This window comes from Pinus tabuliformis, chromosome 1_1 (assembly GCF_031772625.1).
Source record: "Pinus tabuliformis cultivar Carrire ecotype Pingquan chromosome 1_1, CPIR1, whole genome shotgun sequence".
NCBI classification, from domain to species: domain Eukaryota; kingdom Viridiplantae; phylum Streptophyta; class Pinopsida; order Pinales; family Pinaceae; genus Pinus; species Pinus tabuliformis.
Window position 1 is genome coordinate 439,800,913 of NC_142297.1, and position 68,115 is coordinate 439,869,027.

A 68,115-nucleotide genomic window follows, 5' to 3' on the forward strand; every position below is an offset into this window, starting at 1 on the left:
AGAGGTCAAATGGACTAGATATTAGACCCATCATGAGAAGCCCATATAGAAAGGTGGGGTGTGTTGGAAAGATGGCTCACTAAGATGCGAAATAAATAACAACTAAAGTGAACGAGAAAACTAGTAAGCTAATAACCATAAATGAAACAACAACATATCAAAACCTAGGCCTACAAGAAGGTTATCCCAAGGATGAAAACCTAGCATTAAGAAAATAATGAGACAACAATGGAGGAACAAAAATAACCATGTCCAAATAGAAGCAAAATTACAACCAAGAGAGTAGGGAGAATGTGGGAACCTAATTAACATATTTTTATAAGTGCCCTATGACTAACCAACTCCAAGTCAAAATAATGATATATTTCATAAAAGATCATAACATACAATGAACTTATAGCATATGGAAAGAAAATAATCGAAATTTATTCCAAGATATTAATGAAAACAATCTAATCAAAGTGGAAGATTGGAATCCCAATATTTCCATCAATGTAGAATGAATTTCCCATTGTAGATACATATGACATCCATGAATTTTCACTTACATTACAAACGAAAGACAAAAGAAAAAGTGATAATACCTACCAGAACCAAATAATTTGATCATCAACTTCAATGTATTCATGATACTGCATATGGTCTTTCCAATCCTGTACACATAAATGTTGACCCTTACCATATCACATTAGATCCATATCTTTAGGTGCTAAAGCTCGAACAAATTGTAGTGTTGAATTCCAAAGCAAATAAAAAAACCCTTGGGCAAAGCATTTAACTTGCTATGCAACTGGGGTCGCAAAATGACATTGAATCAATATTTTAACATATCAATGTCAATTCTTACTATTTATTATTTACAACCAAGCCCCTTCCTCCTTGAAAAAGTTCCGTGACCTTTTAGGAACCCAGTTATTCAACTTCTGTCACAAACATGAGACCTAGTAGATCCGAGTCTAGAATATCTAAATCCATTTTTAATCTTTCCTTGCAACTTGAATACAAGTATGGATCTACATCTTGTGTATCTTCCTAGGAGATATAGAGGCCAGCCAATTGTTTGAAGAAATGTTCTAGCTAGGACCATATCAATTTTCACCCTATGCATCAATGCCAAACCAATAACATGACCACAAATTTGAAATAGAATAGATGACCTAGATTCACTCTAGATGTTGTAGCTGGAAGGAACAAAATGATCAGATATTTGAGCGACCAGATAGTTTCAAACCCAGGATGTATTGAGAAGAGATGTCAATCTTTAGAGAAGAGAACATTTGTGAATATTTTATTTGTATTTGACACACATATTGGAACACTAATTTTGGATCACAAACAATACTTTGTCAAATGACCTGACAAATTGCAAACTTCTTCATTAATAAGGCAATATCATAGAGTGGAACCTATTTATCCAACAATTTTAGAAGACACAAACTGATAAATAAACATTAAATGATAATAGAGGATAGCTTGTTAAAGGACATGAATTCTTTCAAAACTATGCCCTGGCCTAAAATTTTCCAAGGTCAATATTTACCTAATAATTGAGGACAACTTGTTGAAGTAAAACAATGTTTTCAAAACCACATCTTGGACATGAATGCCTTCATGGCTACATCTATCTCTAAAATTAACTAAGCTGAATATCTACCTAATTCTTTTACAAAGTCCATAAAATTGAAATTACACTTTTACCTCATGTTTCAAACATCTTGTATAGAAATACATAGAAAAATTTAGTGGGTTAAATAAAAAAAGAATAATAAATTTCCCACTCACCAGGGTTGGGGAAAATATTCAACGATAATTTGGGAGAGCACAAAAAGAGAGCATTTGCAGGATCAAAAAATTCTCTACATATTAATGAAAACCACTCTTGCAAAACTCTTGGACCAATTGCAAACTCTACAGGGGTTCCTCATTGTAAAACATCACCTTCTACATAAGCAAGTGGCTCAAATAAATCCACAAGATGTTAACATTTATGAACTAGAATTTCATGTTGTTCATTATGGTCTTCTTATGGTTTTCAAAGCATAGCCATTACTAGATAATTCTTAGACTTGAAATCAAGTAGGGGGATATATCCAAGCAACCAAAAATGAGCATCATGTAATGGTAAGTGTTGAATAAGAGTGCTTAAATATAATTGACATGTAATCACCATTGATAGAAAATCTTCCATGTCATATTTGGAAAGCTTGGGAATGGCATGAAGGCCCTTTAGAATGAAGAGGAATGGAGCCCAACAAAAATGGAAATCCTCACGTGTGGCTGGCCCTAGTTCAATAACGATATCTTCCATTGCCTTCAGGAAACAATCAATCTTATGCATAAGCTCCCTTAATATTGTGCAAAGCCACTTATGGGATCCAATGTCTACTACCATTTGGGAATTTGTTCTATAACATTTTTCCAAGTTTATGCCTTTACATACAATTACATGAGATGTTACATGGATATCAATTTCCCCCATGGATTTGCATAAAGGTATTACAAAAGTAGTAAAATATTGTGCCTCTTTATAATGCACCTCTTTAATATGTTGCATCGTGTGAACAACATTATCCTTAGCAACGTATGGCCTCATTGCACAACATAAATTTGAATAAATATTGATAACAAGCTCAAGGAAAAAGGATAAATCTTAGACAATTGTATCTGCCTTAGTTTCATTGAAATATTGACTTCCATTAGCAACACCAATAGTGTCTAGCAAAGAGGCAAGGGAATTGTTGGACCATTTATAAATAATGGTTGGGTGTTAGGTTCCAACCCTAAACCCCTTATTTATGTAATAGGATCGAGTCAATAAAGCCCATATTAATAATTGTAAGTGGTTAATCCGCATTTAATGAAGGGACCACAGTTAGTTGCAAATGGGCCATGGTATTAGATAGATGGTATTAATAAGAACCATGGTATTGCATGTATGAATCCTATATAAAGGATAGAGACTCCCCTCGAGGAGCATCGTGTCTTATTTTGTAATTGAGCTTAGCTCTATTGGAGGTTGCCCCCTCGAAGAGGCAAATAAACATTGCTTTCTGAATAATAAAATGCTTGCTATTAATTCTCATTGTTCTATGTTTTGGGTATATTTCTTCACATATTTGGTATTCTGGTATCATATTGCAGGTTAAGAGCATAACAAGTGGTATCAGAGAGGTGGGATCTCCAATTTTTAGCAAAAAAAAAATGGCTAGAGACATGTTCCGGCGTCTTTAAACCATGGGATCTGTCATTGAGCTCAGCGCATAAGCCTACGGATTTGGGGAGGCATGCATGCAGGAAATACAAGAGGTGGTCATGCTTGTTGGACTCCCTTGTAACCATTGTGGGTACCCCTTCGAGTAGTAGTGCATTAGACAGAACCGCGCACGGACTGTCTTCCAAGTACCCCCTGGGTATATCGAAAGCCCCCTAGGCTCCCTTGAAACTTCACCATAGATAAACCATTAGTCGTCTTGCTACTACAGTACACCGAGAACAGCACTCAGGTAGATTACTCGGGCATACGATAGGGTAGTCGGGTTGTATGGCTAAGGGTACGGTTGATCCTCCTTGGTTAGTGCCCTGAAAGATTGGGTTGAGTACTACTGTCAGACCCCTATGTATATTGTGATCTGTAGCACCTAACACTCCTGGAGACCATAGTTCCCTTCTCTATCTCCAGATCACTCATCATCTTTGCTGACCTCGTAGGTGGGGTTCTGTCGCAACAGCAGCAATCAGTTCCGCCATTCAGATCTATCAGATCCATCAGATTTGCCATCAAGATCTAGTAGTTTGGGCTCTGTAGCTATCGAAACAATTAAATCCACCATTTAGATCTAACTAATTGTGTGGGCTCCTATACTTGGGTGTGATTTTCGCAGGACTTTGGGTAGCATTTACTTTTCTGGGATTCGGCAGCTGCAGTATTCCTAAGAAAGGAGTAAAACTCTGTTTAGAGTAAAAAATAAAATAAAAAAAGAGTCTGAGACCCCCCGAGACACTTATTAGAGACTTAGCCCATAAGAATTAGGTTGACGAGTTGAGCAAAGTGGTACCATTCAATTGTTAGTGCCAAAAATTTCGGGCGGTCCCAAATTTCAAGTGCATAGGATCGGTGCACGGTACAAACTAGAGCTCAAGCTATGGCCAATGAGAGGATCGACAAACTTGAATCAACATTGAACGAGGTACTATTGTTGCTGAAGACCTTAAATGAAACACTCTCAAAGGGCAAGATGGAGGAACGCGTGGAGGCATATATTGGCAATGAAAACATTGATGGCGAGTCTAGCGAGTCTCCTCACCTCTTTGGTACCGAACAACAATCCCAGCTGCGACCAGCCAAGCTAGACATGTATAAATTTGATGGATCTCACCCAGCTGCGACCAGTCAAGCTCTTACGGATCACTTTGACCATGAATCTAATTTTTTGGGTTGTCTTACTAAGCTCCAACAGACAAGAATAGTGAACGAATTTATTATATCCTTTGAAACCTTAGCTTTCCGCACAGGAGGTCTACACGATGAGTTCTATGTGGAATGTTTTGTCAGTGGTCTCAAAGAATCCATACAAGCCCATGTCCAACTGAAACACCCTATCTCATGGCTGCATGCTTTTAGGATAGCTCGTGAAGTAGAACGTGCGTTAGTGACCCAGTCCAATTGCCCAAATTTCACAGCCAAGGGTTGCCCCACCCAGGCTCAAAGCACTACCCAAACACTCAAGGTTCAAAAGGTGTCGCTAGCAAAAATGGTGAAAAGAAGAAAGCAAGGATTGTGTTACTACTATGATGAGAAATACTCCCCGGGGCATAAATGCAAGGATCCCAAATTCTTTCAAATTGATGCCACTGATCACAGTTCATCAGAGGAAGCCCCACCACTTGAGGAACCAGAGGAGGAAGAAGAGGACAACCAGCAGGACAATGTACTTGAAGAACCAATTATCTCGCTGCATACTTGGACAGGGATTTCTTCTCCCTAAACTCTCAAAATCAGAGGTTTTATTAAGCATCGCCCAGTAGTAGTCTTGATTGATAGTGGCAGTACACATAACTTTATCCATCAAAGAGTCATGGAGCAGTGCATTGTTTTGTCCGAGCAGTTTCTAACTTCCAAGTCCAAATTGTTGATGGGGGGACAATGAAATGTGAAGGCCGCTGTGAAAATGTCAAACTTCAAATGGGGGATTATCATTTAAATACCCATATGTTTGCCATACACATGGGAGGGTGCGACATTGTCCTAGGTGCTGAATGGCTTTGCACACTTGGCCCAATCACAATGGATTTCCAGGAGTTATATATGAGCTTTAAGTAGAACAACCACACACATACCCTCGACGGACTCCAGGCGGGAGCTCCCTCTATCATCAGCTCACATCAGATGGAAAAATTCTTAAAATAGGGCCACCATGGATTTATAGCCCAATTTAATTCCATCCAAGCCTTCGAACATAATTCTCTTCATATTCATCCTAAGATGAAACAGATCTTAAATGACCATCTGCTAGTTTTTGACAATCCTCATAAGATTCCACCCTCGAGAGGGGAACATGATCATAGCATTACTTTGGTCCCAGGGGCCCAACCACCAAATTTGCGCCAATATAGATATCCATTCGCCCAAAAGAATGAAATTGAAAAAATCATCAAGGAACTCTTGGAAGCAGACGTCATTCGTCCCAGCATTAGTCCTTATTCATCGAAGGTGGTCATGGTGCTCAAGAAAGATGGGGAATGGCGTATGTGTCCAGACTTCAGGGCCCTTAATAAGTTGACGTTCAAAGATAAATTTCCCATCCCAGTTGTCGATTATTTGCTGGATGAACTAAATGGGGCTCAATTCTTTACTAAGCTCGACCTTCGCTCGGGCTATCACCAAATTCACATGAAAGAAGTAGACATTCCAAAGATTTCTTTCCAAACTCATGAAGGCCAATATGAGTTCCTGGTCATGCCATTTGGTCTTTTTAATGCCCCATCCACTTTTCAGAGCCTTATGAACCACCTGCTAAAACCATATCTCAGAAAATTTGTCCTTGTTTTCTTTGATGACATCCTCATCTACAGTCGCACCTGGGCCACACATCTTCAGTATGTAGATATGCTCTTGCAACTGCTCCGCAAGAATAAATTATTTGTCAAGATGTCTAAGTGTTATTTTGGCATGGAAGAAGTTGAGTATTTGGGCCACATTTTGGGGCGTGAAGGTGTCAAGGTGGACCCAAAAAAGATCTAGGTAATGTAGGATTGGCCTCAAGCAAAGACCTTGAAGAGCTTGAGAGGATTTTTGGGTCTCACGGGCTACTATCGCAATTATGGTCGCATTTCTAGGCCCCCCACTCAACTCCTCAAGAAAAATTCATTCCTCTAGAATGATGAAGCACAACAGGCCTTTATAGCGCTCAAACATGCCATGTGTTCCACTCCAGTCTTAGCACTACCCGACTTCACCAAATATTTTGTGATTGAATGTGATGCTTCTGGTATAGGTATTGGGGCGGTCTTAATGCAGGAAGATCGACCCTTGGCCTTCATGAGCCAACAACTAAGTGGGAAGAATCTGGGACAGTCTACCTATGAGAAGGAGATGATGGCCATCTTACATGGAGTAGATACCTAGCAACCATACTTATTGGGGCAACGTTTCCAAATCCGCACAAACTATCAAAGCCTTAAATATTTTTTGGAGCAACGCCTATCCTCACCACAACAAAATAAATGGCTCGCCAAAATGCTAGGATATTATTATGAGATAATTTACAAGAAAGGGCGTGAAAATACTGTAGCAGATGCATTATCCCACCAATTTGAGGAGGAAAGTACCCTGCTCGCAATTTCCCTTCCCATTCCAGAATGGAGTGAAGAGGCTCGCAAGGAATGGTTTTCACAACCCTAGCTCTCCTAACTCATTAATCAATTGCAGGAGGATCCAAATTCCACAACGGGCTACTCATGGCAAGATGAGATTCTTCGCTACAAGGACAGAGTCGTAATATCACCAATATCCACCCTCAAAAGCCGCATTTTGGTGGAGTTGCACTCTGTTGGCATTATGATTCAAGTATTGTCCTTGATGGCAACTCACTCAGAGGTTGGTACAGGTGCTCAGAGGTTGGTACAGGTGATGGCAACTTAATCTGAAGACAGATCCTAGTACAGCATGCCAAGGAAGTTCATACACGCAGGTTCGTTAAGCCCAAGTCGCATGTACACGCAGGTTGGGTTCAGCAAAAGCGCGTGTATGTGGAAAAGTACCTTTGGTCCATGGCGGTTAGTCCTTGGAAGTTGTGCCTATGGTTTCGGACCATTGTGTCTCGACGGGCGTGTCGATCCCTAGTTTCGAAGTTGATGGTATTATGTTACTATGGTTTTGGCTCTTGGTATTGAGCAAGGCCTAAGGCTATATAAGGAGAAGAAGATCATTAGGCAATATCATCTTTAGACAAGGCTTGAATATCTAAAAGAGAAAGAGATCTGATATGCAGGGTCTGGTTTGCTTGATCTGAGCTAAGGAGAAATCACATCGGTTGGTGGAAGACTAGATCTAAGGATAAATCAGGATCTAATGGTTTGAAATGCACTATTATGATATGGTTGATTATGCGTATTTCTAGATCTGCATACTGTCGCAATATTATGTTCTGGGTCTAACTGATGTCTGGTACAGCTACAAGTTGAGAGAATTTATTTTTAGATCTGTACGCAGGTTGGCTTAGGTAAAAGCGCGTGTATACGCGGGTTTCGCTCATTGAAGTAGCGTATATCTCTTGAAGCTTGATTTTTGGGTTTGCAGTTGGATCTGACTATTATTGCAGAGTTCTGTAGACTGCTCTGTGTTCTGGTATCTGGTGATTAACAGGGTTCAGTGGTTCAGTGATTCAAAGTTTGATGATGCTAGTATTGGTTGTTTTATGCTTCAATGATCTGTTGTGAAAGTTGAATGAATTGTGGTCTACAGATTGTAATGTTGTGCTTCAGGAATATCCAGTCTGAAAATGTATGAAAGGTGGTACCTGAAAGAAAGAAGATTGTAGGTCAGCACCTACGTACTAGTATCTTAGCTAGTACAAGAGCAAAGGGGGGTTGGAGCTCCCTTCCAAGGAAGTTTGGAGAACGAGAGAAGGTTGTAGCCTTCTGCAGGTTGTAGCCTGCGTACTGGTATAAGGCTGCACCAGTACAAAAAGATTGTAAACTGAAGTTTCATATTAAAGAAAGATAGAGACAACTTGCAGCAGGTGGTTTTCACCCACATTGGGTTTCCACCTTATATCTTGGTGTTCATGTGTATGGTTTATGCGTGATCTGTTCTACTGCATCTGCTTACTCTTAATATGATGAATAATGTCCTCATGCACTTAATTGAAGATAAACTGACTGAATTATAAGATTTCTAGTTATACGCTGTTTTCTTTATTCACAGTTGCGTGTACACGCTGGTTCTCTTAACGAAAGTAGCGTATATGTTTCTGAGCATTGAAAAAGTTTTATAGTTCTGATAATACTGATTCACCCCCCCTCTCAGTATTATTTCCAACACACTCATCTCCCACTGTAGGACATTCAGGCTTTCAGAAGACGTATGCTCGCACTCGAAGATCATTTTTTTGGACAGGCATGAAAAAGGACATTCTTAATTTTGTAGCTGAATGCGACGTTTGTCAGCACCACAAAGGAGAAACAGTCAAATCCCCAGGCACATTACAACCATTGCCCATCTCGGCCTCAATCTAGATGGAGGTTTCTATGGATTTCATTACAAGTCTTGCAAAGTCGGGAAACAAGTCAGTCATCATGGTGGTTGTGGACAAAATTTCTATGTATGATCATTTTTGCGCCCTACCCCACCCTTTTACACCGAATTTGGTCGCTCAATCTTTCATGGATCAGATCTTCAAATTGCATGGCATGCCCACTTCCATTGTGTCTGATCGTGACCCGATCTTCACCAGTAACTTTTGGCAAGAACTATTCCAGCTACAAGGTACCCAACTACAACTCAGTACTTCCTATCATCCACAAACTGATGGTCAAACTAAAGTAGTCAACAAATGTCTGGAGACCTACCTTAGGTGTTTCACTTCAAAAAAGCAACATCTCTGGGTATAGTGGTTACCTCTGGCCGAATGGTGGTATAACACCAACTATCATGCCAACACAAAAATGACTCCATATGAAGCAGTTTATGGTCAACTCCCTCCTTCCCCTACTTCTTATATCAAGGGATGCTTGAAGGTACAAGCAGTGGATCAACTCCTACAAAACCGCTCAACCATGCTGGCCCACCTTAGAGAGAATCTTCATCAAGCCCAAAACCGCATGAAGCAACAAGCAGATCAACATCGCTCAGAACACCAATTTCAAGAAGGGGATCAGGTATTTTTTAGCTGCGACCATATAAGCAAACATCACTCAAAGACAAGGGTTGTCATAAATTATCTCCAAAATTCTACGGACCGTATCAAGTACTTCAGCACATTGGAGAAGTCGCCTACAAGCTAGCTTTGCTACCCACTGCAAAAATCCATCTAGTATTCCATGTCTCATGCCTTAAGAAAGTGATTGAGAACCATTGCCGAATTCAAACCAGTCTACCTGAAGTGGATGAAGAAGGGTCAATCTGGCTCCAACCTGCACAGGTTCTTGACACATGAGAACGGAACCTATGTGGCCGCAGGATCGAGGAAGTCCTCGTCAAGTGAAAAGACACCTCTCCGGAAGATGCAACCTGGGAACCAGCTACTATCCTTCAGCAGTTTCTGCAGCTTCAGCCTTGAGGACAAGGCTATTCTTATGGGGGAGGGCATGTTAGGGTCCAACCCTAACCCCCTTATTTATGTAATAGGATCGAGTCATAGTTATAGTTAAGTAAAGAGTCAATAAAGCCCATATTAATAATTGTAAGTGGTTAACCCACATTTAATGAAGGGACCATAGTTAGTTGCAAATGGGCCATGGTATTAGATAGATGGTATTAATAAGAACCATGGTATTGCCCCATGGTATTGCATGTATGAATCCTATATAAAGGATAGAGACTCCCCTCGAGGAGCATCGTGTCTTATTTTGTAATTGAGCTCAGCTCTATTGGAGGTTGCCCCCTCGAAGAGGCAAGTGAACATTGCTATCTAGATAATAAAATACTTCTTGTTAATTCTCATTGTTCTATGTTTTGGGTATATTTCTTCGCATATTTGGTATTCTGGTATCGTCTTGCAGGTTAAGAGCATAACATTGGGTACACTCTTTGCTAGTAGCTTACAAAACTCAAATAAAATGGAAACATAGTATATATGAATATGATTTTGCATAAAATATTCATTTGGTGATAAGAATAATCTAATATATTCTTATGCATGCCCAGTCATGGTTTCTCTACAATGGAGAAAGAAATAACATAATCAAAGCCGAAGTCACCCCTTCTAGCTAAAATACTCGCATGTGTTCTGAAACAATAATGCAAGTAGAAATATAAACAATCTTTGCATCCATATATATCCCTTTATGAAAATAAATCAAGGCCGATCTTACCTATAGAAAATAGTCATGAGATTGAAGCCCTAGACACAACAAACTTACCAAATTGGTGCAAATCAGAAGGAGAAACTATTGGAAACCATGATCATAAAATAACAACAAAAATTCAATTTGGATATTCTGATAATTGAATCCTTTAAGCCCCCAATATTAATCATCCATGCCCTGTACCTTAATTACATATCCCTTAACCAATCCCTAGAAATCCAATATTTTCCTAACTCCAGTGCTTAGTTAGCATTTTATTTGCAATTTCTTTTACTCAAAAGCTTTCAAACGGGAGGAAATTTATAGGGAAAAAGGATGAAGTTCAATTACCCACACTTAACTTTTTTAATTTGTTTTAATTTTTTATTAATTTTATATGATCGTTTTAAACATTTTCCCCTATTTATGGTGGGTTATTTTTTTAATAACAATATAGTTATAAGAAGAATTGTGAAATTTAGAAATTTGATCGATATGGATGCATGTTTTTTATGAATAGGGCAATAGAGAAAGATTTGCAATTTTATATGAGAGTGCAATTGTGATGATGAGAAACTTTAATTTATCAATAATGTAAATATTATTTTTTAACAATACTAATAATTTAAATACTTTTTTAAAGAGTGTAATTTTTAAAGGAAGGGTTGGTGGGTGGGGTTGTTTTTTATTATAGAGGATAAATTTATCCAAATTTTGTAAAGAGAAAATTGAACCAATTTTTGTAAAGAGCTTATGGGGAATTGACTAATAATCAAGCAAAAACATTATGTTTAATTGAGGGATGTTTTATTGTTAAAATAAAAGAGATCACATAATTGTTACTGATTATAGGCTCAATTTCTATAATCTATCAAATGAATAATTAATGTTTATCCTAAAACATTTATATCTAGAAAGATATGAAAATCTCTTAGAGTGGCTAAAAATTTCGAGTCCAGTGATGTTTTCCAAATCTTAAGGGCTTTTGATGACCTATTGGCTACGAAGGCTAATGAGGAGTTCATTTAACTGTGGGTATGCTAAGCATAAATGGGAGGCACCCTTTTGATCACATATTAGGTGAGTTATATATTCCCAAAATTTACAAGTTGTGTGCATTTTAAATTATCTAACAAGTGAAGCATTGCATTAAGGTTGAAGTGACATGCATTTATTCCAGCATACCTACTTATGTATTTATCACACTTCTTTGAATTTGGTAATGAGATGGCCTTTAATTCTAATGGAATGGACTTTAGCCTCCAATGTGGGATTAAATTTTGGATTGAATCCAGAAAAATCTAATGTTCTTATTGGCAGTAAGCTAGTTTCAATACATTCCTCTAACTTGTCCTTCTCCTTTTTTACGCTTTAACTCTAATTTATATTTATGCTCTACAATGCTTTGAGGATAATGAATTGATGAATGGATTTTGGCATTTGTTTTCAGGTTGGACATTCTTTATCTATGTGGTAGTTTTGTTCCTTCATCCCTTGTTAGGCTCACTGCTTGGTTCTTTAAAAGATTCTATATTAATGCTTCCCATGAATTATCCCTTGGGTATATAAGTGTATGTATGGGCACAAGAATTTCATCCATTGGTCTGAATCTCAATAGAAGGCATTCGTAGATTTGAAACATCACCTCTTCTTTGCACCAGTGCTCACATTACCAAACTCGCAACAACCATTTGAGATTGAGAAAGATGCCTATGACTATGCTATTGAGGCAATCCTGACTCAATAGGGGCATCTAGTTGCATATCATAGTGAGACACTTTTAGACACAATCCAGAAGTATCCCACTTATGACAAAGAGATGTATTCCATTGTGCATGCCTGTCGACAATGGAAGCATTACATTTTGGGGAAGGAAACGGTCATCCACACAGACCACCGACCCCTGTAGTTCATACAGATGCAAGGGAAGTTGTAGAATGATCACCATCAGAAGTGGTCCACATACCTACAACAGTTCCATTTGAATATCAAGTACAAGAATGGAAGCACCAATAATGTTGCAGACTGCCTCAGCCGACCACCGAACATGGCGTTAACCACTGTGCTCAACTCTTGTGGGAACGAGACTTCTGATTGGCCACTTCTCTACAAAAGCGACCCACAATTTAGCCACACATACCATACACTCTTGGAGGGTCAACAAGTTCTAGATTTTCAACTCTAGGATGCTCTATTATGCCACCTAAAACACCTTTGTGTTCCTTCAAGCGAGCATGCCAAGATGATTTTGGAAGCACACTACAGTCGGACCATTGGGCGTTTCAGGGTTGAGAAAACGATGGCCATACTGTAGAATTATTTCGATTGGCTGAATCTTTGACAGGATGTCAGGAAGTACATTGGATCCTACACTGCCTACGCCATTGCCAAACCAACCATCAAGAAGAAATGCCTCTATACTGCGCTGCCTATGCCTAGTCGACCTTGGGAATCCATCTCCATGGATTACATGTTAGGCCTTCCTTCTACTAAGCATGGCAACGACTATGTTTTTGTGGTCGTTGATACATTCTCAAAGATGGCCATTATGGCAGCCTACAAGAAGAATATCACAACAAAAGCCATTGTTAAACTCTTATTTGAATGAGTGTGGGTACACTTTGGGATCCCACAGTCTATCATCTTAGATCGGGATAGCATGTTCCTCAATACATTTTGGTCTAGTCTCTGGTCAATGATGGACACCAATCTCACTAAGGCCATAGTTTTCCATCCCCAAACTGATGGCCAAACAAAGGTCGTCAACAGGATAATCATACACATTCTGCGCATGTACAACTCAAAGCATCCATGCACATGGGATAAGAGCCTACCCTATGTCTAGCTCTCCATAGCTCGACTAGCCATAGCCCTTTTATGGTGGGCTTGGGATTCCAACCACTATGTCCCATTTATGTGGCCATACCATTTGCAATGACTCAGGAAGATTCAACTCATGTCCAATCCGAAGCCAACCAAGAAAATAGCTTCATTGAGCACATTCAACACATCCACTAACAGGTCCATGACATATTGGACAAAGCCAATGCTAAGTACAATAAACGACATGATCAGCATCGGGTTCCACATAAGTTCTAGGTAGGCGACAAAGTTTGGCTACATTTGCTGAAGGAGTGGCACATTGGACCACACTGTAAGGTTCGCCTGCTTCGATATGGGTCATACACCATCACCACGGTTGTGGGAGATAATGATTTTGAGCTCATCATTCCCCCATTCCTTGGTCTACACCTAGTGTTCAATGTGGATCACCTTCGGCCATACTTTCCACCATTACCGGACACATCCGACATGCAGAATAACTCACACCAACAGAGTTAAATCCAGACTACATGGAACAAGCTGCAACTAACTGGATCATGGACACGTAGATCAAGAAAAATTTCCAGCAAAAGATACATTTGTATCGAATTGTCAAATCCATCCAACTCCTGCACCAAGGAAGATGGCTCACCAGGGACCAAGTTCAGCAGAAGTTTCATCGTCTCATCGAGGAACTCAACGTAATGGAGACCATTGCATCCTAATGGGGGAGGACTGATCCAGGTGGATATTGGTGGCCACCCACCTATTCCACTTGGACCCTCACCATTGTTCTTCTAGTTTTTTTCAATTTCCTTAATTATAGCACAGTTTACTATTTTTGGCAGTTTTTCGAGTCCTAAACTTCTGGAGTCGTTTTGAGGCCCTAAATGACATTTTCTTGGAAAAATGCAGTCAACAATTTCTATGGGTCATGGTATTGACTCCAAATGTCGAAAACACAAAATGCAAACCGTAGAGTTTCCAAATTCTCATAATCAAGATTTCTGTGGAAATCACGTTAGCATCTATAGTCCTTGGAGACATCTTTCTAATGAGGTATCATACATGTCAAATGGAGATAATATGACCAAATTACGACCCTGGGAAGTTGGCTACCCAACTAACCCCAATGGGGCCCATAAACTCTTGTTGTTACATCTCCTCGGGTTAGGATTTTGGTTGTTTATGGTTTTCTCTTATTGTTTAATAATAAAAAGGCCCTTGAACCTCATTGTCACTCTGTTCAGAGGCATGTAGCTGCCACATCTATTCTCAGAGATAATAAGCTACCATCACCCGAGCTAGTCTCATTTCCATTCTATTTTTAAGCATATTTCAGTATTTGATATTAATGAAATGAATTGTTATTTCTATTGCATCTTCGTATTTATGGTTATATCTATAAATTGTTGCATGCCCATTTAAATATGGATCACGCACGAGGTTTGAATTGATGACCTTTACATAACAAGTGCCCTAACAAAATACTCAATCACCAATTAATTCCTACCCATGGACTAGAAATTTTGTAAGTATTAATCATTTACCTTCTCAAAGCTTGTATATAAATAAAATTATAAGTGCTCTCATGTAATATTTAATTGGTATATTTATGGCACTGAATCTCGTGTTTCTAACTTATTTCCTCTCAATTTATCATGCCAAGTGGTGAACAAGATATCTTCTATGATTGTCTTCCAAAATTGTATCATTGTATATTTTGTTCTTAATGTATTTGTCCTATTACACATATTAATCATCTTGGAGTATCAAGAATTTAGAAAAAAAAAATGAATTTATTAGTATCATTTTTAAAAAATCATTTGGTACATAATGATCTTCTTTTAAGATTATATTATTTTCTTTTTCAATAAGAAAAAACCAACATGCTTTCTATTAATAGAAGGATGTTTACATTAGTTTAAATATGCCTTTATATATTGCATTCCTATAATATTCTAGAAGCTAATTACATATATGATCAAAAGTGATTTTAAAACTTCCATTTTTGAAGGCCCTGGAAAGCACCATCAAAAATTGTGTCTGTCTATATCCGGTCTCACACACAAAGTATCAAAATATGTCACAATAAAAATCCTAAAACATAAGACATATTGAGTCACCCAATCAACAAAATCACAAAGTCTGTTAACAGGAAAATACAAATAAACCATGCACACCAGGAAAACTATAAGATATCAATCTTCCCTGATATATGCAGTGAGTCATTGCAAAACTTAGAGAAATAGATTCCTCTCATGCTTTTATTGTAGCCTTCCTTAGATAATGAATCTACAACATCATTTTTCTCTTTGTTGATGTGAGAAAAGGCTGGACTTTAAAAAATATTAGTTAACATATTAATGTGCTTCATCCAATTTATGTTTATGCATGGTTCTAGATAAGACTGCTTCTGCATCTAGTCTACAACCACCTTAGTATCTCCAAATAATCAATAGATTCAATTGATAACCATTTAGCACAGAACAATACCCCCCATAATGTTATAACCTTTGCATGAGTATTGGTACCCACCCCATAATACCAACTAAAATGGAAATATGTTCTAGGTTCAATGAAAATGAATGCCCTACATCAACATACATTTTTATGACTTGCCCCATCAAAGAAACCAATTGGGAGTATTTTCCAAACATCCACCTTTTTCAAAACTCTGTGAGAAACCTTAATGGAAATAAGGCCAATTTCATAGAAGTATGCATCAACCTTCCCACAATTATGTTTGATGTCCACAAAAAAATCCTCAAACATGTGTGCCTTCCTACTTCTCAAGATGCCCTTAAAGATGTAAAAAGGGAGAGAGTGATATACCTTGTTAATCGATATCCATTCAACTAAACAATCTTCTATTGAATTGGAATTGGAATTGGAAAAAAAAAAATTACTATATTGGAATTGAATATAGTTTACTCTTTGTGTAAAGTCAATAAAAAAAAGTAATAAAAGGTAAAATCATCTTTAAAGCCATTGGCTTGATTATTGATGAATTCCGTCACCTGAATGAAATTGTAACAATTCCATTTTGAAATGAAAAATTATTAAAATTAATTATTTCATTAATATTAGTAGTGATACTTGTAATTTTAATCATTTTGAATCTCAGAATTATTCTAATTAATTATGTCATTAACATCTATAGCGACATTTAAATGTCACTAAGCTTAATAATTTAAAAGTGATGTCTATGAAAACATTTATTTGATAATTACAATGTTGAACAATGGACTAAGAATGTGAGCACTAAAATGGATTATGATATTACAAGTGGGAATTGCTGAGGGGATTATGAAAAATCAACCATGCCTACTATTGCTAGAAAACCTCACCTAGAGATCTATGCCAAAATTTGAATTCAAAATGTTATTCCCTTATTTTTCCCAATAACCCATAATTTATTGAATGAAGCAATTGGTAGTTGAAGAAACCACCTAGCACATTTCCGGGGGTTGATTGGTCATCGTTGAGTACTCTTAGAATTCGTTGGGTAGCAGTGGAAAGTACCCATCTTGAAATTTGAGATTTGACCCACTAATTGTGTGGGAAAACATGTGAATAAAAATCCATGAGTTCATGGAGACCATGCCTAGAGATATCATAAGCACATGAATGCTTGATTAGTGGTTTAATGAGTAGAGAGTTGCCATTTTCTAGTGGTAAGTTTGTTGGAATGTTTTGAGTGTTTATACAAAGTTGTGCATGCCAAATAGGCAAAAAAAAAGATGAAACTCGTGGATTGAAATATTTATAGTATGTTTTGGGCACTTACTAAAAATCAATTTTTCATGCCCATTATTCACTAGAGAGCTCTGGTAACTATTTGAGAAATGGGGGCCATGAATTGATGCATGTCAGGCCAATATGATAAGCAATGGGAAACGAGATTGATGAAGGATTGTAGAGTAGTGAAAGGATTATCATATTTCTATGCTAGTTAGCTAAGAGGCATTTCAGATTTGTTGAAACCCCAAGCTCACAAGGATGAGGAGTTCTCTAATGTTTTTGTTTTTACGAAGGAGATTTTCCTTCACCAACCTCAAATTTCTAAGTGTTGATAGCTTCCCTTTAGGATACCATCATTAAATAGGGGGTGGTCAATTGTAAATAACACTAGTACAACCAAGCCTATGTTAATGTGGAAAAATCCCCTTCTCGGATCAGTTTATAACTTGAAATTTGAGATATTAAGTGTTGCCTCTAGACTCCTACAATTATTATTCATTTGGCTTTTGACATTTAAGGGTAAAATTAGAGATGAAAAATGTATGTATGTTCTTGTATGTAATTTAGAATGTGGTACAAATGCTAAACTTCCATGTCTTTGGTTATGAGGTTTCTTGTTAGTACTAAAGAGGATTCTCATGTTGAATATTGTTGTGTGTCATGTAATCTCAAGTTCATTGTAACGATTTTTTTTTCTTAGAAATGAGTACTCTTTGTATTAAATTTGTGCTTGGTCATGTCAAATAACCAGGATAATTATAATATTATTCTATTCATGGACATATAGGATGTTAAATTGCATCTATCTACCCTCACCAAGATTACAACAAATTCCCCATACTTTGACAATACCCTTAATGGCCTAGAAGAATACATTCGACAAAAATGAAACAAAAATCATGCACATTTAACACCAGTCATTACATAGATTCTTAATGAGTACTAAATGTAAGGTGATTGAAGTCAATTCCTCAAGGAGGTTCCTTTGTTGGGCTTGTAGGCTGATTGGTCTGAAGTTACAAATCCATAACAATGCTACGAAGAGAATCAATTTCATCCTCCAAGTGTTCAATTCACTATTGTTGAGCCTCAATTAATTCCAATGTGGTGAAATCAAGGCTTGTTTATGATACAAAATGACATGTAGATTGTATATTTCTGAGTCCATTGCTACATGTGCCTTCTTGCAATGCTCACATATGGTCTGAGTGTGAACTTGAATCCATGAGTGGGACTTACTGAGACCGAAACCAAAAGAGAAAAGAAGAACTAATTGTGATTGTATCAGATTTAAAACTTCCAGATTTCTTTCCTATGCTCAGAGGTATTCCGTCATATAGCTAAATTTCCAATTTAGAAATTGGAAACCTAAGTAGAAAGGGACCACATAGAAGGAAAAGGTAGTATGTTCCAAGACGCAAGACTCTTTCCTTTTCTAGATTGTATACTAATACTTCTAAGCAGATAAAATGCTCCTAAGTGAACTATGGGTAGAGAATGGGCACAGTTACCTCTGAGCCAGAGAGAGAGATACGCCACACTTCCCAACTACAATGGTACTTTAATCCTAAGCATACTTCATAGCAACAAAGGGCCCAAGTAGTTGCCCGAAGCTCATCATTGAGCTTTCACTTGCCCCGATTGAGCACCACCCTTTCTATCAGAACTTCCCTTTACCTAAAATTCAGAGGGTGGCCAAACCATAACGAAACCTACTCACAAAGAATGAAGAAAATAGTGCCTCCCCTCCTCAATTTAACCTCTCTGCCATTAAATATTTCCATGCAATTTTTCAATACCACATCACGTAATTAAGGTTCCCAAGACAGAGTAATCATCACCCAACTAACTGAGAAGACACCTTCCTCATTTTCAATGAGCTTTGAGTTACATTCACATATTATTTTCCTTGGTACATATAAATGGGGCACACTGGTAGAGATGATGTTGTGAGATACCAAAGGATTTAACTGAAGGATGCAATGGGGTGTTTTAGGTGCCAATAAGTGTGGCATGATTTCATGCAGGCAGTGCTCAAGGGATGCCACGTTGGGCTAGTACAAGGCTTCCCTCATCATCATTGTAGGATGAACCTTATTATATTTATTCCTAGGTATTATACAAGGATATGGAAATGAGGGGTGGGGAGATGAATTGAGGGAGTACAAATGGTTGGGTGAGGGTAAAAAGGATTTGGACATTGGCTCTATAGATGGTTAGGGCCACATATTTGAGATTGGGATTACATAGATCATCGTGGGCTCCTTTAGGGGATGACAACTTGATCAACAATACCATTGATTTCTTATTTCCCTTCTGCTAAGAGGTAAGCCTTATTAGCTATAATATCTACTTCACTATTGAGGTTTCAAAGTATATTGGAGGGTTGGGTAGAGAAAGAAAAAAATATATCTTTGATATGGTGCAACAAAAAATATAGCATATTATATTTTGGAGGAGTATTGGATCTTAGGTTCTAAATGGTTCTTGGTAGGAGTCTCCCAAGATATTTATGTCCTTGATACAACGATGATGGGATATTTTTAGCCCCAAGTATAGTCCATACAAGTATGCCTAATTGTTAGTTTTCCTGCCAAGTCCCTATGAAAATTTGTCCATAATTATTTCTTAAGGATTTAGAAGAACCCCTGCCCCTCCTACCACTCCTGCAAGTTATTGTAACTATTACTTCAGTGGTTGTAGGCAATTATTTGAAGTTGGATTTGATTTTAAGGCCCCTTTTTTGTGAACCATAGCTCTTACCCTAATTGAATCCTTGAAATTACGAGAAACATGAATTGTGCTAAGTCTTTACAAAGTATTGTAAGAAGAGATTATAAACTTCATTAATGAATGGTTGTTCCTAAAATGTTAATCCGTGCAAGTCAACTTTGGAGCCTTAACTAATCTTACTATTAGGAAAAACAATTTAGATACTTTTGACTGTGAAAGTAGAGTTATTAAATAGTAGTATAATAAAAGTCATTTTGTCTCAAAATATTGCTATAGTTTTTAGGCCCTTCAAGTCTATCTCCGAAAAAAATATTTGGGCCAACTCTTGGCCTTTGAGGTTTGATTTCTATTGGCCTTTTTGGAAGCCTTAAATTGCCTTATTTGGACTATAATAATGAATCTCACTTATTATAATATGTTAACTAAGGAAATTCACCTTATACCTTAAATATATTCACGAATTATAGATCTTATATGGATCTCAAGGTACAGTAGTATGTCACCTAATGCAACCGTTGTTTCTTCAATTAAAGGTTAATGTATAGGTTTTTATATGATATATTTTACATCACTATGCTTATATTAGGAATAAGCCTCACTTTTCATAAATCACAATCATTAGGGGACTTTTCAGGTCTAAAATGGGCCTCCTAAGAAAAATTTACAACCAAAATAAACTTTATAAGAACCAATAGGATTCAAGATGATGATGTCAACCATGGGGGATGATTCACCATTTTTGGCGTAAAAAAGTAAAAAGATAAAATAAAAAAAAATAATAATAATAATAAAACTACTTTTTCAACTTATCTCCCTAAGGTTTTACTCAAATTTTAAGCGGGAGTTCTCATTGGATGCAAAATTTAATTCCTCATCCAAATATTACTCATGTTGCATACTTTTGATGGACCCTTCTACACGAAAAATGAGAAATGCAAGAAAAAACGTGATTGCAATCACATTTTTCATGTATTTCTCAGTTTTTGTGTAACGAGGTCCATCGCAAGTATGCAACATGGCTACTCCTTGGATGAGGAATCAAATTATGCATCCAACAAGTGCTTCCGCTCGAAATTTGTGTAAACCCATAGGGAGATAAGTTGAAAAAATAGTTTTTTCTTTTTTCCCTCTAAAATTTGATGATTTCATATCATCTTATTTTATTATTTCCACTATTATTTTATAATTTCCTTAGGAGGCCCATTTTAGACCTCAAAAATCCCCTAATGAAAATTTCCCATAAATATAAATACATAGTGTGTTACCTAAATATCTACTTTTATACCAAAAATCAATATACTTAATAAAAACATTGAAAATCACATCAAAATCTAATTGTTACAAAAGGAAAATAAAAGTTTATGATATTTAATTTCCCAAACTCTAATTTAAAAAAAAAAAAACAACAACAACAAAACAAAAACAAAAAAACAAAACAAAAACAAAAACAAATTTGAGAAAAATTCACCTCCATAAACTACAACAATATTCTTATTCTTCCCTATTAGGAAAGGAAATTTTTCATATATAAAATGTCGAAAGGCCAATGGTGAAATTTCAATATGATTTTAATGTGACCTGCAAATGATATTAACATGAAATTTCAATATAATTTTAAGGCGGTCATGCCTCACATAAAGCTAAAGAGATAAGTGGTTACTTCCATAATTTATTATTTTTATTAGTTTTTTGGTATCATTATCACCATAATTTTTTGGGATAAACATGGAAATCACATTAAAATTATATTATTTAAAGTTTAAATGTTTAAATATTATTATTATTATTATTATTATTATTATGCCATAAGGTGTTCCCTTTGAGAAGAACTCCCCTCCCATACCACTGTGTTCATGAGCTCTTAGATCATTTTGTTAGATGATTAGAGTAATATGATCCATTAGATTATTATCATCTCAACTAGAAGCTTCCGTGACATGCGCTATCATATCGACCGCCTTCACAACATTTTGATTCCACATGTTTTGTTTTATTACGTGCCTAGTATTTGTCATGCTTATGTATTTAAAGTCATTCTAGGGTTTTGAATAGTTATGTGAACCTATTTGTTGCGGTATCAATAGAAGAAGGGGAAGGAATAGTAGAACAACATCTAAAACGGTTTGTGTTTTTTCCATTTTGATTTAATTTCAAGCCCTTAAACTATAGGTTGCTAAATGAAATTGTATATTCTCACTATTTTGAGATAACCCTTTCAGTATTTCCAGTTAAGATTTTAAAATAGGTGTGCCCACCAGTAGCTGCGAGAGGTTTTCATTTGAAGGTCGTCATGTCTTTGTTTCTAGGCAGCAGAGAAGAAACTAAACAATCCCATGAGGGAAAATAAGGTGTAGAAGTTGGTGCTCAACATATTAGTTGGTGAGAGTGGTGATCGGCTCATTCGAGCCTCGAAGGTACTGCATGTGTTTGCATTTTAAAATATATTATAGTTTTCCCCAAAGTTTTTTGAAATTGTTTTGCTTCTTTATGAAATTTGAATTCTTCAAGAGTAGCTACTCAAGATGGAGTACTTCGAGAAGTTGATGTGATGGAAATATTTGTTCCATCTTTGAAATGTTAAGGCACATAAGTTAGTGCTCAAGATATAAGTTGGTGACAATGGTGATAATCTCACTTGAGCCTCAAAGGTACTACATGTGTTCGCATTTTTAAAAATGTTATAGTTTTCCTCAATTTTTTGCGAAATTATTTTACTTCTTTCTAGAATCGGATTTATTCGCAATAGGTTTTTTTTGTTTCTATATATCCATAGTTCCATAAACATTTTTTTTTGTTGATGTTTACATAACTTGTGGCGGTAGTTTTCTTCAAACTACTATTTTTCATTGTTTCCTGTTACAGAGTATGAGTTGTTGCTTAGTGAGTAAATTTTTTTTGAGAAGGCAATGTTAGCATGACTTAGAAGCCATCACGACAAATATATTTAGGAAAATCAGGATGAGGAGACAGTTACTTAGGATAGAGATAGTGCAAAACTAAATGCAATATGGAAAGTTGAATTTATTGAAGGTGATTCTATGATAATATTAAAAATATGCTATAACTAATACTTGACACCAACAGAGGTAACCATTTCTTTTGGGGATGTCATAGAAGAAGGTCTTGCAGATTGTACCACCAAGGTTGGATTCATCTATTGAGTGGGAACCCATCAGGGATGAATTTCATGTTAAACTTAAAACATGAAATGGGATTTTTTTCATACAAATGGTGGCCCTCCTGCATGGAGCAACAGAGTAACCCATGACAACCCACATAGAACAAATACTCAAGATTAGGTACTTTGTGAAGTGGATGTGAAATATATATTTGTTCCATCTTCGAAATGTTAGGGTCTAAATCTAGTGATTCGTTGCCTTGCATCTAGATCCATAACTTGCATTGTAAAAGATGGCATGCCTATGTCTTGTTGTTGAAAACATTAAATTGTTTGATCTCAGGTTGTGGAGGTTGGTGTTAGATCCTTAAAAATAATTTTCTAGTCAACACTTGCTCCAAAAACATATATGCTTCAATGTCAAAGAATGGATACACTACTAACCCTTCTTAACAATACAAATGAAAATGTGGCAGAAGTTGCAGCAAGTGTTATTGCATGTTTTTGTGTAACCGGCATGCAACAACATGCTTTGTTGAATGTTGGTTCACCACCACCTTATGGGACTAACCTGCACCTCATTTTCCATATCTTTCTTTGTAATAATTGTGCAACTAAAGCTGCTTAGTTCTACAAAATCTATGAACTTTTTCAATTTATCCTTACATCATCATTAATGTATATCTTCTATATGGTTTGAGAAAGACATTCTTTCCACTTAAAACATATATACCATTAGCACTATAAGATCTTGGCATATACCATTTGGGATCAAATGCACAAGTAGTCATAGGAAATAAGAATGATCATCTTGTTTTGCCTCTTTCATATCCACTTTTTTTATTTACTTGGAAACTTCATTGATGAATCTCTCTAAGGAATGATTCTATTTAGTTTGAAATTCATGTTATTAATTTCCTCATATATCTCCTAGTTGTAGCGGCTACAACCACCCTCCAAATTTTTTTCCTATGATTCAATTTTGGTGGCTCCCTTCTCATCCACGTTAGTTCATATTGCATTAATCCAGATATCCATGCTTCAATTGAGACTTATCGTTTCATTTTTCTTGTGTTTGTTTACTTAGTTGATTCTTCTAAGTCACATGTTCATCTCACAACTTGGTCTCACAGTCATTCTAGTCTTGCCTCCACAAATTGTGCAATCCTTGAGGGCAAGAAGCCTTGATGGGAATTGCACAGTCATGACTACCAATCATCCTTGAGCTCAAAAATTTTGCAATCATGGGAGGAAGCCCAATATTGAGCCTAAAAATTGTGCAAACATCACTAAGTTGAGAAACTGCATATTGCACTGAGCCAAAATGTTTCCTAGTTCCCCAGAACTGCGCAGTCCTTCCTAACAGTCTGCATGGCAATTTTCCCCAAAAAAAGAAAAAGAAAAAAGCATCCCTAAAAAAATAAGGACCCATTTTTAGTATCCCGAAGGAGGCAATTGCACTATTTTTAGAAACTTTCGCCATGTGTCACTTTCCCTTGATTTTAGGTATGCACATCATAAACCCTAATTTATCCAAATATATTTAATCAATGCTTCTAGAGCTCATTTTTTCACTCAATATTCGAGATCTAGAGATCAAGGAACCTTCAGCACCATTGTCATCACTTTTCCGAGTGAGTTTTTATTTTGTCATCTTTTACCATTTTTCTGTCGCCTTTTATCGTCTACCTTCTGTGAGTGTTGTTTCACTTGTTTCTCTTCATGGTTATTGGTGTTTTTACTTGTTTTAACTTATAGAAGTGATGTTTTAAGTTTTAGATTTACTTTCCCAAGTGTCACGTTAGTTTTCCTTTTTTGCACCAACAATTGTCGTTGTAGCGACTCTCCACACTTACTTCATTTTTCATCCATTTGATTAATTAGCTACACTTTATTCACATGAGTTTACTTTCACTTAGTCATATTTTCACTCAGCTTCACACTATCTCTCAAATATGCTCATTTTTCACACTTCCCTTGGGAAGATTTGGATTTCCCTTGGTCGGTTTTCACATTACCCAACTAGCACTGTGCAATCCTAAGGCTCAAGCCACAAACTTGGCCTCTAAAATTGCGTAGTGTGTAGTCCAAGCTAGCTCCAACTACACACTTTGCATTTCCAAGAACTAGTCTGTCTTCTTGGACACTGAGACTACATAATGCGTAGTCTCTCCCAGGCCTTTACCCAGGCTGAACTGTGCATTACGCAGTCGTAAGCCACAAGCTTCCACCTTGGCTACTAGGACTACACAGTGCATAGTTCCCATAGGTAGTTAGTCCCTCTTGCGAGAGAAAATTGAAGAAATTTCAACCCCCACTCTGGTTATCAGTTTTCCTTATCACTCCATGCATTTAGTTTTAAATCTAAGCATGATAAAAATTCTAAAATCTAGAAATGACAATAATTTTCTGAAAACACAAATTTAGAGATTTCACAATTGTTGAAATTGCATAAATAAAGCACAACAAAATTATGACAGCCACACACAAAATAACACAGTGATTTTTGGTCAATGCGACCCTGGAGAAACCCCCTACAAATCTTGGGGAAAACCAGTTTGAGAGCTCTTCTTTATTTCTGAAAATGCTTTTACATAGAAACTGAAATACACATTAAAAATTCCAGCAACCAAAAATTACAACTTATCTCGATTTTCATGCTTACACTCCACCTCAAAAATAATGACAATCAGCAAACAACCAAAACAAATAAGAAATCCAACAATAAAATTTTCAGTTGTACTGCTGCCTCGAAATTCATGCCCAAATCTCCCTTGAAATTTGTGCCCTTGTTTTCGTCCCTCTTCCTTGATTTCTGTTTTATCCCTCTTCCTCAATATCTGTGCCTTTCTCCTGTTGTACGGTTTTTCCTTGGGATGCATGCCAGTAAATGTTGCTACCTAGATTTATTGAAATGTCTTCTTGTTGCTCTCGTTCACTTCCTCACTGCTCAGAAATTTTCTCCGTGCTCTCTCTTCTCTTTCTCTCAAATGCTCATGAAAGAATGAAAATATTTTCCTTCTCTCTTCTCCTTTTATTCTCTAAATGACCTTTTGGGTTACCCTAAGATCTAATGGCTGAGATTCATTTAAATCTAAGGATGAGAATAAATGTGCATTTAATTCTCACTTTCTATTTTTTAACTCACCCACTTAGCCTTTTATTTCCATAGTCACTTTTTCATTTTCTAATTCTTCATTGACTTTAATAAAGTCACCTTTAAATTAGAATGTAACTTTATCACTTATAAAGTCACTTTTAAATTATAATGTAACTATACCACTTATAAAGTCACTTTTAAATTAAATTGACTTTACCACTTATAAAGTCACTTTAGGAGAAAAATAAAAAATAAATTTGGACACGTTTCCCTAGGCCAACTATCAAAGCCTTAGGGAACCACTTGTCCTCTGGTACCCATTTTTTTACACTCCCTCTTACTTAGGAAAGTGTTCCTCACCATTCCCATCTTGTCTCTGAAGTAGACATGCTTGCCCCGTGGTAAGGATTTGGTGAAAATGTCCGATACCTGCATATTTGTGGAAATGTACTGAAGATTAACAGCTCCCTTTTGGACATAGTCTCTAATCAAGTGATACTTGATCTCAATATGCTTTGACCTGTCATGAAAAATTGGATTCTTCGTGAGTTTTATGCAACTCTGATTATCACAATAAATTACTGAAGGTCTCAATGCCTGACCAAATAGACCAAACAACATCTTGTGAAGCCATAGGGCCTCACAAATAGCAAAACTAGCCACCATATACTCTGCCTCAGACGAACTCAATGCAGGTGACTGTTGTTTCCGGCTGATCCACGACACAACTGCCAAACCCAACACAAAAAAGCACCTGGAAGTACTCTTCCTATCTGAAGCAAAAACTCCCCAATCTGAATCTGTGTACCCTGCCAGTCTCACTCCATCACCCTGTCTATAATCCAAACCAAAATCCACAGTCCCCTACAAGTAACGAAGAATGTGTTTTGCAGCCACCCAATGCACTCTTCTAGGCTCACACATGAACTGACTCATAGTGTTAACTGCAAAACATATATTTGGTCGAGTGTTGACCAAATACATCGAACAACCAATTAGTTATCTGTCTAGAGTAGGACCCACCAACTCAGAATCAGAAGTGTGAATCTTCTTCCAGTTAGTGATCATAGGTGTAGACATGAGTTTACAGTCCTCCATGTGAAATCTGCTAAGAATATCCATAATGTACTTCCCTTGTCCCAAGAAGAAATGCCCCTCCTCCTACCACAACTCCAATCCCAAAAAATAATCCATCAAGCCAATATTCTTCATCTCAAACTCTGAAGCAAGATCTCTCTTGCAGCCCTCAATGAGTCTCTCTGCACTAGTGATGATCAAGTCATCAACCTACAATGCCAAAATGAGGGGCTTCTCACCCACCACAATGAAGTATAGGTTCGGATCAGCGTCACTCTTTGTGAAACTCAACTGCTGCAAGTATGTACATCCTCAAGTACCAAGCTCTAGGAGCTTGCTTCAGGCCATAGAGTGCCTTTTTCAATCTGCATACATGGGATTCCTTCCCATGCACCTCAAATCCCTGTGGCTACTCAATATAAACCTCCTCCTAAATGAAGCCATTGAGAAATGCAGTCTTCACATCCATCTGGTGGATCTTCCAACCCGTCTCTGCTGCAATCGATGTAATGGAGTGAATAGATGTATACCGATCTATGGGAGCGAAGGTCTCCTCATAGTCAACTCTCTCTACCTGTGAGAACCCTCTCACCACAAATCAAGATTTGAACTTCTCGATGTTGCCATCTGTAGCATGATTTATCTTGTAGAGCCATCTGGAAGTAACAACTGATTTACCTTCTGGCCTCAACACTACCTCCCAAACATCGTTCTTCATGATAGAAGAATACTCCTCCATCATGGCCTCTCTCTAGACCTGCTAGTTGGCTACCTCCTTATAACTAGAAGGCTCAAAGTCAACAATACTTATTACCAATGCCATGTAACTACATAACCGCTCAAGTGGTTTACTCTCTCTAACCTGTCTCTTTGGCCCAAAAATTGATGTGGATTTGCACAAGGTATCTTGAAGCCCCTTGGGGTTCCTCCTCCCTTAGCATACGTCTCCCATCGTAGTGAAAGAATCCTCATCATCATCAGAAGCCTTAAGTCCTGAAGGCTTGCCAACTGACCTCATGCCTGAATCTGTGCTTGTAGATGCTGAAATACCGTGTGAACTGTCCATTAGTGAACTACCCTATGAACTACTCTACGGATTGCCCTACATGCTACCCAAAGAACCACCCCCCTGACTCTAAGAGCCACTGCTCACTGATGGACCTGACACTGTAATCGATGTGCCTCATGATCCCTTACCACTAGATCCCTGTCGCTGACTCAGCTTCTCTTGAGGGTCTGGTGACTCTAGATACTCTAACTCCCGTGACCTCTTGAAAGCTCTCTCCTCCTCGAACTTCACATCCTGCCTAACAACCAGTTTCCTCTGCGTAGGAATATAAATCTGATAAGATTTTGAGGTCTCTCTATAACCAACAAAGATGCCCTTGTTTACAGTGGACTCTAGCTTGGTCTTATTCTCCTTGGGGACATAGGAATATGTAAGTCACACAAAGATGCAAAAGTGCCCAACATCAGGCTTCTTCCCAAAAAAAGCCTCCTCCGGAGTCACATTCCCCAAGGCACAATGTGGACTCCTGTTCTGAAAGTACACAACAGTGTTGTAGGCCTCTGCCCATAAAAATAAAGGTAACCCCTGATCATGAAGCATGGCTTTGGCAACCCCTGCAATGGATCCATTCTTCCTCTCTGCAACCCCATTCTGTTGGGGGTTGTAAGGAATTGTGAACTCCCTTCTAATGCCTGCCTCAGAACAAAAATCAAAAAACTCACCAAGGGTATACTCCCCTCCATTGTCTGACTTGAGGACCTTGATCTTCCTCCCTATCTAAGTCTCCGCAAGAACTTTGAACTCTTGAAACCACTTGAAGACCTCACTTTTGGTCTTCAAGAAATAAATCTAGGTCTTCCAGGAGTGGTCATCAATGAATAAAACATAGTACTCATAGCCACTCAATGATACATGAAATATCTGACCACTCACATTGGTATGTATCAAGTCAAGGATCTTGGTCGCTCTGTTGTCACTGCTGGGAAAAGGGGATCTAGCAAACTTCCCCATAGCACATCCTTTACATATATCAAGGTGATTAGAACTAAAATCTAGCACACCGATGGTGATCTTCCGCAATATACTAAAGGCCCCATGAAACATGTGCCCCATCCTGCAGTGCCAAATCTCACACAACTCTAAACTGCTAGATCTGATGTCGGTCATGTCTTCAGTGCTGCTACTCAATGCCATCAGGGGTTGGATGAGAACTTGTACACCTTGGCACGGCACAAACCAATCTCTCTAGCTGAAGAAGTTGGAGTTCCCCTAGGATATATAAGCACCTGCCCTCTCCTGAACAACACATCATACCGTCTATCCTTAAGTGCTGAGATAGATGTCAGGTTATTCTTCATTCCAAGCGCATATATAACATCTGACACTTTCAAGGGAGGTTTGGGTCCCCTATCAAATGTCAATGTACCCACACCGAATGCTCTAACAATGTTGTCATCACCAAGTACTACCCCCATATCAGTATCACCCTCTGAAAGCTCTGAGAAGTACTCTCTAACTCCTATCATGTGGCAGGAAGCATCACTGTCAACATACCAAATGCTAGAAGATGTTATGCTAGTAGCAGGGAATGCACACTCCCTCTGAACCTATATGGCAGGTGATCCTGAACTAGTGGCCTCACAAGATATGAACGCAATCTCTTGATAAAATATTTCTAAGAAGCTCTCTATCTCTACAGAAGTTTCCATGGGTTTTTCTTTCCCTTTCTTGTTCTTCCTCTCCAGACACACAACAGCATAGTGTCCCAACTTTTGATAATTCCAACATTTGACTTTGGAATAGTCCTTCTCCTTGTTCTGTTGCTTTCCTTTACCTTTGCCTTTGCCTCCACTATTGGAAGCTTGCTTCTTTTCTCTGCCCTTCTTGCCTCTTGCTAACAATACCACATTTTCATCCTCTTCCACCTATTTCGTTGCCCCAAGATGGTTCTTTATGATCTCATTCTGAATGCAATCATCCCACAACCTGACCCAATCACGAAGGTTTTCCCGTGTAACAATGTCATCCACAAAATTCTCCCAAGTCTTGGGAAGACCATTCAAAGCAATCCTCACCAACTCAGCGGGCTCAATGATATCATGTACGATTGCCAACTGATCTCTCAATAAAGTGATCTTTGTGAGGTATGTTGTAACACTGTCAGCCTTAGCCATTTTAATGGCCTTCAGTTTCTCCTTTAGGACCATTTTTCTATTTTCATTTGACCTCTGGTAAAGACTGGTCAAAGTTGTCCACATCTCGTGTGCTTAAGTCTTTCCTCTCATATGAAGAATGCCATGGTCTTTGATTCCTTCCAGAATCAATCTTTTTTCCTTAACATTCTTTTTGTTAAACTATGCCAACTGTACAGGGTCAACAGGTACTACTACTGTGTTCTATGTGGTATTTACCATAATGCCCCAGACTTCTGCTTCCTCAAAGATGCTCTGGATTCTCTCCTTCCATGCATTGTAGTTGTTCTGCCCATCCAACCTGTCTTCAACTCTCAAACCCAAAGACATGTTTCACTATCCTACCAAACTAAAATTTTCAAATCTGTGGTAAAGGTTTATGTTTTCTATGTAAAAATCAGCTTAATGTAATTTTCACTTTGTTGTCCCAAACTGCACTTTTCAGCCAACCAAGCTCTAATACCATGAAGAAATTTCAACCCCCACTCTGGTTATTAGTTTTCCTTATCACTCCATGCATTTAGTTTTAAATCCAAACTCTAAAATCTGGAAATGACAATAATTTTCTAAAAACACAAATTTAGAGATTTCACAACTGCTAAAATTCCAGAAATAAAACACAACAAAATTATGACAGTGACACACAAAATAACATAGTGATTTTTGGTCAATGTGACCCTGGAAAAACCCCCTACAACTCTTGTGGAAAACCAATTTGAGAACTCTTCTTTATTTCTGAAAATTCTTTTATAGAGAAACTCAAATACACAGTAAAAATTCCAGCAACCACAAAAGACAACTTATCTTGATTTCTGTGCTTTCACTCTGCCTCAAAAATCGTGCCAATCAGCAAACAGCCAAAACATAAAAAATTCCAACAATAAAACAACATTAAATGTTCTACGACCAGCCTCAAAAAACATGCCCAAAACTTGTTGTACGGACTGTATGGATTTCAGCAGCATGGCTGCCTTAAAACTCGTGCCCAAATCTACCTTGAAATTCGTGCCCTTGCTGCTGTCCATATTCCTTGATTTTTGTGATGTCCCTCTTCCTTGATATTTGTGCCTTTCTCCTGTTGTATGGTTTTGCCTTAGGATGCATGCCAATAAATGTTGCTACTCAGATTTGTTGAAATGTCTTCTTGCTGCTCTCCTTCACTTCCTCGCCGCTCAAAATTTTTCTCCTTGCTCTCTCTTCTCTTCTCTCAAATGCTCATGAAAGAATGAAAATATTTTCCTCTTCTCTTTTCCTTTTATTCTCTAAATGAACTTTTGGGTTACCCTAAGATCTAATGGATGAGATTCATTTAAATCTAAGGGTGAGAATAAATGTGCATTTAATTCTCACTTTCTATTTTTTAACTTATCCACTTAAATAAAGACCCACTTAGCCTTTTATTTCCATAGTCACTTTTTCACTTTCTAATTCTTCATTGACTTTAATAAAGTCTCCTTTAAATTAGAATGTAACTTTATCACTTATAAAGTCACTTCTAAATTATAATGTAACTCTACCACTTATAAAGGCACTTTTAAATTAAATTGACTTTACCACTTATAAAGTCACTTTAGGAGAAAAGTAAAAAATAAATTTGGACACTTTTCCCTAGACCAAAGATCAAAGCCTTAGGGAACCACTTGTCCTTTGGTACCCAAATTTTAACAAAAATTGTGTAATCCTCCCCATATGATGCTCAATTTGTTGCTTCAACATGCCTTGTAAGTAGATTTTCTTAAGACTGGCATTTTCTTGCCATGAGTGTCCTTTATGTTGCATAGGTATAGCATTTTTTGAGCACCTCTCCAACAATCAGTATAACCATGGCATCTAAGAGAGATGCTTCAAAGGAAACCACTAAGAGAAGTACGGGGAAGTAGTTGAGAAAACATCAATTGATTTTCCAGTGTGTGCAAATACTCATTTGTTTATAGAAAAGGGATCATCATTAACATGGTAGGAAATGAAAGATGCTTTTGCAAAGGACTTTGATGCAAACTTAAGGACCAACAGGTTTACCTCATCATCAAGCAATCAAGGCTATATAAGTTTTCGTGTAGGTATACCACCTTCCCATGTGCCGATTTCATCAATTGGAGTGTGTCACACATTGATGTGAAGACCATGACATCGAGCAGTGCCAGCAGGTAGAAGCTTTCCACCTTCTGGGCAGAATACTTTCAATAAATGTATCACTTTACCAAGCCAATAGAGTGCACAGACTCACTCTTTTATGCAACCCATATCTATGTGAACAAAAGAGACATTGTCAGTAGGGTGAAAGAGCCATCGAAGTTTCGACAAACACCCACCCATGTGTGCAAGACAAAGTCCTTCAGGAATGCTTACCAGCACTAGGTTATCTTTTCTTGCAGAATCCATGGTCAAGAGAGCATGGAAACCTTTCTTGATGGGTGGATAGTCTTATTAGACCAATTGGTGAATGATGGGAGGTCGTTAAATTGGTCATATCTATTGGCTAGACAATTGAAGGCCCATGTAGCACATGCTCAGAATCTACCCAAGGGTGAGAGAGAATGGTTCCATAAGTCTAAATACTTATTGGATGAAATCTATGTGCAACAGCAGTTCCCTGGCATGAATTGACATGGACACCATGAGAAACTTCCATGCACATCTATTACAATTTTCTTTCAAAATGAAATTATCGAGGAGTAATGGCACAACTAACTGACCACTTCATCATCCCACTATACAAGATTATCTTTCAATAAGATCCACCTTGCATGTCATGAGAAACAATGCAGGCATTAGCATACATCGTAGATTGGTATGCCTCACTATGTGGAACCTTCATTAAAGTGTTTGGCAGAGAAGTCTATGCATGTCTTACCAAGGTATGCCACTGAAAAACTTATCATGCAAGAAGTATCATACCATCTCACCACAGGGTTGTCAGCAATGCTGCACAGGAAGAAGAAAGAACCATGGCCCGCTCTTCCTTTTTAGATTGGATTATACAAGATAAATAACTTGAAAGTTTTGGATGTCAAGGCTAAGGAGATAGTGAGATTTGAATTCAGTACTCGAGACTTTAATCTGTATGATCCCAACAATATTTGCAAGGAATACTATATGAAAGTTTACTTTTTGTGGATCGGTAGGTAATTTCATTGGCCAGACGAGGACCCTTAGAGATATTGATACAATGCCTCCATAATCAATGAATTGGTTAGCTTAGCACGGAATTCATAGGCTGCTCCACATATGGTAGAAATTCTGGAAGTAGCAGCAGCAGAAGGCAGTAACCCCTTGCAGGAGAAGGGAAAGAGGAATATTTCTGAAAGTCTAGAGGGAGAAAAAAGGTACAAAATTAAAGAAGATATTATTATTTTGAAAGCAGCTTTGGAAGAAGAAGAAAAGAGGAAGCAAAGGTTGTAGAGAGCAAAGCAGAGAAAGAGACAAAAGCATAGTTTTAGAAATTAGAACTAAAGCTACAAGAGACGGAGTAGAAGCTGAAGGAAGAATAGGAGTTGAGGAGGAAAGAATGAGAAGAGAAGCAAAATTAGGAAGAATAAAAAAGGAAAGGAGCTATGATAGAGGAAACAACGTCAATACAGGTTGAAGAGTAAGAACAGGAACAACCAGTACCTGAGGAGGAAAGTAAAAAAATGCAGGATTGGGAGATTTCACAGAAGATTGAGTAATTGATAAAAGTAACATATATGGAGATGGAAAAGGAACCACATAATGAAGATGTTGATTTGATTTCGAGAGCACCATAGGTCATCTCTCTGTCTCCACCACCTCCAGCAGCAGAGCCAGCCTCGAGCGAGCAAGGGGATGTTTTTATTCTTAATGATGATCCAGGAATGGATCTGTACAATCTATCATTCAATGAGTTCCAAAGGAGAATTATACAAGAACATAGAAATCACTTTCTGGATGATCACACATCACCTACATTCATTAGAGAAAGGGTGATAGTGTGGGACACCACAAAGCATCCAAATTCCATTATCGAAGCTAACTTGGCCTATACATGAGCAAAAATATTAAATGTCTAGTATTTGACGGCCGAGAATGAGCAAATGGCACAAAACTTCCAGGTTGCAAAGAAAGAGGTAGAAAAACTCCACGCAGCAGTGCAAAATGCGCTTTCTACACAAGTTTACTCAGAGGAGATGAGAGCAGCAATACTTGTTGAAGTATCAACACTTGGAGAAACCATGCAGAACCTTTATAATGGGCTTGTCACAGTACATAAAGAAGTTGTCCATTTTCATGCCTTATAGCAGCATAGCAAAGAATTTGTTAACACTCTCAAGAACATACAAGTTGTCATTGCCTATGTGCAAGAGTGGACAATGTAATACAAAGGGGAAACACTTGACTTAGTGAAGAAAATGAAGCCATAGGCAGAGCCATAGAAAGTGAAGGTTTGGATGTTGATCTATAAAATCTAGCATATTGCCTCCTTCATTGGCAAGGGAAATTTTACGAGCTAATATTTGCAAGTGAGCTAATTTTGTATGTTTTTTCCAAAAAAATATTTGCTAATTTCAATTTTTCCTAAAAATGGTTCGCCCAAATTTTATATCATAAAATTATTTTACCATAAAAATCACCAAAGTTTTACAAAGACTATATAAAATCATTAGAAATTTTAAGATTTTCACAAACATATCACTAAACATTTCATAGTTTTCATGTTAGGGACTAGTAAGATTTGCCAAGTTTTCTAAACTTTAAGATAAATCTCCATCCTTAAAATTTTCCCTGTTCATTGGTACCATTCAGGCCTCGTATGTACAGTTCCTTAGTGCTTTAGATGTCTTGGTGAGAAGACACCAAATCCCATCACTCAGTTCCCTCACCAAAGCCAAATCCAAGAACCAAGTCCGACAGGAGGACGAAGAGTACTCGGAGCAGCTGAGACAGAATGCCAGTAGGGAAGACTTAGAGTTGAACAGACATAACATGTATAAGTTCATCAATGGACCTGTCAATGTTAGAATAATGTTTATCATGCTTCAGAACAAACCTGACATAGGTTCCAAGACAGTGTACCCAGATGCGATGGAGGCCAAAGTCCACTTCCAACTAGACATCGTTACGTAGTGTGGGGACATCTTCACACAGTATCAAGCTTGGCACCAATATGTGACCAAGAAGCAGCAAGTGGATGTTGTTCAACTAGACTTCTCCCAAAATCTAGCACCATAGTGTTGTGTCTTGTTAGGTTGTCAAGTTGTCTCTACCCTATTTTTTCTTATATGGGTATAAGTGTAAAATGTAATATTATTTGTAATTAGGTTATAAGTGAAATTCTAGGTGTCAATATTGGAACATGAAGAGTCATCATGTAATGTAATGTATTGTTTTGTAAAGAAGTTGAAGAATCATGAGGCTAGTCCAAAGGTCACAAAGGGGAGTTGAAGACTCACCCCCATTTTTTATAAATATAACCTCATAACTCATGTAAAGGGCTTTTGGGAGCCAAGATTTTGGCCAGGATTATGCTTAGAGAGCTTGGGAGTATTGTGAAGACTCTTGGCTTCTCCATAGCATAAAGTGAGTATACTTATTTGGAGGAGTAGGTGTTCTTGACTGTAATGTTCCACTATTGGGGCTATTGGTCATCAGTGGTGTCACTAGTACAAAATGGCTAATTAGTTACTACAAAAATGACTTAAATTTGCATATAAACGACCGTTTTTCAGTCGGTGACCAATAGTAGCTAATTTAAAGTGTCTTATAACGCGACCAACTTTTAGTCATTTCTAGCTTAGTCATTAATTTGTTGTTTCAATTTTATCATTTAGTAGTATATTTAGTCATAAATTTGGTTATTAATTTAGTCATTGATTTAGTCGATAATTTCCACATTTAATGATCAAATATACAACAAAATATATTACTACATGATCTCCTGAGAAAATCAATTAATGACTGCAGCAATATGACCAAAATGTTAGTCTTGTTATAAGATACTATAAATTAGCTACTAATAGTCATATATATGCAAATTCTAGTAATCGTTTAAGTCAAATAATGACCAAAGACATATGAATAAATTTTAGTCGTGTTATAAGATACTATAAATTAGCTACTAATAGTCGTATAGATGCAAAATTTAGTCGTCATTTCTAATCACAAATTTATCATTTGCAGTAGTCATTTATCATTTTCTGGTAGTTTCATATTCATTATATAAACGACTGACATAATTGTTTATATTCATTTCATTTACTTTCATTAATAATCATTATAAATGACCAATTTATTCATGTATTCATTTTATTTGTGTTCATCATTAATCAATATAAGCTACTAATTTGGTAGTTTTAGAGTGATTTTATGTATTCACTATTAATCAACATAAATTAATTAGTTTGATTTTGCGACTAATTTAAAAAAAAAATGGCATAAAATGTGCATGTTCATCTAATATGAAAACACAAAGTTACATATGTTAATTACAATACTAAATAATATCAAGTGCAACTATAAATAATTTCAACCACAAATTATATTATATAAAATGTCAAGTATTACAATATGAGTTTCCAACTTGATATTAATTATTTGGACTACAATTTACACATGAAATATTGTTTCATCACTTCAAAACATTATCACTGTGTTGCCAAGGCATTGCAAGTGAATTCACCAACTCTGAAGATGTAACCATCAGTCTCTATGTGTGTGTCTTATGCGAGATATTGGCTTTAAGAGTATCACTAGATGGGTTTTCTTCTCTCTCCCTTTTTACATTTGTCGCTCCAGTGTTATTGTTCTCATCTTTCTTCAATTGTTTCTTTTTACCATCAATATTGATTAGTTCCTCTACTGAAAACAAAAGAAGATACAATGCAGAGTATAAGACATGAAATACAATGAATACTGGAATATAAACTAAAGTATACTATAAAATATTTATATATACCTCAACATCAATAATGTCAATGCCATTTTTCCCCATAAAAGTAAGAAACTCGAACAAGTTTTCTTCACTTTGGTGATAGTGGCCACTATGTGGCCAGATGACCTATAGAAACAAAACAAATAAAATGTCCGGGAAAAAAAAAGAAAGAAAGAAAGAACACCTTAATAACCTAGTATTTAACCTCCAGAGAAAGCTTAAGCACAATCATGCCAACTTACATGTTAAAAAACTCAAGATGTGGATAATTTGTGAAAACAAATAATCTGAGGTGTGATGTCTAATCCTTGTCATTTTATTCACAACAAAATTTCATTTTCTAACGCATGAACTTGGTCAAATATATAGACAACTTGTGCTCAAATAACAATATGACAGTAAACTTTTCTAATAGTCATGAAATTTTCTTAACACAAAACAACAAAAAGGATTTCAATTAATATCGTGTATTACTAATCTCATCTTCAAGCTTTGGATGTTGTTTAAATGGACATGATACCAATTATTTTCAATCTCATAGTTAAAAGAAAAAACAAAATCAAAGGAAACATTCAAATACAATGAAATAAAAAAGAGAGGATATCATGGAATGAACATTGCAATGTTTAAATGTCCATTGGTGTCTTGTCTAGCATTCCTAAAACATTTTATTTCCCAAAATAACCATGAGGTGAAAGAATCGCAACATTAAAAACCATAGTAATCCCTACTCAAAACATTTCCAAAGACGATTGCTCAAGTACCTCAGCTCCCCTTGTATTGGTTCCATGATTTCATATATTCCTTCGATGGTAGCACTGCAATAATTAGGACCCTGTAGTTCCCTATCACAGAGGAATCCATTGCTGAAGAAACAAGTTTTCTAACTAAGGGCGACAGGTAATTTTAAAAATAGAGGTTGCAGAATGTAGACTTGAATTTTTTCTTGAAGGAGGGTTGTCATAATCAATATGGGAACGTAGGGGTCCTCCAAAATATGTTGAAACCTGAATGGCCTATCGCCCTTAGAACTATACAACTCTTCTTCACCTGTGAAGGTGGGTATTCTAAAGCCTACTTGTATCATATGAGGTTTCTTTGTCATTTGGTAGGTTTTAGCAAGATGAATCTACCATATTTCCTTCACCAAAGTTTGCTAAAGATGTTCACCAAAGCAATAGCAAGACCTAAGTGACAACCCTGTGTTATTTTTCATCACGGCCTAATTAAAATATTATACACTCATGATTTAAATAAGCAGGTGGATAATTTGTGGTAATTGAGATAGAGAAATCCTAATTTTAGAAGACTACCTGCACCAAGAAGATCAAGGAAAGGCCAAACCATAGTTTCTTCCCAAACCCTAGCTTAGGAAACCAACGGTGAATCTAGTCACATCCCTGTTGATAAACATGATCAAACCCCTGTGAAAAATCCAGAGGTTAAGGTTTATGAAAGGAGGACTAGAAGCCAACAGAAACTGATGGTAGAAGAAGAGGAAGCAAAACAGAGAAAAACACAAAGCAAAAAAGGAATAGAGGAGATAGAAACAAATGATGAAGAAGCTGAGATAAAACCTAGGGTTTATGGAAAAATACCTCACACTTGCCCTACTAACGTGATGAGACTAAATTTCAAGGCTAAAATGAAGCCTAGGTTGAAAGAAACAATGATTATTGATGCAGAGGAGGAGACTATGCAAACTTCAAAAAGTAGAAAAAGATAAAGGAAAACAAAGCATGTTGACAAAAATAAGGGAAAAAACCTAGAGGCTACCGAAATCACACATAAACCTACTAAAATGGTGACAATCAGTCTGAACAAGCTAGATGTACTTGCTTTGGCAATAGAAGTCATTAATCAATGATGATTTTACTTCATGGGGAAAATAAATACACACCCTAATGGTGTCTCAACATTTTGACCTATTCAGTTTAATATTTTTTTACAGTAATTTTTTTTAAATATGTCGTGGTAATATATCATAGGTTTTTTTAGCTAAGGGAGTACGAGTCAAAATGAGGAAATAAAGCCTTGAAAGGGGCAAGCAGTTACAAAGGTAGTTACATAGTTTTGGTATAATTTACAAGTTCATGCACCAGTTTCCTACAAGGAGGGAAGACGAGTTTCAGTTAAAAATATCAAGCTTACTAACAAGTCAACATCCCCAGATCCTAAAATGCAATAGTGGCATCATCCTTGTTCCATAATACTAGCAGGAGATATGCACAATAGTTCTACAAATTTGTTTTGACCAATGATATGTGTCAGATAGAGATCTGAGTAGCTAAGATGATAGGATTATGAATATTTTTGCTAATTAATCTTTCAGATTATGTACATATCTTGTAATTATTTCTACCAAAATTTTAGGAGCTTATCTCTATTATATTTTCATATATATTACATGAGAAATACGGAAAAAAAAGGTTGGTTTTTGAAAGAACAATAGTCATTGTCTGTGTGTTGAAATATTTATTCATTTACACTTTGTCAAGATCGGTAGAATTTGACTAGTGATATAAATATTGATGTGATAGTAAGTCTTAGTATGTATTCTCTATATGTTATAATATTTCCTTCTTTGCAATCTCATTTAAATGTATGGTCTTCTAAGTATTTGAATAAGATTAATTGATTCAGAATTAATCTATGGTTTGATGCTATGAGTTAAGATATTCACGTATTCCCATCTCTATCCTCTAAATCTACTCTAGGATTCATTTTATATTCCCTATTGAAATGGATCACTCTTCTATATTCTCCCTCTAACTATAATGATGAAAAATCTCTAGGATGTGATATCTACCTTGATTTTATCAATCCCAATCAAACAACAATTTATCTTAGTAAATTGACATAAACCCTAGATTCTTGACTCCATTTCCCAATGGACTATCTTCCTCGGGCCTAACCAAACCCTACATCTACACAGCACAGCGGAAGATCTAGCGACTGTGTAAAAGTACAATAAGTTGTTGATTCAATAATTAGAGATTAGAGAGAGCCCTCTGAAGATTGAAGGGGCTAGCCTTCAATCTATAAGTTGGATTGCAAAGGTTACCTTAGAGACTCCTCTCCTACAGCCAAGAGGACATTTATAAGTGATAACACAACCCATCTTAAAATTACTGATATTCAAGCTTCAACACAAACAAAATACTGGCCATTACATTTTGGACAAGTTTACAGTTCAAATTTATGTTTGTAACAACACCAACAACCAATATAAAGTGGTAAAAACAACCTAAAAATGATGGAGAGTTAATCATGGGGAGGAGAGAATTGTTTTTCTCAATAATTAACACAAGAGAGCACACTCCTAAAATATGTGATACCCATATTGCGTACCATTGAACACACACCAAGGCAACTAACCACAAAGCTAAAGAGATCCATTAGTCAGAAAAGCATCATGTGTCAGCAGATAATAGACCCATATTCGTAAAATAACTCTGATATGTGTCAAATCAAAAAAAGTCCAGCCCAAAAAATGAAATCAATTCAAACTGAAAAACAAGTATATCAAACCTATGTAGCGAGGCATATTTATGTAGAGAACATGCAGATGAAGATTTAAAAGTGAAGCCTATTCTTTCTATAAAGAAACACATGCCAAAATTATGAAGGGAATGAAGTAAAAGGTAAAAACATCAAGCTTTAGAAGTGAGGCAGATTCATCTTAAACAAAACTACCAAGGCTAAAAAGCAAAGGAGATTCATGCCAAAGCCACATCAAATATAAGATGTTCAGTAGATTCATCCCAAAAAATTATAAAAAAAGAAAACATTAGACCTAAAAATAAGATTAGTTTGTCTATAAAAAACATAATTATCCTACTATACAAAGTCGATGCAAGCAAAATGAAAATATACCTCAAACCTAGCTCAAACAAGAATTCATATTCAAGGTGAAAGAAAATGTACCTAACCTAAATAGTATAGTAGTTTCAAGATAAAGGAAATCATACCTAACCCAAAAATATTCTAATGGCGGAAGTGTCCTCAGACACATAATTTTATTAATCAGAAAAAAAAAATTACATAATATGATTTTGCAAGAGTTTACACCCAAACAACTCAAACACTCTTGCAATGAGCTATTTATAAGCTCCATGTCCTAACTACCTCTAATTATGGATCACTTATTAAATAACAAGTGTCCATTTACAATAAATGCTACAAAAACCAACTAGCTAACAAATCTCCTAAAATAGAGCCTAAGATACGACACATTTGGAGAGTCATATCTAGTTACAACAATATGCTAATTCTAAAAGTCTCCATTAAATAATTAAACATTCTAGAATAATAATTATTAATTTAATATCTTAAATTAATAATTATTTTATTCTAATTTTATAACCTATGATAAAATTGTATTTTTGGATCATCTAACATTCCCCTCTATGATCCAAAGATACATTACAACAGATACCAAGTTCATCCCTGAACTTAGTAAATTTTATTCTGCCAAGCGGTTTCGTGAAAATGTCGGAGATCTGATCTTTGGAAGGACAATAAACTGGCTTGAGGACATCTTTGGCAATGAGAGATCTGATATGATGATACTTGGTGTCCACATGCTTTGTCTTTGAATGAAAAACTGGGTTCTTGGCAAGTTTGATGGCTGACTGGTTGTCAATGAATAATGATGTAGCTTCTGCCTGAGAAATGCCCAAGTCCTGCAAAATTTTGCGCAACCAAACAATTTCACATGCTGCTTCCCATGCTGAAATGTATTCTGCTTCTGCTGAAGAAGTGGCCACTGTAGCTTGTTTCTTACAACTCCAAGATACTACTGCTGACCCCATGTTCATTAAATAACCTGATGTTGATGCTCGATCATCAATACTCCCAGCAAAGTCGGCATCAGAATATCCACCAAGTACAAAATTTTTAGTCTTTGTGTAAAGAAGACCAAATTTTTTTGTTCCTTGGATATATCGAAGAACTCTTTTGGCTACATTCTATTGGCTGTCTCGTGGTTCCTGCATAAAACGTGAAAGAATACTGACTGCATAAGATAGATCAAGACGAGTATTTGTCAAATAAATCAAGCTGCCAATCAACTGTCTGTAAGTTGTACTGTCCACCTTTTCCCCCCCTTCAAATTTTGAAAGTTTCAAGTTTTTCTCCATGGGGGTGAGAACGGGCTTGCAATCCTGCATGCCAAATCGCTGAAGAACCTCTGCTGCATACTTACTTTGAGAAATGAAAATATGATGTGGACGTTGGAAGACTTCAACTCCAAGATAGTAGTGAAGTAATCCCAAATCTGTCATCTTAAAACCTGCATGTAACTCCTTTTTCACCTGTGCAATATGATCATCATGGTTGCCAGTAATGATCAAATCATCTACATACATAACAAGAATTACCAGATATTTTCCCTGTTGTCGCACATACAAAGTATCATCAGATTCACTTCGTTGAAAACCAACTTTCTTAAGGTAGTCATCCATCTTTGCATACCAAGCTCGGGGAGCTTGTTTTAATCCATATAAAGCCTTAATCAATTTGCAGACTTTATGTTCTTGTCCTTCAATTTCAAAACCTAGCGGTTGGGTCATATATACTTCCTCCTGTAAGTCTCTGTTGAGAAAAGCACTTTTCACATCCATTTGATGAACTTTCCATCCTTTCTGAGCAGCCAATGAAAGTGTTAATCGGATGGTGTTCCATTTAGCTGTAGGAGCAAAATTTTCCTCATAATCAATGCCTTCCTGCTGCGCAAAACCTTTTGCGACAAGTCGTGCTTTATACTTTTCAAGTTCTCCCCTTTGATTATACTTAATTCTGTAAACCCATTTGCATCCTATGGGTTTAACATTTGCTGGACAACCAACAAGTTTCCAAGTTTTGTTATCAATTACTGCTCGATATTCTTCAACCATAGCCTGTTGCCATTCTTTATGTTTTACTGCTTCTTTGTATGTGGAAGGTTCAGTAAAATCATTTGCTATCAAGGCAAAATTTCCTTCACTTCTATGTGCCCTTCTGGTGCCTGTTTTATTCTGCTCATCAGGCTTTACATCTTTCAAAAGTTGAACTGCCCATTTTGGTAGTTGGTGCTCACTTGTTTGTGCTTCTGTAAAGTCTCCATCATTGTAAAGAGGATTAATATAAACTGATGTTCGTCGTTCAGGTGAAGAATGTGGAGAATCACTATCAGAAGAACTGCTGCTGCTTGGAGATGCGGATGAACTGCTAGAAGACCCAGATGATGTTGTTGATGTAGATGGACTGGATGACTCATCTTCAGAGGAAGGAAAATCAAGTTCATACCAATTTGGTGAAGTTGGTTGAATTTGCATTTTTCCGTTTCTTTTACTTCCTTTAGTTTCTAACTTGTGAAGAAGATTTTCAATTTCTTCAGCACTCTTACTTTTTGTTTCATCAAAAATGACATCCCTGCTCACAATGAATTTTCCCTTGGTCAAAAGACGATACCCTTTCTTCTCATCAGAATAGCCAATCATTGTGCATTTTAAACTTCTTGAGTCAAGCTTAGTTCGTTTTTCTTTCAGAACTAAGGCATAACACACTGACCCAAAAACTCTAAGATGTTTAACTCGAGGTTTGAAACCAAACCAAGCTTCATAAGGTGTGATTCCGTCTAAAGAAGCAGTTGGAGATCTGTTTCTTAAGTAGACAGTTGTATGTATTGCTTCCGCCCAATATGTTGGACTTAACCTTTTGAAAGTTAACATGGATCTCGCCATGCCTAACAATGTGTGATTCATTCTTTCGACTACTCCATTTTGCTGTGGAGTGTAAACATTAGTAAGATGTCGTCTTATACCATTTTCACTGCAATAAGTTTTGAATTCATTTGAAGTGAATTCTCCCCCATTATCTGTCCTGAGAGTACCTATCTTTTCTTTGACTTCATTTTCAACAAGTTGGAAAAAAATTTTAAACTTATCAAATGCTTCTGACTTGTTCTTCAAAAAGTAAACCCAAGTCATTCTGCTGAAATCATCGATGAATAGTAGGAAATATTTGCATCCACCAAAGGAAGTTTGTAGTGGTCCACAAACATCACTGTGAACTAGTTGTAGCCGCCTGTTTGCACGCCATGAACTTGTTGGAAAACTTTCTCAATTTTGTTTGCCATAAATGCAAGCTTCACATTTTGCATTTTCCCTTTTGAAAGTGGGAAGTCCTTTAACCATTCCTTGTTTCTGTAATTGAGAAATACTCTCAAAATTCAAATGTCCATATCTTACATGCCATAGTCTTATAGGTGAAATACCTGTAGTCACTGCCCCTGCAAAATCAGAATGCCTTGGAATAACTGTCCCTTTCATCCGTAACAGTTTTCCATCTTCATAACCTGTCATGACTGTTTTCAAGTTCTATTTCACTGAATTAATCTTCACTAAACCATCTTCCATAATCACCTGATGTCCTGCTTGTCGAATCGTGACTAAAGAGAGCAATTTTTTCTTAAAACTGGGTACATACCATACATTGGAAATCATTTTTTCTCCAATTCCAGGGAGAAAAACTTTTACTACTCCTTTTCCATAAGGAGTATATTTTGTATCATCAGCAAGAAAAATGGAATTAAGTTGGCAATCTTGAAAATTCTAGAAAAAATCACGTCGAAAAGTCATGTGCTGAGTTGCCCCGGAATCCAAGATCCAGGCATCTTCATAGTCACTTCTAAGATGGAATGAAAGTTGTGATGCTGGTGAGGAAGTAAAAACATATTCTGAGTTATCATCATCTTGATCATTTGCAAATTGCGTTGAATGCTGCTGAAACTTGGGAATTTTATTAAGTGAAGTTCGACAATCTTCAGCATAATGGCCAACTTTGTTACATATTCGACACACAATTTGACTTAAGTCTCTTCCTCTTCCTGAAGATTGTCCTCTGCCTCTGCTTTGACTTCTATTTTGAGATTTTCCTCTACCTTGATTATTATATCCTTGTCCTTGAAAATTGCCTCTTCCTTGGTTGTTTCCTCTACCTTGAAAAATATTTCTTCCTCCTCTGTTAAAATTGTTTCCTCTGCTTCGGCTTCGACCTCGATTATGTGTTGCTTGATTCTGATTCCATCTGCCTCTGCCTCGAGAACTGTCTCCTGATGATTTACTACTGCTGGCCTCTATAAGAAAAAAATCTTCACCATCTTTCTTCTTCTTCCCAAAAGTTTTATCATGTTGACTCAACATTTCACAAAGCTCATCAAACTTTAGTTTCTCTAATTTCCCAGTTACTTGTAGAGTCTCTAAAGAATGTGTGTAGGAAGAAGGAAGTCCAGCAATTACAATTGTGACCATAAAGCTATCATCAATTGCGGGAAAACCAGCATTAATAATTTCCTGCCTAATATTCTTAAGTCCTGAGATATATTCAAGAATATCACCGCCTTCTAATAATTTTTGTTGCAACAATTTTAACTGTAGATCAACCTTATTTGATTCAGGCTGAGTATCAAAGAGGTCTTTAAAAGTTTTCAAAGCAGACCATGCATCTGTAGCATTTTTTATATGGACATACATTTCATCATTCACAGAAGATTTAATAAGAGCTAAGGCTTTAGCATTCTTGACTTCCCATTTTGCTAGTGCAGCTGCATCTGTGGGTTTATTCGGCTTAACATCTCCATCACATATTCCCTGCCATAATTCATTGTAAATGAGTGTGCTTTCGATTAGACAATGCCATGTTTTATAATATTTGGTGCCTTCAAGTTTGTCGGAATCAGAAAACAAATTAATCAACTTAGACATTGTAGCGTTAAGACTTCACACCACGAATCAAGCTCCAAAAAACTCAAGATGCGCAACACAATAGCAACACACGACGCAAAAAACACGATCTATCGGGGCTTGGCCTTGACCCTTGAATAGTCGTCAAAACAGGAGAAAATTGACTGAGCTTTGCACTTGGCTCTAGTCAATATCTCAAATTTTTACAAGGCAACTTTCAAAATTTGACTTTTACAATGGTGCTTTTGCACAATCTGGTAAAAAAAAGTTACCCCCCCTCAAAGTAAAATTACTTTGAGTTACACTTATCTCCTTCAAAAAATTACAAAAAAAAAGCTCCTTATTGCTCCAAAAAATTACAATCACCTTATTGCTCCACAAATATTACAATTAAAATCCAAAAATTTACAAATCCCCTTATTACTCCTCAAACAATAAATTAAAAAACTCCATATCTCTCCAAAATACAATATTAAAAAACCTTATCGCTCTGCTTCTTCACTTTACAATTTAACTTTAAACTTTCTTTTGTTTAACACCATACCACTCATGACAAAATCGGCTATTTTATGTTGATACATCAAATAAACTATCATTGAGAAGCGCAAATAAAGCTTGAACAGGGGAAGGTAAAAAAAAATCAAGACAACAACTTAGAGATCCGTTGCTTCAGCCAAACACCGCATATTGCATGAAGATAAAAATTCAGCACGCCTAAAAGGCCACAACACCGAAGAACGCCGATCAGCTTCCGATCTATGAACATCGATCACACTTCTGGTTTTTTTATTCTTTTTGTTAAAATGTAATGGACCACATCTCCAGTGATTTCATGTACAAACCGCAGGAATTTGTTGCTTTTGCTTTTATGTACCGAATAATTTGAAACGTTCTGGAAAATTTTGCAAATAATGCTGAAGTTTACCTTGTCAAAGCAGATAAAACATCTAAAGATTTCACTTCCAGTTTCAAAAGATTCTGTTCGTCGCGGGTTCCAGGGACATTCTGCCAAAATTCCTTTGTCAATCTGACGATTTTGACCATAGAATATAAAAAACCGCTTCGCCTGTCAATTTGTGAGCTTGACTGTGCATGAAAACGTTTTCTCCTTTTTATGTTGGATGCCAACAACACAATTTTTCTGCCCGATCATAGTGCCGAGACGAGTTCGCCAACAACCATCGCTGAATTGGGAAGTGTTCTAGAAAAAGCTGCAAAGTTTTAGAATTCGCAAAGGGACACAACAGTTATTGAATCAGCGTTGCCAGCAGATTTTTATGACCCAAGAATACTTGGAGCTGATGATGCCAATGTACTATGGTTCCAACTGCTAGATGAAAACTCTGATTTTGAGATTGCCTGAGATCATTACACAGGCGATCCACACAATCTATCCAGTGACGCCAACGGAGGTTTCAACTTTGCTCGATCCAGCAATAAAAATATTAAGATTTATGATGGAAAAAACACAAAAAATACCCCACAATTCACAATTCCTCGCGTGGCAGATTGTGTTCAAACAGCAAACTTAAGAAACCAGTGAGGAATAAATACTTGTGTAGCAGAAATTTTTACATTGATTTTCAGATTTAAAAAAATCTAAAATCATTAAAATAATTTTTTTTTTTCATTTGAACATAAAACTGGACAAATTCATACCAATCATTTGCTGATCAATTCAAGGGAGTCTTCCACAAACTTGTAGAGCTGGAATCTCCTCTTCATATCCACTGCAGCATTACTGGAGCTCTGATACCACAATAATGGCAGAAGTGTCCTCAGACACATAATTTTATTAATCAGAAAAAACAATTACATAATATGATTTTGCAAGAGTTTACACCCGAACAACTCAAACACTCTTGCAATGAGCTATTTATAAGCTCCATGTCCTAACTACCTCTAATTATGGATCACTTATTAAATAACAAGTGTCCATTTACAATAAATGCTATAAAAACCAACTAGCTAACAAATCTCCTAAAATAAAGCCTAAGATATGACACATTTGGAGAGTCATATCTAGTTACAGCAATATGCTAATTCTAAAAGTCTCCATTAAATACTTAAACATTCTAGAATAATAATTATTAATTTAATATCTTAAATTAATAATTATTTTATTCTAATTTTATAACCTATGATAAAATTGTATTTTTGGATCATCTAACATATTCAAGCTAAAAACAAAGACAACAAAAACAATTAAGAGAATTAATTAAGATTCAGAGCTAAGGACGGGAAATTTCATACTAAAATAACTTAAAAATTAAACAAGCAAAAGAAAACTAGACATTGATATAATTGCAAGTAAAATAAATTTTCTTATAGGGTCTTGTGTGACTAATGTTGCAGCTCCATTAAATTAACAAGTGCCCCCTAAATTCTTGAATTGCTTCCAATAATTGTTGAAGCATAGGATGCATGATCAATAACCGTGTTAGGTTGATAACAAGGCTTCCCTGGCTGGATGGTAGTGCAGGTGTTGTTTCTCTTACTGCAGGCATAATTAATAGTAGACGGAGAGGCAAAAACATTTGCATTAGCATCTACAATGCACCATAGTTGGCCAATGTAGGGTGGAGGTGGAGGACGAAGAGGCTTATATTCTGAATCTTGGAGCTCCCTGGTGAGATCAATCTCATAAAAACCCTTGCTCCATTTAGATACGATAAGCCACAATGTCTCTTAGTTCGTGGTCCAAGATTTTGATCCTCATTAAACAATGAAAAAATGTAAGTGGGGATGAATTGATTGGGCTTACAAGGTATTCCTAGGGGAGGATCTGCAAGCATTCTCCTTATAAGCCTTCAGTTATAATTGGTTTCATTAAATATGTTGGCACCCCAATGAGTAAGGTCATTGATATTGGTCCATCTAGTTTCAGCTATGATTAACCTAATTTCCTCATAACCCAGTTTTCTCATCATAGCTACAATTGCATCAAGTTTCTAGTCCAACAAATTGGTATACATAAGGCCATTAGGGTCACTGTAGTTTTTGTCATGATCCCAAAAATTGGCATATTCCAAATAAATATTCATAAGATCATAACACCAATAAAAGTAAGGATACACATTGATAAACAAGTAGGATCTCATTCTAGTCATAACCTCAAGCATTGGTTTCACGGAAATTTCTACAACATCATCCCAAAAAGAATCAGATGATGGAGGAAACGAAGTTTTGATCACATCTATATCCAAAGGGGTTCCTACCTTGATATGATGTAGCTTATATCTAAGTAGATCTTTCTTGATTCTCATTATAGCGGGAACTAGCTAGTACAAGGTCTGGTTGTTGTAGTCTGATAAAATTTCATTCCCTGCTAGGATTATATTGATCCTGGCTACAGGATAGAAGTAAACAAAATTATTCTTCATCCATTTGTGTACAAATGAATGGGTAGCCGACAAATTAGCAATGTCTTCACTCTTAGTCATGACAAAGACCTTAATACCAGTCTGAGAGAGTGCCTTTAGGATATTTGGTTTAATATCATCGGTCAAATTATTGCAATCACTTTATATCCCAGTTCTTTTAGCACAGTCTCACTGATATCCTGTATAAGTGCATATTACAAAATATATTTGTGGACTAATATATGTGTAAGTATATACTATAAAATAGAAAGTGTATATATGTGCACAACAATATGCAATGCAGCTTGAATACTTTACAAAGACATATGGACAAGTATCGCATTTGTCAGGTTGCGGAAGGTAATAAACTATAAAGGTAATAAAAACTATATAGAAGTTGGCCAAATTATTTGAAGAAAAGGCTATCAATGTTTGGTGCATCTACATGTTTATTACAATATTTATAATAAAGAATTTTTAGAACATGCTCTTAATCACATCGGATATAGTATAATTACCCTTCTAATTTAAGCCCAACATAAAGTCCGAAATTATATGCTTTCATGGTTAATATGTGATATTTACTTTTATTGAGTTTTTATTGCTTCTTGTCTCTTGTTGGTTCTTAGGTCAATTGGACATTTCCATGACTTGTGATAAGGAAGTTCACTTCGTCCACATCCTTGGTCATTTTTGTACCTACTATTTTGGTTACGCAATTCTCTTTTTTCCTTGAATTTGACATTGTAGACATGGCACTTCCACGGTTGGAGCAGTATTTGTTCAACATTTTTGTTGATTTGCTCCTCTCACTTCTTGAGTTTTCTTTCTGCAGTTATGTTTCCAGCTTCAACATCATTTTCAATCCCTCAATTTTTTTAGATCTCTACACCTTATCTTCTTCTTTTGAATAGGGAATCTTCAACCATTTATGACTTTGGTAACGATTTGTTGCAAGATTTTAGAGTGACTAGGTGCCCTACAACCTTGTTGGGTGAAGATCTTTGTTCCTCTTTTCAATATTGTATCAGTAAGAGAAAATGTTTATAAAAATAGGTTGACCACACAGACTAGCAAATATCCATTTGAACCTCTGATCTATTAAGTGGTGAGGCGTGCACTTCTTTCAATGTTAAATATATCTGAGATTATGATGGATCAATGTTAGTACTCAAAATTGTCAAATTATTTCTCACTATTTTGAGATTATTTAAATATAACTTTCACATAATGTTAAAGGTCCATGCTTTAACATTATAAAAAATTGAGATACCTCCCTTCAATAAATATGAACTTTAATTCATCCCACATCAATTCCATCCCCTTAAAAAGAATACATTTCATCCCTTTAAATAGAGTACTTTAATTGGATTTTTTCCTACAATTCTCCCCATAATTGATCCCCAAAAAATCAATCATTACATAGAATTATGTTTTTATCTACGTGTGAACAATAGACTCGTGGAAGGGGAATTATTTTTTTCATTTCCTTTGAATAAAATCATGTTCACATTGATTTATACATGTTTTTAAACTTAAAAGTTTATGAGATTTATTGTTTGATGATTCTCGGCAGGTGTTGGAACAACTTAGTGGGAAAACTCTAGTGGAAACACTACAGTTATTTCCATGGGTAGGTTTCATATCTCACAAAGATATTCCTTGGTTGGACAAGAGGATTCAGATGAATTTGGAAAATTGAAAAGTTTAGTCGACTCCTTTTTTAAACTTTTCATATGGAGGAACGTTTTTGAAACATTATTTGTTTTTTCTCTTGTTTTTATCATTTTTCCACAACAAGGTGTGTTGTGACGTCCATTAGAATCAGGTGAAATGAAAATATCACATGCTATGTTACTATTTGGGGAGATAAGGGTCTTCAATTTTTGGATAGTGGGCTGAAAGTGAAGGAATATGAGTTACTCAAAAGTAACTTGAGTGAACAGGTTGTTTTGGTTTTGGAATTTAGGGGCACATTGATTTGCCAATCAAATGAGTTCAACGTATTTTTGAATGGTGATACTAACATAATCTGGGAAATTTAACTCTATTGTGATATTGACATGATCTCAAGTTATTTTGTTGTTATGAAACAATACTAGTTCACGGTTGTTATTCTTGATTGTATTTTTTTAGTTTAATTTTAATTCCATTTGTGATAATTAGATTATTTTAAGTTATTTTCTAGGGTTTAGTTGTAATTAATTGTCTATTTTTCCCATTTAGCATGTCTGATCCTTCAACTGGTATTTATGATATGGACTTTTACATAGTCCTAGAACATCCTCGATATAGAGACAACATGAGAAAGAGAGCTCAATAGGTGTTGGTATTCACCATAGGGTTAGCAAGGAAGATGTCGTGAAGTCGTTTCAAGTTAAATATGAAGGAGTCATTCTTAACAAGTCACAAAATGTTTAAACAAACAACCTCGATAGGTTCCTATTAAGAGTATTCTTGGTGAGCATCCACATCTGTGGATGCAAGGAATTTGCCTTGTCTTGGTTTAATAGATGGATGGAACACTCCATCATGTAGCCTTAGAGTAGTCTTAGCTTGGTGTGCTTGTTTTGTTTATAACTAAAGGAATGAACTTTCTATATAGATTATCTGTTTTGAAGAGCTGATTTTTTGCAATTGAGAATTTTTTGGTAGGCTTTGTGTTGAGACTATCGTGTTCCTTAAAGATCAAGCCATGCACTTCTTAATTGAATGCATGCATTGGATTTTGAATAGAGAGATTATTACCTTTGTTAATAGATGATATAACATCCCTTCTATTTATCAAAATTCTAGCTGAGAGAAAGGCAGATAAAGCTCTCCAAAATTTTGTCAATTGAATTTAACTTAGGTGATTAGCTAACATCATTGTGATCCCAAGTTCAACTCTACTAAATTCACACGTTTAACCTCTAAAATATAGTAAGTTTGTGGTGTCATTAAGTGAATATGCTATGTATACTATCTATACTAACCTAAGGCTACAAAAAACTAATTTCTTTATCCAAAAAATTCTCCAAATCTAAAAATTCTTTTAAATCAAATAATTCATATTTATAATTTAAATATTCAATTAAATAACATAACATGTCGCATCTTCTTTCATCAATGCTACTCTTACCTATGCTACCACCTTACGGAGTTTCCTTTACAACATGTAGAGTGATTACTAATTATTATTTTTTAAGTAACTAATATACTAGAAATTGTAATTAATATACAAACAAATTTATTTATTTTGGTATATAAAGTTATAAAAAAAAAATCATATTTTTTTGGAAACAAAGTCTTTAAACAATTTAATTTAATTTTTAAATAAAAGATATTTAATTACACATCATAATGAATATTTTTTCTCTCTCACACATATATATTTCCAAATAAACTAATTTTTTTAGTTTTTTTTAAATTATATTACGGAGTAAAAGTGAAAACATGGATTAACATTTGGAAATTAATAAACATCTTAAAAAAAAAAGTGAATGACTTGTATAATTAAACTTTGGTTGTTTATTTATTATATTGGCATTGATTGATATGATAGAGAGGGATTTGGTTATAAGTTTAATAAAGCAGATAACTTGTTGTTTTTCTTCATGCAACTGGTGTTGTTTCAATTGGATCTTATAATTGCAATTGCAAGGTCTTAACCTGGATCCGTTGATAAGTATTTTGTTTATGGATTCTCTTATGGTTTAGGATTACCAATGGATTCAGAATCAAAGTCATAAGTACTCATAAGTACTTTTGGGATGGTTACAAGGTAAAGTGTGAGATTTAATCTCCATCCACCCATCTTCTAATCCATTCTTGGAAAATTTGTAGATATACATATATGGGAAACAATATTTTTTAATATGCTAGTACAAAGAACTTGGACTATTTCTAGATATGTGCATGTCATTTTTGTGAAAGGGCCATACTAATATAGGGAAACTATATATGAAACCAATCGCACAATCTCTAAATCCAAAAAAAAATAATCTATCGACTAAGTCAATGGCATAATCAAAATAATAAACACCAGGTAAGCATGGAAAATTTTAGGGGCTAATATTCATAGGTGGGCTAATTTTTCATGATTTTTCTAAAAAAAAGATAAGCTAATTTCCATTCTTTTATAGAAATGATTCGCTAAAATTTTATAATATAAAATTATTTTACCTTAAAAATTACCAACATTACATAGAGAATATATATAAAATCATTAGAAATTTGAATAATTTTACAAATACATCAATAAATATTTTTATAGTTTTCATATTAAGGACTAGTGAGATTCACCAATATTTTTAAACTTCAAGATAATTTTCCATGTTTAAAATTTTCCATGTAAGTAAGATGAAGCTCCAAGCTTAGTAGGTGTGAATTTTGGATAACTTTAAAAGGTAATGACAAAGCAAAACTTTATCTATTATGATAAAAATGGTCTTGATTCATAAGATTGTCGCTCTCCAAAACATATCTGATTCAAGGCTATTACCATGGTACTATTAAAACATAAGAATGAATAAATGATTGTGAGGAGAAGCGATCACTTAAAATAAAAATATTTTTTATTCAATCACCATATAAATCTCAATTGTTAGTGAATTCCTATGAAAATATTTTTCGTGCAGTGGCCATTTATATTTTCAAATTTTAGCCTGATTCAAACTTGGCACTAAACAAACTTGGAATGGAACGTACCGCTAAAGTGTAAACAATTTTCTTGATAATTCTATGGTGTGTGACGTACAAATTAAAAAACACTTACCATTTTTGTTGGGATTTTGTAATAAAATAATTTATTAGTCTCTATCTATCTATGTTCTGTGTTTAATCTCTCTAAGTGTTCAAGTTGGTATGGTCACCTAAAGTTGTTTTCCTTGTGGAAATTAACCCAAGAAAACCTGAAATAGACTATTTTGCAGTTGTATTAGAATGTTGAAATCAAGGATGTAATTGTTTATATATTTATTGATAATTAAGGAAAATCCATATTCAATGTAAAAATGGCCATTTTTTTTTTGGTAAGAACAATATTACACATTACAAAACATCATAAATATACTCTAAATAAAGTATAACAATTTCATAGTGCTAACAATTTCATAGTGCAAATAAAGTATAGTAATTTTGTTTCCCTTTTTCCAATAGATAATAATTTTTAGGATTTATGGTGTTTATTTTTCATTCCGAGAGAATAATAATTTCATAGTGCAAATAAAGTATAAAAATTGTATTTTCTTTTTTCAAATAGATAAGAATTTACAGGGGTTATAGTTTTTAGTTTTCTTTCCCGTGGGTTCATAGAATGTGTTTGATTTTCGTTAATATTTGAGTTAATTAGGTGTTTTTTGTATAGTCAATATGAGAATTCTAGTCATAATTTAGCTTAGTATTCATGTTTCAAAAGACAAAATATATTTTCTCTTTTGGCTTGAATATATTTAAAATAATGGAGATAGAGTAAAATAATTTTATTTCCCTTTTTTAAAATGTAAGAATGTTTAGAATGTTTAGTTTTATTTTCCTTTTCATCTAGAGTTTTATGTATAAGTATGGACACTTTAAATTTTCTTATGTGTTAAGTATGAACATAATTTTTTAATGTTCCTAATTTTCATGTTGATTTTGAAACTTTGTTGATCCAACATCAATCTATTTTCTTTAGGGGGCATATTTTTGACACTTTAAATTTTCTTATGTCTTAAGTATGCACCTTTTTTCTTTAAATGTTTGTTATTGAACCATTTTTCATGTTGTCATCTTCTTCTTCTTCTTATACTTCTTCTTTCCCTCCTAAGATGCTTGTGTTTAAAATGTTTCAAGTTTTTGTGTTTTGTTTTTCTTTGCACTGTTTTTTGTAATAAAATTTTCAAATTTTTTGCAAAGTTTAAAAAAAATCAATATTTTGAAGTTACAATTTTTTATATATTTATGTATTGTTAATCAATAATTCAATACACATCAAAATAAATGTCACTAAAAAATAATAATGTTAAACACTCAACAAAAAATGCAATTTTTCCACATAGATATAATTAAAAAAATGCACATTTTGAAACCTTTTCACTAAAAATATATTTCGGGACCTTTTTACTAATATATTCCAGGTATTAATTCCTTACGAGTTTAGGAGTTTGTTGTCTCCAATAGATTTAATTCATGGGAGCTTCTGATATTGCAGCAAACCTTAGCTTTTTTGTACGACAAAAGCTTCACTCGCAGCGGTTGGTAAATGAAAACCCTTGAGGTAATTTAAAGTCAATCCAATGCAAATCCATCATCACATAAATGGGAGAGATATCAACATCATGCCTCTTGCACCCAATTCATGAAATTCCTCACAAAAAACTGCACATATTACAACTCAAAGCATCATTAAATTTCCATAGATTTCTTGAAGCATCCCTACCCTCTTCTTCCCCAGCATCACTTTTTTTCATTATTAACTCACATGTCGTCGGCTATGGAGGCCATGTAGTCACAAAGGCTCTTAGGTGTTGGTGCACCCAACACCTATAACCACCTTCCAACAACCTTCCAACACAATATTCTTCATTGTATGTGATAATCCAACGATGAAAAATCTTATAATGATCTAATACATTATCAGATGGAGAAGAATGGAGTGGGGGGGAATTTTATCCAAGAGGGGAACATCTTACGGCGTAATTAAAAATATTTATTCAAACACAAGAATATTATCAGAATTCTCGTGAATTCAATATACATATGTATGTCATCAACAATATTATGTTTCTTATAATGTTATTATCGAGTAGCATTAACAATGACATAAATGGAAGAAAGCACAATGAATCTTGGTTTGAATGCACTCGTATAACATACTTGTTACATTTTTGTATTTTTCCATTGTTGTTTAAATTTATTTGGATATGTTCATGTCATATATTATTATGGTATTAAGGGTTGGTCTTTAATCTTGTACAATTAATTGTTGTAAATAAGTTCTTTAAAAATAAAATCAATCTAATGACACATATATATTACTTAAAAAATTCACTTATGAAATTTTAAACCAGTAAAATTAGAAGTATTTTTCAATATATTCAATTTTTATAGTTTTACAATACAATATGTATATTTTAGGTCATCCATAAACCCCCAACTCATTAGCCATAAATTAAAATACAAGTGTAGCTCCTTAACCGAAATTACAAACTCATGTGTTGAAACACCATGTGTCATAAAACCTCTAAGCATGAAAATTATGTGTCAAAAACTACCAAAATGGATGCCCCCTTTTCCCACCACAGCCCCCCACCATGTAAGGATAGTCATGCAAAAAATATAACAGTGGTAACAAAAAATCATAGTTATTTTATTTTCGTGCTTCATCTTGAATTTCACAAATAAAAGATAACCATGCAAAGAATATAACAATGGTAATCAAAATCACAACTATTTTCCTTTCATAATTAATCTAGAATTCCACTCATAAAACACATTCAATATCTACCTATGTATTCCAGGAAATGAAAATTCCTATAAATATTTTTTATTTTTTAATTGTTTATTAAGTATCTAGACACAATATCCTAAGCCCGACTAATTTACCAACTTGCATAGCCCCAATCTTCCCCATTACAACTAATTTGCCAACGTTATTATTTGTTCACTATGGTTGGTATTTAGAGGTTTCTTAGGCTTGGGTTGGGTTCCATATGTAATAAGATGAACCATTATTCACATTCTAACACCCTCATCTACCCTCCCATAGACCATTCTTGAGCACCAGAAGGTGTTACTTTTATTTAACCCAACCTCCAAAGTCTCATAATGGAAATGGGGTCACCAAATTCCTCTTTTATCATCTTCATTAAAACTTGGAATAAATACCACCATCTTGTTCTCCTTATCAAGATTTTTCTGGTGATATAAATTTTATCTAAATCTAAATCCCAGATCAAAAGTTAAGACCAATTAAAATTTGACTAGTAAAACCCTTGCCACATCAACAATGTACTTCCACGTGACACCCATATGGTGACCCTGCACCCACATGGCACATGTGATGCAGGAGCATCCGAGCACCTTAATGAAAAAAAGACTAGAGAAAGAAGACACATGGACAAACAGGCCAACCATGAACAGATTTCAGTTAGTGAACAAATTTCAGTTAAAACTGCCATGTATGTATAACAAGATATTAAGAATTTGTTCGGGCATAAAGAAACAGAGAAAAAACCTGTGCGTGTGAGAGAGTGTAAGGAGATACAATGTAGTTGTAGGAGAATACGGGATTAAGGCTGAGATGCCCCAAATTGTAATCGAGACTGTATGTAATGGAAATGTGTCTTATGTGAATTTGTGTCTGTATATTTTTTTTGTTTGAATTGTTTGCCAGCGATTTGGATTTTCTGAAGCCATGGCGTTTTTGTCAAGTCGGCCTATGATGTGGAGAACGAGCTTTGGAAAGTGTTGTCCCCATCATTTAGGCATTTAGAGTGTTTTCATTTTCAAATATTTTGTTTGTAGTTGTCATGATGTTGAACGAGGTCTCATTTTGGAGGTGCGACACATCTTTCATTCCTTGCATGGGTTTGCAGCGGGTGAGAAGCTAAAAGCTTGTGGATGTGGTTTCCTTTTCACAAGGTCTCAGAAATATTCCACTGGTATACTATAGAAATGATTGGTGCCATCTAAACTATTTATTTTTAATCCTTCATTGCATGGCATTGGAAGTAAAATACTTCATTGTGACGGGTGTAGCTGGAAGAAGTCGAATGGCTATTGTTGGTGGCGTTGGAGTGTAGTGTCTACGAGTTTGTTGGGTTTAACCGCGAATGGACCAGGCGTGGCTTTGTTTAGAAAAAGCGGCAGCGAGAATCCACGGAAGCAACAACATCAAAGAACCCTGAAAAGAAAGCTCATGTGTGGATGAAGAACGATGACAACGTCATCATGCATTGTCACCTAGTTTGTTCTGGCAAGGGCCTTCAGCTTCCCAAGAATCTGCCACAACTTCTTAAAAATATTAATGATTCATTGGCCCATAAGGCAAGTGAGACTGTGAGAAGTGTTTCTGATAGGTTTTGTGGGCCCATAACCCACTGGCCTCAAGAGAGATTTATTAGGAAGATGGGATTTTGGTTCACCCCCAAAATCTCGTCTCCATCAAGTGGTATCAGAGCGGGAAAATATTTCCTGCGGAAGGGAGTTTTTGCATGCGAAGAAAGAATATGTACAGTTTTGTTGAAGATTTGTAAGTTTGTAATTTTTTATTTTATTTTGTGAAGGTGAGAAGATTGCAGCAAACCTAGAGTAGGAGTGCTGAATTGGTTCGAGAGTAGAGAACCACAGAGATGCCGAAAGTCTAAGCTCACATGAAGGTAGTTCCACTGAAGAAGTGAAACAATGGGTAGAATTTCTAAGGAAATGCATATGACCTGGAGGTCATAAATTTTTGTACCTCGGAAGTCTGATGCAGGAGAATCCGAGCACCTTAATGAAAAAAAAACTAGAGAAAGAAGACACATGGAAAACCAAGCCAACCGTCAACAGAATTCAGTTAGTGAACAAATTTTAGTTAAAATTTAGTTAAAACTGGCACGTATGTATAACAAGATATTAAGAATTCGTTCGGGCATAAAGAAACAAAGAAAAAACCTGTTTGTGTGAGAGAGTGTAAGGAGATACAATGTAGTTGTAGGAGAATATGGGATTAAGGCTGAGATGCCTTAAATTGTAATCGAGACTATATATAATGGAGATGTGTCTTATGTGAATTTGTGTCTGTGTATTTTTTTGTTTGAAATGTTTGCCAGCGATTTGGATTTTCTGAAGCCATGGCATTTTTGTCAAGTCGGCCGATGATGTGGAGAACAAGCTTTGGAAAGTGTTGTCCCCATAATTTAGGCATTTAGAGTGTTTTCAGTGTCAGATATTTTGTTTGCAGTTGTCATGATGTTGAACAAGGTCTCGTTTCGAAGGTGCGACACATCTTTCATTCCCTGCATGGGTTTGTGGAGGGTAAGAAGCTAAGAGCTTGTGGATGTGGTTGGCTTTTCACAGGCTCTCATAAATATTCCACTGATATACTGCAAAAATGATTGGTGCCATCTAAACTATGTATTTTTAATCCTTCATAGCATGGCGTTGGAAGTAAAATACCTCATTGTGACGGGTGTAGCTGGAAGAAGTCGAATGGCTATTGTTGGCGGCGCTGGAGTGTAGTGTCTATGGGTTTATTGTGTTCAACTGTGGTTGGAGCACAGATGGACCAGGCGTGGCTTTGTTCAGAAAGAGCGATAGCAAGAATCTGCGGAAGCAACAACATCAAAGAACCCCGAAAAGAAAGCACATGTGTGGATGAATAACGATGACAACATCATCATGCATTGTCACCTGGTTTGTTCTGGCGAGGGCCTTCAGCTTCCCAAGAATCTACCACAGCTTCTTGAAAAGATTAATGATTCATTGGCCCATAAGGCAAGTGATACCGTGAGAAGCATTTCTGATAGGCTTCATGGGCCCATAACCCACTGGCCTCAAGAGCAATTTATTAGGGAGATGGGATTTTGGTTCACCCCCAAAATCTCGTCCCTATCAACGTGTCACATAACCACCTTATGGGGCCCCACCATTTTGGGTGTTCGGGGTTTAAGCAACAACACAAATTTATTTAAGGAAATCCTTTTGGAATCCCTAAACTCTTGAAGTAATTTGGGCTCTAGCTTGCATTCGGCCCTTGAACTACTTTTGTGCACTACTCATTTGGCCTAAAGAGACTTGTCCACTTCAGTTTTAACCTAAACTCATTGAATACCTTATCCCCAGAGGCCTTGAAGTCCCGAACTCCCAAATTATTCAAGGTTTGGCCTCCCATATGCTAACTTATCCCTGTCTTCATTATCTCGAAGGAACAACCTCACGAATTATTTGAGTTTGGTCTTAAACACAAAAATACTTCCTTTTCAACCAGAATTTCCTTCTAGTTTTTGCTAAGTAACTCATAGAGTTATCCTAACACTTTGACCATGACTTGGATCTGCCTAAAATTTTCATGATCAAACAATCTCTCATCAATTCAATAAAATTCATTGAATTTACAAGTGCAAAGTAAGAGTAAGACATATTCATTGATAGTATAAGCATGCTTTATATCCAGGCATCATGTTCAAGCCAAATTTATGAATACCATACCCCGTAAATGAAAATACAATAGCTCTAGATTTATTCACACAAATCCTAATTTATTTCCTCATGACCTTGGCACATTTATGCTTAAATGCCTACTCTCAAGCATCACTCCAAACCAATATTCAATCATCAATCAACATACAAACCTTAAAATAAAATATCTACATTAATCAAGCACATAACTCCTTAAGAAAAATAGAACATTCAACCAAGAACTTTCAAACACCTTAACGATTAAACATGGATTCTCATTAGTAACACTAATCAAATAAACAACCCTGCAAATCAAGAATATGTTAGTATACAGAGGGAGCTTCCAATCCCTCATATCCTTGGGAATGAACCTACAATACATACCATTATAAATACACACAGGGATACACAATCCATAATGGCAGTGCTAATACACACCTTATTGGAATTTCTAAATCTATCCGTCGAAAATTCTCCCTGTACTATCTGATTTATTTCTTCCTACTTGTTAATTTGCTTAGCAATTTATTTACCATGTAAATATTGAAAATAAATACAAGTACAATATCAACACATATAGATCATCAACTGAAAGAAACAAGAACACAAGTGACACAGTTAGTTTTGGACTAATGTCCCCGAAAAAACCTAATGTGGGAAAACCAGTGCAGCTATTATAGGGTTTTATTACTAAGCAATTTCATAATACAATATGGGTGCCATAAATGGCTCACCCAACAGAGAATTCCCTCGGTAGTAGTACTTCTTAGTCAGACACAGATATCAGCTCCAATCTGCCCCACGAAATCTCCCAGCGTCAGCCTCTAGGATCTGCATCAACCTCTCTAGCCCAACGTCGGCCTAGAATCAACCTATTTGGCCCAGCATCAGCCTCTCGGAGCTCTGAATCATCCTCTAGAGCCTCTATGTCTCCCACGCTAGCCCTCCTTAGGCTCTGTGTAGCTCCTAGATACCTCTAAGTGGCCTCTCGCTGCTTCTGCGTGGCCTTTGGCTGGCTTTGTGTCAACCCTCTCCCAGCTTCTACGCTGATGCTCCCAATATTATCTCTGCCTCTTTGCTACTGTATTCACTACCCCTCGGCTGCAACTCTGATCACTCCTTCAATTTCTTCAGCGAGCCCTGCCCCAGAAAATCAAATTCTTGATCAACTCAGTGTGTTCTCTAACTGACCCTTAAGCCTCTTCTTATACTTTTCTCATTGGCAATTCAACAGCAGAGATTAAGCCCCTAATCAATGTCTAATATTAGATCTAGCTTGATCCATGACTTATGGACCATTCTGACTCAGTTTTATATTAATTCACATTAAGATTTTATTTTCCCTCAGTTTAGACTTATGGACTCCATTAAAAATATTAACTACTTCAATATCTCCCAAACTGGTTATATTCTACCCAAACCATTTCTGGGTCCTGGAGATCTCATGTGATTTAGCCTCTCCGTTGATTTTCAAGGCTAGAGCACATCCAATTCTAGCCCAAATCAACACTCCCTCTTAGCGAGGACTGTGCTCTAGTAATACTCCTCACTGAGTATCACCCTAATCATCCGGCATTGGTCCATGTGCTGATGCTAGGCCTGCTGCCCAACATCCTCTACATTGCTACATCATTTACTGCTACCCATGGCCCTTCCACTGCCACTGCTACATCTGTATGGAAACTCTCTATGCATTTTTGTTGCTACCCATGGCCCTACTACATTTGCAATGCATTCCCTCTCATCATGTTGCATCATGCTGCTCATAGCAATGCCATTGCTAACTGCTACACTGCAACTCAGTTACTAAGAAGTAAGTAACTGATCTCCCAATTCTGACATCTCTGTCAAGTTAGAAACACTCCCGATGTTGAAGCTCCCTCTATCGCTAACAAGTGCTCCCTCTCTGACCTCTACGCTGCTAGAACAACTCCATTCATCTTGCACTGATGCCTCATGCTATCTTGGGACTCCTGCACTATAGCCTTCTCTATCACTCCATCCACATTTGTCTCTATTGACATCCACCAGTCCTGCTACACCTCTTCAGGGCTCTCGTAGCAAGGTATAATCCAAGAGGTTGGGTACCTCGAGGATCTTGCCCCTCATCGCCTATAGTTTGTCTGACTACAGCTCGATGTCTCCCCACCTCTTTTCTCGAGGTGTTTGAGCACTCATGGCACATTTTTCATCAGTCTCCACTTCCTTCTCCGCCTTAGCTGGCGTAGCCTTGGTCTGAGAAGCATCTCCCTTGCTCTTCTTCCTAGGACACTAGTTCGCATAATGACCCAGTTCCCCACAATGGAAGCACTTTACCTTGGAGAGGTCCTTCTTCTTTCTTTCCTCTTGTTTTCCCATGGATGTGAGAGTCGCATCTTCTTCTTCCTCCTTCTTGATTCTGACCCCTTTTCTGCTACTCCCTACCTTGGACACCCATCTGATCTCTTCTTGACGAAGAGTCGCCCACAGTTCCTCCCAATCTAGAAGGCTCGTCCTGCCTAGTATGCTCTGGACAAATACCTCCCAATCCTCTGAGACTGTGTCCAATGCGGTCCTCACCATCAGTTCCTGGTCTAGTGTGGCCCCTATGGAAGTTAATTGACCACGGATCTCCTTCAATCCACTAACAAAGACATCTATCTGCTCTCCCTTTTGCATCTGATATGATTGCAGCAAGTTTTCAAGTAACATCCTCCTCTGCACAGAAGTATGCTGGTACAATTTCTTTAGGGCCTCCCACATCTCATTTTTCATCTCCCTCTTGGCAATGTGTGGCACCACATGATCCCTAACACCATTAGGGATGATGCCTTTTGCCCTGGCCATTGCCTCCTCAGACTTTTCATTTTCAGCTGGGTCAACCAAGATCGCTGTCATTTTCAAGGTGAAGTGTTTGATGTGATACCTGTCTAGAATGGACAATATCCTAGCCCTCCATACTACGAAGTTTGAAGCTCCGTCCATTCTATCCTGATATCTTACCCCATTCACTACCATTTCACTTCTCCCTGTTTGACTCTTTTGAGTCTCTCTACTTCCCTCTTGGAATTTCTCAGTGCGACTCCCTCTGAGCCTCGATTTCCCTCCTGGAAACCCCTCTACCAATGTTGAGATTCCCCACTCCGATTGTTAGTGCAACTACACCATTGATCTAGATTTCCTGGCTAGAAATCCTCAGCAGCAACTCCCTCCTCCTTGGTCTTGCTCCATTAGGTACTTTTATGACCACAGTACCCCACCAGCTTTGCTTCACAACTTACCCAAAGCCTCTTATACCTCAAAAATCTAAAGGTTAGATCCTCTAGGCTCTGCGCAATCATCCGCACCTTCTGGCCATGGGCGTCAATCCTTCCTAACTTAGAAATATGATCGACATTGCGTAGGTCAGGTATGCTCCTCTGCCACTGTGTTGATCCTCCTCCTGGCTCGAACTAATGACGCAGGCATTGCATCACCCCTTCCTTGCTGCTTTCTGCTAGGAACATCTTCTGTCATTTGGGACAATTCTTTCTGATGTTGTTGCTCTGCTCAATTGATGCCCTCAGTTATCCTATGATCTGCAACCATGCTCTAATACCATGTTGGAATTTCTAAGTCTGTCCATTAGAAATTCTTCTTGTACTATCTAATTTATTTCTTCCTACTTGTTCATTTACTTAACAAGTTATTTACCATGTAAATACTGAAAATAAATACAAGTACAATATCAACACATATAGATCATCAACTAAAAGAAATAAGAACACAAGTCACACATGTATTTTTGGACTAATGTCCTCGGAAAAACCCAATGCGGGATAACTAGTGCAACTATCAGAGGGTTTTATTATTAAGAAATTTTAGAATATAATTTGGGTGCCAGAAATGGCTCACCCAATAGAGAATTCCCTCAGCAGTAGTACTTCTTAGTCGAAGACAGATATTAGCTCCAATCTGCCCCACGAAATCTCCTAGCATCAACCTCTAGGGTCTACGTCAGCCTCTCTGGCCCATCGTCAGCCTCTTGGGGTTATGTGTCAGCCTTTGGAGCCTCTGCGTCTCCAACGTTGGCCCTCCTTAGGCTCTGTGCAGCTCTTGGCTGCCTCTGCGTGGCCTCTGACTACCTCTACATGGCCTCTGGTTGGCTCTGCGTCAACCCTCTCCCAGCTTCTACATTGATGCTCCAAGTACTATCTCTACCTCTCTGCTACTGTATTCACTGCCCCTCAACTACAACTCTGATCACTCCTTCGATTTCCTCAACAAGCCCTGCCCTAGAAAATCGAATTCTTGATCAACTCAGTGTGTTCTCCAACTGACCCTCAAGGCTCTTCTTATACTTTTCTCGTTGAAAATTCAATGGCCGAGATTAAGTCCTTAATCAATGGCTAAGATTAGATCTAGCTTGATCCATGACTTTTGGACCATTCTAACTCAGTTTTATATTAATTCACATTAATATTTTATTTTCCCTAAGTTTAGACTTGGGGACTCCATTAAAAATATTAATAATTTTAATATCTCCCAAACTGGTTAAATTTTGCCCAAACCATTTCCGGGTCTTCGAGATCTCATGTGCTTTAGCCTCTCCACCAACTTTCAAGACTAGAGCATATCCAATGCTACTCCAAATCACCACACCCAAAGTTATCCTACCATAATATTCAACAATCAATTACAACAAGTATTCAAGTAAACACTTATCTTTTTATCTTGAATTAAGTGGAAAATGAGATTAAGACCTGAACTCTCCACCCAATCTTAATTTGACTGCACTACAATCTTTTTTTTAGTCAACGACCATGGAGCTAGATTTAGCACTTGAGGGGGAGTTCTCAAAGGAATTAAACCAAATAATCAGTTGGTACAGGGAATGCAAAGATTACACCATCTCCACACCTTTGAACCTTCTAACTTGTCTTCTGACCTGAGACTTGGCACCATTTTAACAAGAGATCTAAAATCAAATTAAGTTGTTGAATACTTGGTTCCTAAGGTTGAATTCAATGGTTTCTATTTCAACAAACCTCAAATCCCATGTTTAATTTTCTACAAGATGTACAGTAGATAGAATTTTTTTCCATATAATTTTTTCCTAATGATTTTTCTCACATTGTTTTATGCCACTATTATCATTGAATAATTACACTCAGAAAATTCCTACATTAAATGTAGCGGAAATTGTAAATATCGTAGAAATACAACCATGCAAAATAGAGACAATATGTTTACCTTGGGAAACCCAACCTTGGGAGAAAACCCAACAAATTTTCTTATGAGAAATTATTCTTCAACAAGGTTTACAAATCAATAATTTGTCTAGTTTTCCAATATCCAATTCAAAATACCAGTGAAACCTAGATATTATTAGCCTCACTCTCATGTGATGAAAACAATTATAAGTCCAAAACAATTTAATTAATTAAAATCAAAGAAGTTGGATTTAATCCTACCTCTCTAGATTGAGTTTGTTCCTCATGGTTACGAGTCAGTTTAGGCTTAGTTGATTGAGAGATTCTCTCCAACTAGTTAGACTCCTAGATTAGTGTTTGGTTGAAATATTTTCTCAACCATAGTGTCCAAGATAGATGTACTACCTTGAAACAAACTTCCTCATATATTTATTTTTACTATTATCATTATTTGTACATAGGCTGAGGACCTTTCCGCCATTTCTATGTTTTTGGTATTTTTATGTGTGTTAATTTTGTTTTATTATTCTACATTTGGTATCAGAGCTAGTGGCTCTATGGGTAACTCCCTTAATGGAGGCCCTGGTATATGTGAGAGAGTTGTGAGACTTAGATCAGTGAAGTAGATTAAATTAGCATATGTGTGAGTTGCGGATGCATTGAACTGCTTCAGTTGGTATCACCAGAAAGGATTCCTTTGAAATCCTTTCTGTGGCTCCACTTGGTGGGCCGATGGGAAAGAGGAACTGAGGCTCATCAAAGTTGCTTAAAATGCATACAGCCAATTCAACTACAGTCGTTTAGTGTTGCAACATGGGCTAGTAATAGCTATGTGCAGATCTGGGATTATAATACACATCAATATCATAAACTTGAAGGGGAGTAAAGTGGGCTTCAACGTAGCAGTGAACCCGTTAATACTCTCTGCGGCTACGTCAAGGCCGTGAGGCTGGAGCCGAGGTTCAATCTTAGCTCGATCGACGTTGAAGCTCAAGGAGGTTACCAAGTTGTTACGATTCAGGTTGGATCTCTCTCTTTGGTCTGTTCAGCGGGCAAAAATTGAAGCAGAGACTGTATGTCACGCATTTTTTCTTTTATTTTTTTGTCGGGTCTCTCTTTGGGCTTCTCTGCGGACAAAAATTGAAGTGGAGACATCTGTGTGTGAAGTTGTTGAACGAGCTACATAAAATAGAGTTTCACAATGCAATGACTGCCAACTTCTAAGCTATCGACCAATGAAATTTCCAGCATCATGTTACAAGGAGTAACGAAGCAGAAAATCCCTCTTCCAAAAATTTGATTAAAAGGAGTGTCATCAGCTTTAGTGTTAGATCGGTCTCTAGCATAGGAGGTAGCTGATTTTTTTTAACACTATATTGTTGAAGAATTCTTCTCTACCAGCGTGAGAATTTGATGTTCAGTAGATTTTGCACAACAATTATTGCTCGGTGCGCGTCATGAATACTTATGGGATGGACATATTATTTGAGTTCATTTATTTTGATTTTCTCACCAACAAAAAAAACACAAAGCTCTTGTCCTTTAATTTTTTTCAGATTTTAGTAGAAAAGTTGAGTTGATCAGATCCCCGAGGTAGAAACCAAGAAAATCGAGTTGCAAATAAAATCAAAATGTCTAGTGAACTTTCTTGGTGTCAAAGGAGAAAACATATATTGAGCCCGAATATCCAACTTCTTCTCAGTCCTGAAGAACGAATCTAGCAATCGTGACATCCTCAGCAGTGGATTTAGAGCAAAAGCCGCTAGACCCTGTTGCGCCAATCAGTTTCTGGTGCATAAGCGAAATCGTGAAGCACTGTTGCTTTTGTTGCGTGGTGCCTGTCGCTGCATTCTGTGATTGACATGTGCGTCGAGCCAATAGCATGTGGAGCCACCAACGTTTAGAAAAAGGAACCTGCATAGAAAACTGTACGGGAAATGTGTTAATCTCTCCAACGAATTTTTAAGGTGTGCTTTATCCCTGAAATTACAATTCTTTTTTTTGAAAGTGACTTTTCAACACATCAAATTTAAAGGATATGGCTTAAAGATTTTAACGTGGAGCCCAAGTTAAAGTATATGGTTTAAAACTTTTAAGGTGAGGTCCCAAGTTAAAGTATATGGTTTAAAGATTTTAACGTGGAGCGCTTCTTTTACATTGTATAAAACAAAACCATTACTTTAGGTTCACAAAAAGGAAGACATAAGTAAATTGAAAAGTGTATTTTTTAATTATGAGTGCTTTTTGTGAGAGATAAGGAGTGGATAAAATAATTTTTATTTGGGAGTCATAACGGTGAACATTGAGATTAATTATGTAATAAGGTTGATGTTTTGTGGAGTGATAAGGTGAAATTATCTTTCGTAATTTTGGAGCGATAAGTGTTTTGTATCTGGAGTGATAAGTGATTTTTTTTTAAAGAAAGTTATTGTTGTAATTTAAAGTAATAGTTTACTCTGAAAGAGATTTTGAGAGAAATTGAGTCAGTGAACTTCCAATCTTTTGAAGACAATTTACCTCCGAGGAGTTCTCAAACTTTGTGCT

At 36.3% G+C, this 68,115-nt stretch overlaps 2 pseudogenes; one reads left to right on the top strand and one right to left on the bottom strand.

Annotated features, from left to right (window-relative positions):
* Nucleotides 1–22,118: 22,118 nt before the first annotated feature.
* Nucleotides 22,119–51,697, top strand: LOC149213618 (large ribosomal subunit protein uL5z-like; annotated as a pseudogene).
* Nucleotides 35,124–49,841, bottom strand: LOC149213619 (putative glucan endo-1,3-beta-glucosidase A6; annotated as a pseudogene).
* Nucleotides 51,698–68,115: the final 16,418 nt, after the last annotated feature.